The 72,089-nt window shown below is 43.2% G+C and overlaps 1 protein-coding gene across 1 annotated transcript; it reads left to right on the plus strand.

Annotated features, from left to right (window-relative positions):
- Positions 1–25,460: 25,460 nt before the first annotated feature.
- On the plus strand, positions 25,461–58,868 carry Rimklb (ribosomal modification protein rimK like family member B). Its single transcript, XM_032905740.1, has 6 exons — positions 25,461–25,526; positions 41,894–42,118; positions 48,918–49,148; positions 52,339–52,425; positions 54,283–54,486; positions 56,410–58,868. Exons 2-6 carry the CDS (start codon positions 41,944–41,946, stop codon positions 56,874–56,876), a joined length of 1,164 nt encoding a protein of 387 aa, XP_032761631.1. The 5' UTR covers positions 25,461–25,526; positions 41,894–41,943; the 3' UTR covers positions 56,877–58,868.
- Positions 58,869–72,089: the final 13,221 nt, after the last annotated feature.

Below are 72,089 nucleotides of genomic sequence, written 5' to 3' on the forward strand. Positions count from 1 at the left end.
CCAAAATAATACTCAGTTTGATGGCCGAGTTCAGCCTCTAGAGCAACCATTTTTTTTTTCCATTTGTAGCCATCCATTGTGGCTGTCCATACACTTTCTCACTCACACTCAAAGATCCCCATTCCACAAACATTGAGGCTTCACATACAGGGTTTCTCTGTGCATTCCTAGCTGTCCTGGAGCTGTCTAGACCAGGCTGGCCTTGAACTCAGATCTGCCCGTCTCTGCCTCCAGAGTTATGGGATTAAAGTCATATGCCACCACCACTCAGGCTTTTTGTTTGTTTGTTTTTAAGATAGAGTGTCAAGCGGAGGATGGTGGTAGCACATGCCTTTAATGCCAGCACCGAGGAGGCGAAAGCAGACAGATCTCTGTGAGGACAACTTTGTCTACAATGAGTTCCAGGATAGCCAGGGCTACATAGAGAAACACTGCCTCAAGAAACAAACAAAAAAGATATGTTGTCACTATGTAGCCCTGGTTGGCCAGGAACACTTGCCTCGGCTTTCCAGAATGTTGGGATAAATGCTGGGATAAAGGAGTGTTCCACTCTACCCAACTCCAATGTCCAGTCTTTGTCACTTTCTTGGCTTTTCCCATTGTAATATCTACTTATTCTCACATCCAAGAGTGAAGATATCACTTGAGATCTGCCCAAGAGAAAGGCTGAGTGCTTTGGCTTATAAAACGTTGAAGAGTTTACAAGTTCCCAAATCCTTCTTAAATAGAGAAGATGGCAGCTAATCCTGTCTTTGGTTTTGTGTTTTTTGATATTGTTGTTTGTTTGTTTGTTTGTTTTGAGAGAGTCTCACTATTGTAACTCTGCTATCCTGAAACTCCATATGTAGACTAGGCTGGCCTCGAACTCACAGAGATCTGCCCCTGATTTTGGTTTTGTTTATGCTTGTGTTATGAATCTTGGATTTTGGGATATCAATGACAAAGTGTCACAGAAAGTCTTCCGAAACTGAGAGGCAAGGCCACTTGTCTTGACTTATTCTTGTCCATTTTTTCCCCTTAGATTGTGTAATATGCAGACACCATTGTGTCTGATCCTGTCATTTAAATGGAATTATATTTGCTTTTGTGCTGGGTTTATATTATTATGCTTTTTGTGTCAGCTTGATATATAAATGAGTCATTCAGAAAGGGGACTCTTAACTGAGGAAATACCCCCATAAGATCCACCACTAGGCAAGCATATGTAGTGAACTTCCTTAATTAGTGGTTGATGTGGGAGGGTCCAGCCTATTGAGGATAGTGAGACCTCTCGGTTGGTGTTCCTGGGTGCTTTAAGAAAGCAGGTTGAGGGCTGGAGAGATGGCTCAGTGGATAAGAGCACTGATTGCTCTTCCAGAGGTCCTGAGTTCAATTCCCAGCAACCACATGGTGGCTCACAACCATCTGTAATGGGATCTGATGCCCTCTTCTGGTGTGTCTGAAGACACCAACAGTAACAGTGTACCCACATATATAAAATAAATCCTTAAAATAAAGAAGAAAGGAAGCAGGTTGAGGGAGCCAGTACGCAGCGTTCCTCCATGGCTTCTGCATCAGCTCTTGAGGTCCTGGCCTTGCTTTAGCACCTGCTCTGTCTTCCTTCAATGATGGATGTTTATTATCCGAAGTGTAACCCGGAATAAACCGTTTCCTCTCCCAGTTGCTCTTGGCCACTGTGTTTCATCAGGGCAATAGAAACCTTGACTAAAACACTTCCTGTCATCAAGAGAGTTCTTACTTAAGCACTCCAACTATGGATAAACTTGTTGTACTGGCTGGTTCTGTGTGTCAACTTGAAACAATCAAGAGTTGTCCAAGAGGAAGGAGCCTCAGTTGAGGAAATGCCTTCCTGAGATCCAGCTGTAGGGCATTTTCTCAATTTGTGATCGATGGGGGAGGGCCCAGCTTATTCTGGGTGGTGCCATCTCTGGGTTGGTGGTTCTGGATTCTATAAGAAAGTTGACTGAGCAAGCCATGGAGAACAAGCCAGTAAGCAGCACCCTCCATGGCCTCTGCATCAACTCCTGCCTCCAGGTTCCAACTCTGCTTGAGTTCCCGTCCTGCCTTCCTCCAATGATGGATTATGATATGGAAATTTTAGCCAAATAAACCCTTTTCTCCCCAACTTGCTTTTTGGTCATGGTGTGTCATCATAGCAATAGTGACCCTGACTAAGGCCCTTGATAAACTTGACTTCCAGAAAGTCAAGTCTAAGAGAGATGTATACTGACAGTCCTCCGTATGCGCCTTAGGTCTGTGTTGTGGACCTCCCCATAAGCTAGTGAGAGGGGAGTGCTGGGAGCAGAGAGTGTTAATGGACACCCTGGGAGGGAGAAAGAATAAATGTGAACGAGAGGGGAGGAGATGGGTGGGTTGGCCCATTTGGGAGGAAGGGAAACAACAGAAATAATCAGAAGAAAATGCTGACACACTCCATAAACCCCCTCAAGCCCCCAAGGGAGTTAAGGAACCACCCAGATTTAGTGCCTCCAGCAAACCTGCCTATCAGACCCAGTTCTCACTGGTGGCCCTGTCTGGAGTTTCTCTTCACTACTCTGTACCTCGACAGAGGCTGGAAAACAGAAGTGACTCTGGTCTGGGGCAAGTTAGGAAGGAAGAGATGGGGATGAGAAAGAAACCGGAGTGGATGCAAAGTAGTTCTAAGGCGTTGGGCAGAGCCCAGTGAGCAATCCTGTTTTCCCTGAGACGATGAGAAAACTGAACCCAAGCCAGTCATCTGGCGGACTCGGCGATGACCTCAACATGCTGGCCTACCCAGAGACTACAGTTGAGGAGAGCCTCCCCAGACAGTAGGAGGGGGTGCTGTCCCCAGGTCCCTGAAGGAAGTCTGAGGCGGGGGCAGTGAAAACAAGAACAAAATGTTCAGAGCAAGGCTGTGTGAGAGAGAGGGGGGCTCCCGAAGAGGAGCACTTTAGGAGAGAGGAGGGGGGAAAGGCAGGAGGAGGAGCAGAGAATGCCATGTGCTGTTTGGCTCAATAGACATTTATGGCCTGGTGAGAGGGTACGGCAGGAAGGGCACGTGTTGGCACTTCTGAAGGCCTAAGGTAGAGCCTAGGACCCAGATCCTGACAGCACATAAACAACTCCTGAAAGTTGTTCTCTCCCATTATGCACATACTTCTGTGTTCCTCCCACACGCCTACACACCCCCACACACAAAATTTTAAAAGCAAACATTTTTGAGGAAGGGTCTCTCATCACTATGTTGACCTGGATGTCTTAGGACCATACTGAAGTCCGTGCTGGCCTCAAACTCACCAAGGTCCACCTGCCTTTGCCCACAGGGTTCTAGGATCAAAACCCTGGGCCACCAGACCCAACTCTAAGGCATTTTTTAAAACCCATTTTGTCTTGAACCATGCCTTTGATCCCAGCACTGATGGGGGATGCAGGTGGATCTTGGAGGGTTTGAGGACATTGCGGTGGTCTAGCCAGTACTATATAGCGTGACCCTATCTTAACAACAAAGCAAACAAAAGTCCAGTTCCCATCTGTACTTCATAGCAGGACTCGGTCTCAGTTAAAACAATACAAAGCAAAATTATTAAAAATGTAAAAATCCGGGCTGAAGAGATGGCTCAGTGGTTAAGAGCACTGACTGCTCTTCCAGAGGTCCTGAGTTCAAATCCCAGCACCCACATGGTGGCTCACAACTGTCTACAAGCATCACAACCCGATGCTCTCTTCTGGTGTGTCTGAAGACAGCTACAGTATACTTATATATAATAAATAAATAAATCTTTTTTAAAAATGTAAAAATACAGTTTTAAGCTAGTTTCATTACTTCCTGGTAACCCCCTTTTTCTCGTTTGTTTTCAAGGCCCAAGGTCTTATCTCCAGGTTTTGGGGAGCATCAGGTCAGTTGTTCTATCATACTACCAATTCATCATTTGATTACTTCAAGTCAGTTGCTATGGGTTTGTTTTTGTTTTTGTTGTGTTGTTGTTTATTTCAATGGCTTTTTGCTATGCTTTTTAGGATAATTTTACCTCTCCTTTTTCAGAGCTGAGGTCTGAACCCTTGCTAGGTAAGCAGTCTACCACTGAGCTAAATCTCCAATCCTTGATTACCTAAAGTCAGAATTAGCAGCAATGGTTAGCAATGAGCAAATGGTATCTGGGGAGTGTGTGTGTGTCGCACGTGTGCATCATGTGTGTGATTGTGCATCATGTGTGTGTGTGAGTGCAGGATGCTGGTGACACAGAGTAAGTCTCCTTCTAGTCTATTTCAGGGATCAATTATCAGATCATGAGGCTCGCTCTGAACTGCTCCTACCCACTGAGTGATCTCACTGCGGCATGCCTCTTTCTCATCTTAAAATTCCACATTCCTAACTGGAGATAAAGCCACTTGGAAGGCTGAGCCAGAAGGATCACCATGAGTTTAAAGTCAGCCTCGGCTACAACCTACATTATATTATAGACCTGAGTCTGGTCGTAGGCTTCCCAGTAGCATTTATAGTGGTGACCACTAGGGGGCACTAGGATTCCCTAAGTTTTCGGGGTTTCTGGAAGTGGGAAGCAGGGGAGCTATCTTTGATTTCCTTCTTAGACGATTCAACCACAGATTTCTGGTAATAAACTACCAGGGTTTGGAGATGGGCTTTTATGTGGTGGGCATCTAGACTTCATACCCTCCCCTCCCCCCCTGCCCCCGGCTAACAAATGCTCACTGCCCAGAAACAGAACTCCAGTAGCTTGTACTGCGGTCTGTCTTAGTGACTTAGGGGGCTGGCTCACCTTGATGCGACTGCTTCTCTGGGGCAACCTTGTCTTCTTGCACCTGGAAATCTGAACGGACTGTGGGACTGCAGTGGGACTTGGACCGCGTGACCGCGTGCCTGCCAGTGTGACTGGTTCCAACTGGAATAAGCTTTTTGCTTGTTTGTTTGTTTGTTTGTTTGTTTGTTTTGAGACTAAGTTTATTGCGGAGCCCAGGTTAGCCTGGCACTTAGGACCCTCCTGCCTCAGCTTCCCGAGTGCTAAAGTTCCTCTCATGCTCCCACACCCAATGTAAGCCTATATTACCCTGAGGTTCTCTCTGGCCCTGGGGAAGAAATCTTTGGATGTCAGATCATCTTTCCATCCCACACTGGCTGGCGCTCTGTCTGGGAAAGAACATTTTCCAGTAAAAAGAACCCTCCATTGGATGGACTGTCCAGTGTAGCGATGGCTTGCTTAATAGAGGCAATGTCCATGTGAGTCACTCAGGAAATGTTTCATTTAAACAGAGTACCCCAGCGGATGGTGAAATGCAAAGAGAGAAAAAGAAGACAGGGATGAGACCCTGTCTGCAAGCTGGCTTTATTCATTTGTTTATTGGACTATAAAGAACACACCCATTAGCAGAGGGCCGCTGGGCAAATGAACAGAAACATCACCATAGTCCGATCCAGTGAAATTAAATCCAGGGGCTAGATACACAAAAAATTCCCTTAAAAGGCAGGGAAAGACAGGAGAATTATATGAGGCAGGGTGGAGAGGGAGTGGTGTGTGTCCAGCAATGAAGTAACAGTCAAATGCAAAATTAGAATTGGATGCCAACACACATATGTCCTTAGAAAACCTGGGCTACACACAATTTTTGTGTGTCTATCAAAGCTCAGCCTAGGAGCTGTCTCGGCCCCCAATCCATTCCTGGTCCCCTCTGTGTTTCTACTGAGCCAGCTTTGTTTATTTATAAAACCTCCTCCTTTTCATTAAATTCTTTCCCATATCTCTAACCTCCATCAGGCTGAGTGTTCCTGGATGGCAGAGGCCGCCTTTACTCATTCCTGGCTGACATAATGGCTAGCACATGAGAACTCAAGCTTTGACTAATTGAATTAAATTGAGCTGGAGGCTTGAAACCGTTACTTCAAATACTCAAAATCTTACACAAACGCCGAGAGGGTAGAGGCTAACGTCTTAGGGAAGTAGTGATTTGAGAATACGCGGGGAGATCTCAAGTAGCTAATGTGTGAAGCAGAATGAAGCCAACGACGGAACAAAAGGCGTGGAGAGGTTGGGCAGCAGCTGCACTGGAAGCAAAGGAATTTTGTCAGTGAGGATGCAGAATGGCTTCATGTAAAACATACGACTTAGCTGGATAAGATGGCGATGGCTTACGATCCCAGCACTCAGGACAACGGCACAAGCGGATCACAGGTTCGAGGCCACTCAGATCCAGTCTCAAACAAGGCGACATAAAACTGATCAAGCCCACCAACTCCCAAACTCTCAACGACATAAAAAATGTAAACAGTTCTGATAACTTTGGCAATATACAAAATAGATGGAGTTGTAGAGATTCATTTACGAAAGGGAGACAGACTGACAGAAGTTGGAGCAGTTAAGAGTGCTGGCTGTTCCTCTGAAGGACCCAGACTCAGCTCCCAGCATGCACCATTACTGTGAGTTCTGGGATTCAAGCTCGGACATACAACCATCTACAACTCCAACCCCAGAAGAGCTGATTGATGTTCTCTTCTGGCCTTCAAGGCACTACACACATGTTACACAGACAAACATTTAAGCAAAACACTCATGTGCTTAAAACAAAAATCATAAAAGGCTTTAAAAAAATCCAACTTCTTATTCCCCAACTTTCCAATGACCAAAAACTCCAGAGAGAGAAATTTGAAATTTGAAAATATGGGAGAAGGGAGAGAGGTGCTTAATGTATATAATTAATAAGTAATGCTAGTGATTACAATAAACAATATCAGGGTATTTATATAGTTAATACATAGATTTTATATGCATTAGGCAGCCTCTTAGATGGTGGCCTAATTCTCCTCACTCTCCCGTGGCATCCCCACTCCCCTCCAACTTCCCCCATGCCCACCCTCTGGTCTTTGTAGCTGCCTTTAAGGAAGAGAGCACAGCACAAGCGATCAAACATCCTTCCCCAGCCTGAGCTACTGAAGGCTACTGTGGCTTCTGTTCTTTTCCCTTTTCTGCATTTAAAAATGTGTGCGTGCAAGTGTGTGTGTGTTCATGTGCTTGTGTTGGGATAAAGTGACTTTAAATGCCAGAGGTGGTTGGAGCTAGAATCATGCCGTTGCGGGACACCTTATGTGGCGCTGGGAACTGAGTAAGGTCCTCTGAAAAAGTAGCAAGTGTTTTTAACCCATCAACCCCTCTCTCCAGCCTCCAAAATGAGAAGCCAACAAGAGCGGATGTTGAAGGGTTTTGTTGTTTCTGTTTCTTGCTGTTTTTATGCTGCTAGGGGTTGAGTTCGTGGAGACTCACTCTGAGACCTAATAACAGGCATGATTTATGGAATATGTGGTGGTCATTCCTGGGTGTCAACGTGACTGCCTCTGGAATGAGTGACAATCCAGAAATGGAGGGCACACCTGTGATCCAGATCTTGAGGCTGGAAGACACAGGCTTCTGAACCTGATCTTGAAATGGAGATCTTGAGGCATAGTGGCCAAGAGAAGCTTAGGCCCAGGCAAGGTAGTCCATGCCTTTAATCCCAGGAGACTGAGGCAAGGAGATCTCTGAGTTTAAGGCCAGTCTGGGGCAAAGCAAGTTCCAGCTCTAGGCGTGGTGGTACACACCTTTAATCTGGGCCACACCTTCTGCTGGAGGCCTATATAAGGACATTGGAAGGAGGAAAATTCACTCACTCTTCTTCTCCTGCTTGGACTTGCCAGCGCATCTGTTGGAACCTAGCTCTTCAGGATCCCAGCTTACACAGAAGGCTGGCTGGAACGTCTAGCCTCCTAGGACTGAGCATCCATGGCTGCCCATTGCTGGGTTAGTCGGACTACAGACGGTAAGTCATTATATTCCTTCATTAGAGAGAGACATTCTATAAGTTCCGTGACTCCGGAGATCCCTGACTAATACAGAGTGTTAACTACACCCTGGGCTATTGTTCTCTACGCAGTTCCCAGAAGGTCAGAAGAGAAGAACAAAGACACAGATAACAAGGAGGGACAAAAAATAGGAAAGAATGTGAGGTGTTGATTTTGGGAGTGAAGTTTGTCGGGAAGTGAGTAAGCTCCCAAATGACTATGAATAATTAAAGTTATTTTATTCATTTAATAAGGAGGAGAATTTCTCTACACTAGCCTTGAGGGTGCTGGATGAGGTACATTCTTCCTTATTGGGCAGTAACTGGTTTGCGGAAGTGGCTGGAAGAGTAATTAGATTCAAGGACTAGTTGGTACCGGTCTCTGCGGGGCTTTCTGGTTGGCAGAGCCTTGCTTCTCTTCTTCCTTCTCTTCTTCGCAGTATGTCTGCCTGGCTCCCTGGGGCATCTGAGAGCATCACTGTGCATGAAAGGGAACGGCTGTGTGTAGGAAATGCAGATGCTCCCAGAGGCTCAGCCTCAGGCTCCCCTGCCCCAAATAAGTCAGTCCCTTCCAATCAAAGGGAAAGGGAAGGATATTCTAGCTCTCCCTGGGAGCAAGAAAGGGTCAAAAGCATGGTTAACTTTAGTCCATCAGAGAGCCTAGTAGGTTAACTACTGTTGACTCAACAGACTATGGCTAAATGCCATATTTGGAATATGTGAATCTTGCCTCTTAATCTGAAACCAAATTCACCTCTTTCCATAATTCTGAAGGAAACTGTTAACAAGCACCTCTTTGTTATTCAATAAAAGGAACACTTCAGTATTTTCTTTAGCATTAGGCACTGCTGACTGCAACCCATAGCTTTAAACAGCCTCTTCTCTTGACATCTATGTTAATTATGTCTAGTAACAAAGCATCTAGAATAAACTGATTTTTTTTTAATTTCTTTTTTGAGATAGTGTTTTCTCTGTGTATTCTTGGCTTTCTTGGAACTCTATGTAGATCGGGCTGGCTTTGAACTCCCACAGATCTGCCTGAGCTCTGAGATCAAAGGTTTGTGCCTTCATGCCCACATGGCACAAAGAATTTAATGAATAGTGAACATGGTAGCCCATGTGTTTAATCCCAGTACTCAAGGGGCAGAGACAGGTGGCTCTCTGTAAATTTGAGGCCAGCCGAGTCTTGTTAGTGAATTCCAGGAAAGCTGGGTGGGGCTGTTACACAGAGAACCCTGCCTTCAAAAGCAAACAGGATTTAAGGTAGGGAAACTTATTTTGCTCACCTTTTCAGAGGTATTGGCCACTTAGTGCTGGAGGCGTTGGTGGAACAGAGTTGTTCTCTGCCTGGTGGCCGGGGAAAAACAGAGATGATACATTGTAGCTAGTGCCCTACTTCCTGCCCCTAGAGCCCTCTGCCCAGAACCTGGCAATAATGTCATCTACTTGGTTTCTAGACCTCTGTCACTGAGGACTGTGGCACAAGCCTATATTTCTGGCACATAGAAGGTGGAAGCTGGAAGATTTAAGTTATCCTCTGCAATATATGAAGGTTGAAACCAGCATGAGTGATGGAATTAAACAAATGACTAGGCTGGAGAGCTAGCTCAGTGGTTAAGATCACGACATCACATGAATTCATTCTCTTAACACCCTTTCCATATTGCTTTATTTTTTTTTTATTTTTTAAAAACAATTTTTATTTTTTGTATGAGTACACTGTCACTGTCTTCAGACACACCAGAAAAGGGCATCAGATTTCATTACAGATGGCTGTGAGCCACCATGTGGTTGCTGGGACTTGAACTCAGGACCTCTGGAAGAGCAGTCAGTGCTCTTAACCGCTGAGCCATCTCTCTGGACTCTCCTGGAATTTGCTTTGTAGACCAGGCTGGCCTTGAATTTACAGATCGGCCTGCCTCTGTTTCCCAAGTAGTGGTATTCACGTGTGCCCCACCACCTCCCAGCTCATCTTATTTCTAAATGGTGGGAAATTCCCTGGTTCATTAGCAGCCTCTTTTCTGTCTGTGGTGCAGGAGACTCAACTCTGAGCCTCACCCTGCATTCGAACACTGAGCTACATCCCCAGCCTTTTCTCTCATTTAGTGGCCCCATCTCCAGACCTTTTTTCATTCTCTTTCCTTCATTAGTGTGCTCTTTGGCTGCATTAGCCGTTTGGGCTTTTGAACCCAGCTTATACTCCGGTCTAAACTGGCTTCAGAGCTGAGTGCACTGTAGTACTTCTTGCCCGTGAGCAGAGAAGGGCAAGTTAGAGAAGCGTGCCCTATGCTAAGCTTCCAGGGAGGCCTAGCAAGAAAATAAGTCACCCCCTCATCTTCCACAGGCTACCCTCCAAGTCAGGTGTCATCACCTGGTCTGTAGAACCTTGGCCTGCTAAAAGCCATACTAAGAAAATGGAGCCTTATGGTACGTGTCTTTAATCCCAGCTCTCGGGAGGCAGAGACAGGTGGGTCTTTGTGGATTCCCAGGAAGCCCAATCTGTGAAGCCAGTTCTAGAACAGCTAGAGCTGTTACACAGGGGAACTCTCAAAACAACAACATCAACAACAAATCCCATCCCCTCGATTAGCCTTTGTCTCAGTGGCCAGCCTTGGCTACTCTGGAACTTGCTGTGTAGACCCACGTTTGAGGCTGGCCTCAAACAGAAATGACCCACCTGCCTTTACCTCCCTGGTGCTGATCCAATCCGTATCACCCTGACCAAACAGCTTGAGTTTTTAATTCTGGTCTCATGCTGGAACCTAGAGGCAGGATCTTAGAGATGTAGCAGAAATGAGACCAAACCGTATTTGCTTCCCAGCCAGTCGAGTCGCCTTTATTGCTATTGCAGCCTGGGCTGAAGGGAGAGAACGCTGACTAAAGTTTGAGGGAAGGGTGCTTAGAGTCATCTTCCATGATTATTGTGGCTTCTTGACTGGGTAGAGGAACTTCCACCCAGTTGTCCAGGCACAAAAGTAGGACAGAAGAAATACCTGCTCCCATGGGCGACCCCCCACACTAATGTTGAAGGATGGTCCTAGACAAAACTTTCCTCAAGTGATCAACGTGTTCCTGTGAGGAGTGAGGCAGTCTGACTCAAAGGCTGAGTCAACAAAGGGAGCAGACATCATAAGATGGAGATGCCAGTCGTTTTTTTCCTATTTTAGCTTCCATCAGATATCCATATGCCCTGTTTTTGAGACAAGGGCTTGTAATACAGCCAAAGGCTAGCCTGACATTCGAGGTCCTTCTGCCTCCCAACGGCTAGGATGATAGTCATGGGCTACTACCTCTTGCCCAGAAGTTGATGCCAAGTTCAACACTTTTCTTTCTTTTTTTTTTTTTTTAAAGATTTATTTATTTATTATATATAAGTACACTGTAGCTGTCTTCAGATACACCAGAAGGGCATCAGATCTCTTTACAGATGGTTGTGAGCCACCATGTGGTTGCTGGGAATTGAACTCATGACCTCTGGAAGAGCAGTCGGGTGCTCTTAACCGCTGAGCCATCTCTCCAGCCCAACACTTTTCTTTCTTAATCCTATTCAGATGACCTCCTTCAACCACGCCAGGGGGGCTCCTGCCTTTAATCCCAGGTCTGGGCAGAGGCAAGTGGGTCTCTGAGTTCCAGGACACCCTGGGCTGTACAGAGAAACCCTGTCTCAATAAACAAAATAAAATAAAACCACATCTATCCATTCTTGTTTTCTCCATCCACTTCGAAATCTTCTGTCGGCAGTAAATCTCCAACCCCATTAAGCCCGTGCAAAGACCACACAACTCAGTTACAATATTTATAAGCTGCACGCCTATCACTGCACTAATCTATTCCCCAGCTATGAGATCCCTTGATACTTGTGGCTCCATCTTCCTTCCACCTCCTCTTCCTCTCTCCCCTCGTCTTCCTCTCTCCTCTATTCCCCCTCTCTATAACCTCCAGCCCCACCTTTCCCTTCCACTGCCCCATCACAGGCCCTAGCCTTGAGTTGACCAGTTTAAACTGGGGAGAAGGTTCACAGGAAGTCACCTGAGTATGAGATCCATTCCTCGTCAGGGCTGCCCCTCTTGAGGAAGTAGAAGTACCAGCAGAATACAAACAGCAGCAGGACAACCCACAACCATCTTCCCCATCTTTGCTCCTAGTACAACAGTACCAGGGCCAAGAAGAAAACATTCGACTCTCTTTAGCACTAATTCAATTAAGTTACCAGCTGGGAGTGGCGGTACCTGTCTTTAATCCTACCATTAAAGCAGAAGCAGGCAGATCTCTTTGAGCTCAAGGCCAGCCTTAGCTGCGTAGTGAGTTTCAGGCCAGCTAGGGCTGCACAGTAAGACCCTGTCTCAAAAATCAAACCAGATAAACAACCAAACATCTAAACAGACCCCAAACTGTACAGCCTCATCATTATTGTCCAAGGAAATGGGTAAAATCCCCCCTCAACCGCCTAGATATTATATACATATTATATCCACAATATTTTTACTTCACATTCAAAATTTGAAACTATTTAAAGTGAAACCTCAAAAGCCCTAAGTTTAGAGGCTGCAGAGACAGACGACTCAGCCATTAAGACTACTGGCTGCTTTTGAAAATGACCTGGGTTTGATTCCCTGGACCTAGAGGGTGGCTCACAGCCATTCATAACCCCAGTTCGAGGGTATCCGTCAGATGTGTGCAGGATGCACATCTGGACAGATGGACAAACATTTATATACAAAAACAAATAAGTCTAAATATATTCCTTATAAACTCCCGTATGCTTCTCTACCATCCTAAATTTCCCTGGCTTACTTGTCAGTAACTAAATTATTCAAGTCTCTCTTCACCCCCATGGACAAAAATGGCCTTGAATTCCTTTTTTGTTTTTGTTTTTGGGTGTGGGGGAGCTCAGGCTTTGACCTGGAACTCCCCATAGAGGCCAGAATGGTTTTAAACTCTGTCTTTTGACCTTGGATCCTTGATTGCCCAGTCTCCACTTTTCCAGTGCTTACAGAAATGGATCACTTTATGAAACTGCAGCCTCCCATCAGATATACATATGCCCTGGTAGAAAAGGTATTTGATTTGTTTTTGAGACAAGGTCTTTGTGCTGGGGACTAAACTAGGTACCTGCTGGGTAGGTCCTGGAACTGTGGCATTCTAGCCTGTGGCTAATTTCTGTCTATTCTTTATAACTACTTTGAGTAATAAAAACTTTTTCGATTACTTTGCCAAAAACCCATTTACAGTGTGAACTTCCTGTAGACAGATAATCTTGTCCAATGTAGACACGCCAATCCTAAGAACTCCCTGTGGATGTGGTAGTGCATCCTGGTTGGTGACCCCAGATCTGGTTGGGCCAAGGGGGGGTGGCAGCAAGCAAAAGATACATTGGATAAATATGGAGAGGAGGGAGTAATCAAGGGAGGGATTTGTAAGGGTGGGACTAGGAGAAGGAGGGGGTGCGCGCTGTGATCAGGATGTAAAGTGAATTAAAAACATGATTGAAAAAAGCATAATATAGTAAGCAAATCTTTTTATGCCTAAAATCCTTGAAAGTACATGAGTGTTAATAGTGTCTTCTGTCATTTATAATAAGCTCCTGATCTTGCACAATGTTCACTCCTGGATTTATGCTAATGAGATTGCGGAGAGCCTGAGGCAAGGAAGTCTTTGAATGGATTACAGCAGTGATTTAGAGGTTAGGGGTTGGGATTTGTAGACTCACCCTTTGGCTTCCAGGAAGCTGGGATGGAAAGCTCAGGAACCTATAAATTCTGAGTTAGTCCTGTCTGCCTTCAAAGAGGTTGGTACAAGTTCATCAGGCAGAGCTTCGTGTTCCTGACCTCTGCTTGAGCCCAGCCTGCCCTGAACCTCTCCAATAAGCTGGTAAGTGAAGATTTCTTTGTAAATTCTGTGAGAATGGCAGCAAATATCAACGATAAAGGCTAGTCAGAAAGGCCAGAAGTCTGGCCTGGTATTATCAGAAGACTCGACAAAGTCTAGGGACTGAACATTTACTGATGGGATCTAACCTTAACTCAGGTAGATAAGGTTGGTGTCAAATTGTTGGACACCTGATTGATGGGAATTGGTGTGGAAGACAGAACATTGCATGTCAAGTATTCTGTGTGAGGCTAGGTATAGCGGGAGGGCACTGTAACATCAGAGACAGAAAACAGGACTTTAAGGTAATTCACCACTACATGAGTCTGAGGCTAGCCTAGATGGCAAGACGTCCATCAGTAAAGATTGGGTCTCCGGGAACTGGAGTAGCATATGATTGTGATTCGTCGTCTAGGTTCTGGGAATGAAATCCTGGTTCTCTGGAAGAGCAGACAGTCCTGAGTCAATAGGCATCTCTATAGCCCAGAATCTTTCCCTAATTTTCATTTCCTTTTCTCTTTCCTATCCTCTTCCTTCCTTTGAGACAGGGCTTCTCTGTATAGCTGGCTGTCCTGGAACTCCCTATGTAGAATGGGCTGGCCTCAAACTCAGAGATCCTCCTGCCTCTGCCCCCTTAGTGCTGATTAGGTGTGGAACATGCCTAATCAATCTGGGTGGCCAAGGCCAGGGGATCTCTGAGTTTGAGGCCACCCTGGTCTATGGATGGAGTTCCAGGACAGTCAAGATGGGTTCAGAGAAACACTGTCTGGGGAAGTAAAAGTGAGCACTACCTTGCCCAGCTGTGATTAGCTTTTGTACACAAATCTGGCATCTTGCAACAAGAACATGCGATTAGTTACATATGACAGATCAGGATGAACATGGAATGCAGTGTTGAATCTAATGTAGACTTAAGCAGGATTGCATAGAGGACTTGTGGAGAATCAGTTATAAAAAGTTCAGTTATATGCCTAGTGTACAATGAATCTTCCATCTTCCTTCTTCCACTTTCCTCTTTTCCATTTTGTTCAGAAACTTTTTATCTTTTTAAAAAATATTTATTTCTCTTCCGCATGAGTTCCAGAGACTGAACTCAGGTTCCCAGGCTTAGAGGTACATGCTGTTACCCTCAGCCTTGAGTTGAGACAGGGTCTCGTGTAGCCTAGCTTGGCCTTCAATGTGTGTGGAACTCCTGAACCTCCAGTCTCTACCTCCCATATTCTGGGATTTCTCCCGGTGCCGGAATTCCGGTCCTACAGCGGTCCGGTCCGGCGCCACCACACCCAACGCAAAGGAAGGGTCTTATTTCTCTGCTGGCCGGGTGTAGAGTCTCACTGCTCAGGTGTGTATGTAGGCTTCTCTACTTGACAGCGAGGTTTCTCAGACTTGAGCAGATGTGTGAATCCCCCAAGGACATGATAAACACAGATCTTGCCAGATTAATACAATAGGATTCGTTAAATGAATTTCAGATAAATAGGAAAATTTTAAGACTGTGTCTCAAGTACTGTAGAGTCTGAGAAGAAATCATCTTTGAGACCAAATGTACCTTCCCGCCACGCATCAGTAAACACCTTTAGATTAGTGGCTTCAATCTCCCTTGAGGCAGGTACTTGTGATGATTATCTAGCTTGTCTTTTTAGGAAACTTCAAAATACATAATCGTATTAGAGGATTTTTTTCTTCCGTACTAATTCTCCTATTAGCCTCACAGACGAAAATCTCAGGAGAATATTTATAATCTTGCACACGTTCCACTCTTTTGTTTCTCCTTAATTTTTACAACCGCCTTGCTGCTTTCTGTTTTAATCCACAGCTCATGAGCGCCACCTGATGGACAGAAGAGGTATCTCTCTCCCTACAGAATTAAGTAATTTTTATGTAGGTGTTTGGGTAATGGGAGTGCTAGGTACTAAACTGGGTACTGAAATCAGGTTCTCTGCAAGAGCAGGAAATGCTCCTAACCCCCAACCATCTCTAGCGCACCTCACCCCTTAATGGAGACAGAATTCAGGGCCTTGCATATGTGAGGCAAATGTTCTATCATTGAGCCGTGTCACTAGCTCCTCTCGCCTTCAGAGACAGGGTCTTATGTAGTCCAGGCTGGCCTGAACTTGCTATAAGGCTGAAGAGACCCTTGAATTTTTGATTCCCTTCCCTCGACCTTTTACAGGTGTGCATCAGCGCTGTTGGTTCAGCGCTGGGGACTGAACTCAGGGCCTCCTCAGTGCTGAATAACCCTTTCTACGGAAAGGACCACACCCTCTTTTTTGTATGTCTTAAAATTTTGAGATGGAGGTTACACTAACTTGCCCAGGCTGACTTTGACCTCACTCTGTGATTCTGACAGTCCTTGAATTTTTGCTCCTTAGCTTAGACTCCTGAGTAGCTGGGATCACTGGCCCGCCTCAGGCTGGTCACTGGACCCAGCTGTTGTTTTAGTTTTACCCAAATCTTCATACTGTGAGCTTTCTACCAGGGTGCTCTCTCCCGCTCTGCTTTCTTCCAACTGCATGTTCTTTTCCTTCTGCTCCCCTGCCCCGGCTACCACCCTCACCCCCAGCGTTCTTTACTAAATTTAAAGCTGAAGAAATAAACCAGGGCAGATTCTGTTTGGGACTGTCCTTTTGCTAGATTAAGTTCCTGGTCCCGGCAAAAGGAACTTCGAGAAACTATTGCCTTGCCTGAGTATTTGTCCGGAGATTGATGGATGGCAGGCAGTTAGAACTTGGAAGTCCTGGAAGGAGAAGCAGGGCGGCTGCCAGGCGGCGAGAGGGGAGGAGGTGTCTGGAAGAAAGAGCCAGTCAGGAAGGCTTAAGGAAGGGGTGGGGAAGCCTGTGTTTGCAGCCGGCAAAGACACTTCTGCAGACATTGTGCCTTTGTGAGCCGACTGCAGAGGCCTTGTGTAGGCAGCGTGTATTCGAATGTATGCGTTGTTTCTTTCCGATCATGAGTCTATGTGAACTGCTGACCGCTTAAAAAAAAAACAAAACACAAAACAGGCATGGATTGTTGAAAAGATTTTGCAGTCCCGAGTGCTTGTTTGTGGTTCTGTGGTATGTGTGACTGGCTTTTTGCCAAAAGCGCTGTTACTGGTTCCAGCCCTCTCCGAAAGTTTAGTGGCCGGCTGACAGATTAAGCCAAGACACAACAAAGTCAGAATTTAGAAGAAAATACAGGGGCGACGTGAGGTAGAAACAGAAGCTGAAGCAAGAAGGAAAGGAGACTTAGTAGTAGATGAATAACAAATTCTGTCCTTAGGAAGGGGAGACATTTCTGAGGGGGAGGATGACTAAAAGCTTTGCACACTTCAGATACCGGTGCAGGACCGCTCCAGTTTTTCTAACTTGGGTGTTTGTTGGGGGGGGGGGATTCATCTCCCTCGTTTCTTGTCGTGCATTGTCCTGAAAGGTGGCTGTTATGTGTGTATCTTGGTTATACCAGGGTGTTTAAAGTCTTAATTATTCTGAAAGGAATATAAATGGTTCTTTGTTTGCTGGATTGGTCTATTGGTGTTTTGTTTTTCAAGATGGGATATCACTGAATAACAGTCCTGGCTGTCCTGGAGACCAGGCTGGCCTCTAACTCAAAAGATCCTCCTGCCTCTGCCCCCCAGGGGCTGGGATTAAAGGTGTGTGCACCACCACCTCCAGGCCAATATACAGGTTTTAGGGGATTCAAGTCTTTGTTGCTGGCGGTAATATGGGAAGGTGATTGGACCCAGTGGAAGGGTGTTGGTTTTGATGTAGGAATCATGCAACAGGATAGAGAATTATTTTGGTGATGGATAATGTGTGAGTTATATGGCTTATGTCAAAAGCAGAGATAAGGGAAATGCCACTTCTGGAATGTGGGGTCATTTCTGTTATGGGCATTCTATTTCAATTTAATGGGGGCTATCTACACTTGGGAGTAGGTAGTCTCACACTGGACAGTATCCACAGGGAGTGGGCCTTTCCCTGGGTGAGGGTTGAAGAGAGGGGTTCTAGCTTTGTTGGGCTAGTATTTTTGAAGGCTTCGTTTTTTTCACTGTGTAGGTCTGGCTGGCCTGAAACTGGCCTCGTGGACCAATCTATCCTCAAACTCAGATCCACCTGCCTCTCCTTCTCAGATGTGCTCCCCCACGCCGTTAACTCTATCCTTACTATCAAATTTCAGCTTCTGTGGTGTCTTCCTTCCCAACACTTCCCCTCTGGTCTAGACGCAGACCACGGATCGTACCCCCAAGCTGGTGTTTGCTCTGCTTCTTAATCTGCCTCTTCTCCCCACCAGCCCCTGTTTCCTAAGCCATTCCCCTCTAGCCTCCTGTTTTTCTGGGTTATCAATTATTCCATTTCTCTTTGTTTTTCTTCACCACAACTCAACTTTTTGCAGTTTTGTCTTTCTCCCATTGCTATCATGTCTTTGTCTCCAGGGGATGCAAGAGAGGCAGGGAAGAGGCCTGGGAGGCAGGAGAGGAAATTCTGCTTCAACTACTTCTACCAAAGCCTGACTTAAAGCCATCCTGCACCTCCCCTCCTATCGGAGGTCTCTGGTCTCCGGTGCCCAGTGTCTTCACTTCCCCACCTTAAATTCCACCCTTCCCCCCACGTACCCCGTGACATCATTCTTCACCAGCTGTGACTGTCAAGGGCACTGACCTACTTTCAGCCAGTCTGTTAGACACTAAATCCTGGGTTTTCTACTGAACTGGATTTTCTGCTTAACCCCTTCTGTTCCCCACATGTCAGCGGGTCCCCTGTCACCTTGAAATATTTTACGGGCTCTGGAAAAAATTTTACGTTTCGTATCTGAAGAGCAAAAGCCGTAATGATAAACACAAGCGAATCCCCTTTTGACTTAAATGGATTTAAGTTATCCTTCATCAGAACCTGTACACGTCTGAAGAAGCGTGCACGCGTTAATTTTTGCTGAATTGTTACAGGTGATACTTAGCTAATGGATTCTCTTGTGGAAAATTTGAACGTATACAGCTATTTTTCACATGTTTATGCCATTATGCTCAACAACACAACTCAACTTTGGATTGATGATGGTAAAGGCTACTTAGACAAGATACGAAGCATCTCTGGGCCTTAACTTGTTTATTTGCAAAAGAGTAGATGCTCAAACCCAGTAGGGTTGTTGAGACCTAAAAGGGCTTAATGTATATCTAAAAATTCTTAGAAGATCCCATGTCCTCAAACAGGCTTATTGTGACACTGGGGACAGGGATAACTATGCCTTTATGTGGTCCTCTTTTTTTTTTTTTTTTTTTTTGGTTCTTTTTTTTCGAGCTGGGGATCGAACCCAGGCCTTGCTTCCTAGGTAAGCGCTCCTACCGGGCTGAGCTAAATCCCAGCCCTTTATGTGGTCCTCTTGTCTGCACTCACTATTAAGTGAGCCGGTGTCTAACCTGTGTGCCCAACTGCTTAGAAATGTTTGAGACAGAGGTGTCCTAGTAATCCCACCATTTCCACCCTGATTTCTTGGCTGTTGGAGACAGACTCATGTATGTGTCTCACACTAGCTTCAAACCAACTTAAGATGACCCTGCTAACAGCCTCTCCGTCCAGAGTCTGACATATGGGGGCATTGGCCACTCCTTCCATATTTCCTGTATGCAAGGTGAGCCCCACACCAACTGAGATAGCCCTCCACTCCCCTCCCTTGATTTTTTTCTTTAGGATTTATTTTTATTTTGCGTGCATGCTATAATCTGCACAGCGTGAATGCTTGTGTACCACAGTGTACCTGACACCCTCTGAAAGAGCCTCTCAAAATGGACCTATAGACAATTTCTGGACCAACAGCCAGTGCTCTTAAACACTGAGCCTTGAACCTGGGATTCCCGAGTCCTGAGATACAGATGTGTATCTCAGTGGCTAATCCTGGTTAGTTTTCCTCCATTTAACACACATTGCTTAGTTTGTTGTTTGACACAGGGTGTCTGGTAGTTTAGATTAGCCTCAAAGTCAGTAGGCCAGGGAGGGTGACCTTGAACTGGGAGGGTGACCTTGAACTCTCCCCAAGCCCCGTTTTTCTTTTCCCTCTACCTCACTGTCTGGCTTTGCATTTGCCTATGAAGGAGAAAACTCCACTGAAAGAAGAGAAGCAAAGAGGTAGTTAATGGATTCCGGAGTTGATGGGAAAGGGGAGGTGAAAATAGCGCCATGATTTTTTTCTGAAGTTAAGGAAGTAGAAGTGATATTTAAAATGGAACTAGGCAGTAGTGAGGATTTGGTCTCACCTCAATCCCTATCCTTGGGAGGCAGAGGCAGGCAGATCTACATGGTGAGACCCTCTCTCCCTCTCAAAGAGAGAGGAAGGAAGTAGACTAGCACAATTGTGGTATCGCCAGTCTGTATAGGATGCTTGATTAATCTGTGTATGATCATCACCATTGCCTGCTGCTGGTGAAGTGGATGAGGGACAGATCTGCTAGCTGGTGTGTGGTTTGCATGTAATCATTTCTGTGTCCATTGCTGAATTGTCTTATCGAGTCAGCCATGTTTTCTCGCACCAAGTGAGGCACCACACCCTCCCCCCCGATTTTGGCATTACCTCTTACTAGGAGACAGAATGTGGCCTTTTCAAATTTCTGGACCCCATTTTTCCCTTAAGTTTCCCAAAATTGATATACTAGAAAATACCCCGGATGAGCACCAGCAGTCAGGAGAAGAGGAAATTATTCACCAGTGATTTAATCTCATCGGCTCACCTTTCTCCTGCGGGAGGGGCTAGCAATATTGACTCAACCTTCTGAGGTTGCGGGAGGCTCCAGTAAATTTTGAGTGCTTTTGCAAAATAGCATTTTGCAAATGGTTACCTCGATCTCTTTAGCAACTTTCCTATGCATATTAATCACCTGGCTTGGTTATTTAAAAAAAATGCAGAATTGGGAATAGTTTTAGAAGCTTTAGTGGCTCAAGAGATGCCGCAGATTCAGGTCTGAGGTAGGGACCACACACAACCGGCATTTTAAGCAAGTATCCCAGCTGATTCCTCTTGGGGCGGGGGTGGGGGGGTTGGGAAGCATCTCACAGTCAGATGCGATTAAAGAAATGGAGGGGAGATCACTCCACTAAGATTTCCATTTTTTTCAACTTTATCGTTCGGTGATTCTGCGACTTTGGGAGCTCTCCTTCCTTTCCTGACCCACCTCCCTTTGTGTAGGCTATGAACATTAGCATAGATAGAAAGAGGTGCACAGTTTAATGTGCTGAAAAGGGAAAGAAGGCGGGGTGTGGGCGGGGCAAGGCTTGACCAGTGTTTAGCTATGCTAACTGCAAAGTCTGCCTGGCTGGTTCTAGCCGGCTGACTCTGGCAGAGGAAGTCACAGGGAGAAGGGGATTCAGCAACTCCTTGTTTGCCAATGGAGGTTCTGACTTAAGGCACTCAGCACTTTTTCGCTAGCCACGTGCCTTTCACAGTTAGCTGTGCCATAGAGAAAACACTTAGGTGCTGGTAACCACCCTAGGATTCAGAGAATGTACGCGACTTTGCATCTCTCTTTGCTATTTTGAGCCCTTCATTTTTAATCAAATCCCAGCTTGTGTTTCCTTGTCCTGAACCTCAGAAGGAGAAGATTTGCAACAGATGGTGCCTACGGGGCACTTAAAAATTTTTTCCCTTGTTTTACAAGCTAGAAAGAAGAAAAAAGAACCTACAAACTTATTGTACATCAGTGTGTGGATTGGTGTGTGTGTGTGTGTGTGTGTGTGTGTGTGTGTGTGTGTGTGTGTATACCATACCGTTCATATCAATATACACAATGCAGACTAGTAGAACCTGGAGTTACCAGCATCTGGGTGGGTGTGGTGGTCCATGCCTTTGAGCCTTACTCTTCAGAGGGAGTTTGAAGCCAGCCTAGGCTACACACACACACACACACACACACACACACACACACACACACACACACACACACACACACACACACAGAAGCCAGCACACACACACACACACACACACACACACACACACACACACACACACACACACACACACACACAGCCAGACTTAGGAGCCCAGTGTTTTGAGGCACCCCTGTAATCTCAGGACTCTGGAGTCTGAGGCAAGAGGATCATGAAGTCCAGGTCAGCCTAGGCCACTCAAAGAAAAAGCAGCGATAATAAAAACAAGGAAAGAGTAGTAAGAGTTGGTTGGGTCTGGGCAGATAAATCTTATTTGGTAATGAAGAGGTAATCAGAGAGATGCAGGGTAGTATTTTTGAGGTGTACTCAAAGTTCATCTTTCCTTTAACCAAGCACTTCCAAACTTAACTAATGGCTTCATAGCCCAGGGCAAACATTCAAATATAATTATTTATATTTAAACACATTTCTCTTTGATTGCTACTCTACTATTTTGGTATCAACTTAAATACTGGCCAATATTTATTGAGTTCTTACTATGAGTTATGTTAGAATGTATTAAGTTTGGGTAACTTCATTAACCCTCATAATAAAGCAGCACTAATAAGATCTTTATTGAAAAAATTAGGTTTAAGGAGGTTATACAACAGTCCCAGACAGCTAGTAAGTAAGGCTGGGGTGTCAAATAAGATTTATCTCATTCCAAGGGGGTAGTGTCACCTGCATAGTACGAATTTCCAGGGGATTCAGCTTACCCTACAACCTTCAGAGCAATGTTAATTCACCAGCTAAAAGGCTGGTGACCATTGCTCCCATAGCACTGGCTGTTCCTCTCAAGAACCTGAGTTCAATTCCCAGCACCCACACTTTGGCTCACAACCATCCGTAATCCCGCTGGGACTCAGGTAGCACACATGTAGGCAAACCATGAAAATAAAGTAATCGTTAAAATAAAATAATGGTTAAAAAAACAAACAGTGGGGATATCATTAAGCCAAGCCAAAATACTTATAATGAGGTATATTTTAAAGGAGATCTGAGATGAGAACCGTCTAAATATACCAACCATGAACCTCTGCGTATGGCCGTTCTGGGTTTGCAGATGGGAGATTTGGAGATTTTAGTACCATTATGTCATTAAAAAAAAAGTTAAATGGTGATGTGTTCATGTAGCATTTATCCACGGTTTAAAATGAGCCATATCCTTAGATAAACCTGAGTCAGGGTGATCTCTAAAATTCCACGAAGAAGCTCTAGGAATCCAGTTTGAGAGCGGACTGTTGCTAACCCCCATGAACATAAAATAATATATTTTGCTGTTCAGATATGACTAAGGAAAAGTTTCAAAGGATTTAGACCAGAATCCTGGCATTCTCTTAGAACTAGGCTCGGGGATGGTCTCAGCTTTATTTTGCTGTCTTTTCCAGGTCCCTAAGGTGTGCCTTGGTTCTCTTCAACGATAAACCCATTAACACTAGGCATCAAAAGGCTGCCTGTTGGCTTTGTATTTTTAGAACACCTTTTTGTCCCTTCCGTTAGCATGCGTTAAAACCAATATTGTAAACTTTCAGATTATTGCAGGGTGATGTGGTGGACGATAGGTAGCACTTTAAAACTGCAAGTGGTCAGCGAGTTGATAGTATGCCTGCAGCTTTACTGCACAACCTACTTTTTCTGGAAGGTCTACGGTTACCTTACGGTTATCAGTCGGATTCTGTTATACGAAAGAACGAGCTGTGCAGCAGCCTTCTGCCAAACTCTCTCTCTCCCTCTCCTCTCTCCCTCTCCCCCTCTCTCTCTGTGTGTGCACAATAGGAAGTGTGTGGGTGTATTAGGGAAGTGTGTACATGTGTGCACGTGAATCCATATGTGGCATGTGTGTAGTTGGGATCAAGTGTCCCAGGGGGCTATCAGAGTAGCTGCCTCCCTGTTTCTTAAGGCAGCATCTCATACTTCACATTGGCTTCTCCAAATGTGTGCTTTGTGAAGAGTATCAAACCTTCACAAAGGTTAGCTTAGGTTGCTCTCAGTGGCATATCAAAGAGAGCATAGCCACTCATAACTCGCAGGTGCTCTGGGTCAGGCAGGGCTATGGACTTAACCGACTGCAGATTAAAAACTATCGGAAGCATTTTCTGGTGTTTACTCGTCGTTTGCATATTTGTTGAATTCAGTATGACGTCCTCTAGAGATGGTTTAGGAAGCGTGTGGGTTCTATGCAAACATTACCTGTCACTTTAAATACATGCAACTTGAATATCCCTTGAATATCCCAAGGTCCAGTTACCATGGATATTGAGGGACTGCTGCGCTTCCTAGCTCCTTATGACAATTCTAAATTAAGGAGGTGTGGTGGCTATTCCTGGTTGCCAACTTAACTATAGCTGGATATGAACGACAATCCAGAAATGGAGGGCACACCTGTGATCCAGACCGTGAGGCTGGCCAGACACAGGTGTCTGACCTGGATCTTGGCAGAGAGATCTTGAGATAGTGGCCATGAAAAGTTTAAGCAAAGGCAAGGTAGTTCACGGTTTTAATCCCAGGAGACTGAGGCAAGGAGATCAGCATGGGACAGATCCAGGCGTGGTGGTACACGCCTTAATCTGGGCCACATCTTCTGCTGGGGGCCTACTTAAGGATATTGGAAGGAGGAAGATTCCTTCTTGCCAGCACATCTGTTGGAACCTTCTACAGAAGATCAGCTAGCCTCGTGGGACTGAGTGACTACTTCCCCTCCACAGCTGCCCACTGCTGGGTTAGTTAAGACTACAGACTGTAAGTCATCACAATGAATTCCCTTAATATACACATTTATAAATTCTCTAACTCTGGAGAACCCTGACTAATACAGCAGCTAACTCCTTTTTAAAGTGACCAGGGAGGTGAATTTTCTTCAGAAGGTCACACAGGTAGCGGGGATGGCCATCCAAATGTTAGCAGTGTGTCTCCAGCAGCCCACCCTAGGTTATGGTACAGCTCTGAAAATGTATAGAATCTCTGTATACACACGTGGGGGAGAAAGAGCTAGGCTAGATCACACTTGTGGGAAGTGGTCTTCTGGCTTGGCAGAGGTGTACAGGAGCCTTATCCTCTGAGCAATTTCACCCACCCTCTAGACCAGTGGTTTTCAACCTTCCTAATGCTGTGTGACCCTTTAATACAGTTCCCGATAATTGGGGTGACCCCCAACTGTTACTTCATAACTGTAATTTTGCTACTGTTATGAATTGTCTTTTTCCATGGTCTTAGGTGACCTCTATGAAAGGGTGGTGACCCACAGGTTGAGAACCACCTGTGCTGCTGGTCTTCAGGGCTCAGTATCTGAAGTCAGCAGCTATGTCCATACTCCCTTCTCCCCCTCCCCATGATTAAGAAGCTTGGTAAGAAGTTGTTGGCTGGGGTTGGGGATTTAGCTCAGTGGTAGAGCGCGCTTGCCTAGCAAGTGCAAGACCCTGGGTTCGGTCCTCAGGTCCGGAAAAAAAAAAGTTGGTTGAAGTGACTTAACAGGGTACAGAGTGCTTGGATTGAAGCTCATATCTGGGATCTCTGACTTAATTTATTTAGGAATGAATTTTTAACGTAAAGAAACGTCACTCCCTACTCTTGGTTTCATTCACGGTGTAGAAAAGGGAGTTACGTAGTGGAGTGTGGTCAAACGTTTATTTAGCCTCTTCTTTGGACGATTTATTAGGTTTCAGGATGTAGGAAATGCTCCTAAATATGATGTTTATTCTGACATCAACTCGCCCGGCTGGCTCTAGCTTCCTTGTCTCTCTTTGAACCTGCCCAACCCATAGAATTTATTATGTCGCTTATTTTCTTTTGTGGCGCAGGGTCGCCTGTGATCCTCCTGCCTCAGCCTCCCTTAGCGTACCAAGCTCAGCCAAGGCAGCAGTTAACGCGCCTTTCCGTACAGAGAGGCATTGTCTTCGGTGCGTTCGCGGATCGGGACTATTAGTTACCACATCTTTGTCCCCAAATCTCTGCCTTCTGGTGAGCCAGGACGCCAGGGAGGGAGGGCCGCTAGCCCCACTGCCGGCCGCGCGAGTCCCCTGGCCAGACCTCGCGCGGGGGTGTCGGCGGTCATCAAAGCGGTCACGGCCGGCCGCAGCCCAAGGAGGGGCTGCGCTGGCGGGAGGGCGCACAACGGCAGGGCCTACTCTCGCGGTGCCGAGCGGAACAAACCTCGCCCCCGACCCGTTTTCCCGGCTCCGAGAGGACGGTTTGGGGGCGGGTGGCGAGGCGCGTCCTTGGAGCGCCCGCGTGCCTCCCCTCGCGAGCGCGCGCCCCGTGGCTCCCCTCCGGCAGCGGGGAGGTCCCCTCGCAGGTGTCAGTCGGTCGAGCGCGCTCGCCTGGCCGCCCCGCCCCGCCCCCCGCCGCCCCCCGCCCGCGCGTGCGGCGCTTGGGGCGGGGGCCGCGCGGGTCCTCGGCTCGGCGGGGCGCGGCGCCCGGTCTGGGGACGCGGGCGGCCTCGCCGGCGTCGTGCGCTGTGTGTGGTGAGCGGGATCAGCGCGCGCGCGTCGGGCGACAGGCGAGTGAGGGAGAGCGGCGGCCGGGCGTGAGCGAGTGTGTAGGAACGGGAGGCGGGCGGGGGGAGGGGGAAAGGGAGAGGCCGGCTGACCGCGAGGCCGTGAGAAAGTGGGCGAGTGGGTGAGGAAGCGCGGCCTGGCTGCGGGAGCCGGCGGCGAGGAGAAAGGAGGCGGCTTTCGGCATCCCGCCCCTCCCCTCCTCAGCGGACTTCCCGCGGCCCGCGCTTGCTCCTAGGCGGCGGCCGGGCCGGGCAGGCGAGGGAGGAGCCGGCGGCCAGGTGAGCAGCAGGCCGCCCCTGGCGGCGGCGACGGCGGGGGCTTGGGCCGGGGGCGCGCCCTCGAGCCGGAGGCTTCGGCCGCGGACCTGGAGCGGAGCTAGGCGGCGGGAGCGGACGCGGCGCTGCGCGGGGGCGGGCGCCGGAGGCCGGTGGTCGCTTGGTACCACAGTCGGCGGAAGCTGAGGAGAGTCGGCTGCGTGCGGGAGGGGGCGTGAGGCGGCGATCGCGGCGTGAAATTAGTCTGCTTTCCCGTGTCGCCGAGGGGGTGTGGTAAGCCTGGGAACGCTGCTTAGAGTAAAACCTGCGGGCTGCTCGACTGTCCTCAGGGGTGTGGTTGTCGCCACTGTCCTTGTTTCCTCTGAAGAATTTGATGTGACCGAGGCTGGAGGATGATGTGAGCCTCACCCAGAGGTTACTACGTGCCTCCCAAGGAGTAAAACTTAGAGTAGCGATCGGCTATTTAAATTTTTTTCTTTAACAACCTTTGGAACAAGAAGGAAGGAGGTTACCAAATAATTGAATGTTTGACTAGAGTAGACCCCCCCCCCCACACATCCAGATAGAGAACAACTTCAGTCCTATTTAATGTTTCTCATCCCAGGTTTGTAATCCCTGTACTCTGTAAGGGATTGTATTCATGAATAGAGAGTGTTAATCAATGAGGTTTTTATACTAACTAACCAAGCTGTGTGTACCTTGAATGTAAATTCTTTCAATGTTACTTTATTTTCCCAACAATTAACTACAGTTTTCCCAATGTCTCTGAAGTTGGGTTAAGTTTCAAATCTACGTGGAAAGTATCAGTTGAGTATGGAGGGTTTTTTGTTTTGTTTTCTTTGTGGACATTTTAAATCGTTAATGGTATCCATGTCCAGGCAGATTTAAATGCCATTTAAGTCTCTTATTCATAATGGGTACTTTGGTGGTTATTTCTGTTTTAAAACAGCTGACAATATATTTTTTTAAGCTACTTGGAAGAAAACAAGGAAATTTCAGTCATGGAGATTGGAGTTGTAACCCAAACCATTGTTGGTCTTTCCTTGTGTCATTGCTTCTTAGTTGTTAGTTTGGCAAACTTTATTTCCATCTCGTTTTTCCTTCTGTTTGCTGGAAGTCCCTTTAGGTACTGGAGTCCAAGTGTTGGGGAGTCCACGTATTGGGGAGTCCATGTGTTTGTCTGAGTCAAAACAGCTAGGAGGTGAAGAGCTAGTCCTCCACCCAGTCAAGAGCCATTGCCTTGGTCCCCTTTCTTACCACATCGCCTAAGGAGCATGGTGCCCAACCTAAATTTAGCCTGTTGCCCATTGACCACCAGCTACCGTCTGGGTTCTGTTAGTTTATACTGGACAGTTTTATGGGAACATTTTTTTTTTTTTGAGTCCCTATTGGATATACTTCAGTGGTTGCATGGGGGTTAGAATGACAATACAAAGTTATCTCCCCCTTCCCCCATCGAGGCAGGCCCTGAACATTGAGGCAGGGACTGAGGGCAAGGAACAGGTTCTTCACTCAGAAGCAGGAGTAGCTTTACTCCAGGCATAGCCTTGTTAACTGAGAGAAAAGTGGGTGGAGGAAAAAATGATGACTATGTGACAAGGGAGAAAAAGCAGACATAAAGAGGATGGGTTTATTGTAAGTCTCTATGAGCACCTTCTCCTTAATAACGTGGATTCCTAGGGAGACTTATGGCAGGTAAATTCACCATATTCTGTAATCCAAGAAGTTAGTCATGTTTTTTTAAAGCGTGAGGGAGAAAACATTAGCTGTGCTATCATGCACAGCACAGCTGTGTTCCAAGAGAAGCTGAGTAAGGTTAAGTACTGATTTAGAGAAACTGTCTTCACTTACTTGGAATCTTCTTGATTGTCATATTAAGAATATTGAGAAATAATATGTAACCTCCGAAAATATCTGTACTTATGTATTTTAGATCCATGTGCTATATGTATATGTATTATGCAGTTTAGATTTGGAGAAAGGACTTTCATAGTGACATAGAAATGCCAGGCTGTTTTTTAGTGTTTTCCAGTATTTTCCTCGTCTCCAGATTGCTACAATCTCATTACCCCTACTCCTTCTGAGGCTGGAGTGTGTGGGAACCTCCATGTGTCCCCTCCCTTTTACTAAAGTTCTGTTTTTGTTCTTCCAATTTTAACTGTTAAAACTATTTCAGGATCAGAGAGGTGATAATTGATAGTGACATCAGGCTGACACTAGACAACCCTGGCTTCAAACTCACTAAGTGGACCAGGCTGCACATGAATTCTGCCTGGGATAAAAAAAAAAAAAAAGTGTATCGCCAGCTGCTCTCTCCACCCTCCCAGTGCCAAAGCTGGGAGCTCTGTGTATGTTATTCAGACTATCACTGCCATTCCCCTTCATTAAGAAAAATTGGAAAAATAAGGAATGAACACTCGCAGTATATAACTACCTTTTTTTGTTGAGGTGAGCAATTACCTGATATGCAGCAAGGTAAGGGAAGGATTTAATTGGGCTTATAGTTCTAGGGCAGTGGTTCTCACCTTCCCAACACTGGAGCTGGTAATACAGTTCCTCACGTTGTGGTCACACCCTCCCCCCCATAAAATCATTTTGTAGGTACTTCATAACTAAGGTTTTGCTACTGTTATGAATTGCAATGCAGATATCTGTTGCAACTCCTAAAGTGATCACAGCCCATAGGTTGAACCACTGCTCTAGTCCCTCATGGTGGGGAGAGAAGGGGACATTGTGTGTGGGAGTGGGGTGAGGGGGATGGGTGGGTCATATGTGTAGTCAGGAAGCACTATGAGATGAATGCTGTTTAGCTGGCTTTATCCTTTTTATTCAAATCTATTCCCATACTCTGCCTGTATTCAGGGTAGTTCTTACCTCTTCAGGGGAACCTCTAAGGAAACCTTCTCATAGGTACACTGAGATGCATTTCCAACAAGAGATAAATCCAAATTGACAATGAAGAGTAATCATCAAAGATGGTTAAGTTACGTTTGAATTTTATGGGATATACATTTGTCTGGTATTTAATTAGTATTAGACACAGCTAACTAAACATTTTTCCATTTTATCTGGGGGTGTGTGTGTGTGTGTGTGTGTGTGTGTGTGTGTGTGTGTGCATGTGTGGGGGTGTGCTCTGGATGTCAGAACTGAGCTGAGTTACAGGTGGTTCTAAGCTACTTCCCACATGAGCTCTGGGAACCAAACTCTTGTTAAGAGCAGCAAGCACTCTAAGTCTGGCACCACAACACATAGCCAGCTCTTAATCTTAACCCTTAACTTGCCAGTCTAATACATACTATACTTTGTGTCACTGGGGATAACAGCAGAGAGTAAAACAGATGTGGTTCTGTCTTCAGAGTTTGCAGTCTGGTTTCATTGATCACAGCACTAGAGGTTTTTGTTTGTTTTTTGTTTTGTTTTGTTTTGAGACAGGGTTTCTCTGTAGTCCTGGCTATCCTGGAACTCACTCTTTAGAACCAGGCTGGCCTCAAACTCAGAGATCTCAGAGATCAGCCTGCCTCTGTCATCAATCACGACCCAGCTGATCATAGTACTTTTAATGTGCCACATTTCCCAGCTATGTCTGTAAAGTATCAAATTCTCATGATATTATAAAAACTCAGTTGATAAGCTGGTAAACAACCTTATGTGCCAGATTAATTTTATACCCTTTCTCCCACAAAGTATCAGTGTCATGAGTTATGACAAAAAAATTAAAAAGTACACTCATCACCTAAATGCTTCTGTAACTTTAACCCCCTTCTGATACTACTTGACTGGTTAATGCTCTTAATACTTAAGTCTGAAGCAAACACAGAATTATTGCCAGGTCACTTGTCTTATACTACTTTGCCCTCCATTCTGGGTGGTATTTCCGTTTTTGTATTTTATCTTAGGTAAATTCCCCTCAACAGTATTAGTAATTCTCTAATCTTGTTGGGCTTCAGTAAAAGAGCAGCTTTTAAATTCCTTTACCAAAGGCAGTAATGTCTGGAAAGGAAATTTGGGCAGGTTTGGCATTTTAACTTAAACGTGAGGAACTTTGAGCTACACTGTGCTTTGCACCTCAGAAACTTTTTGTGAAACTTTGTGCCATCTTGTAGAGATACTTTGTAACAGAGTATTTGGTTTGATTTTAGAGTTCATTTAAAGTTGGCTGTAGATAGACCAAAGACTGGTAATCTAATAACTAAAGCTTCATACAGTTTAATAAAGAGTATTATTTTTCTGATTAGTATTGAAAGTGTGTAAAAACTTGCAGTTCACTTACGGCTTTTATTATTTTTTCTAATTTTCATGTATTACAATAAACACTACTATTTCCACTAACTTAAATATCCATTTTCAAGATCTTACCTGCAAAACTGAACTTCTATTCATTTGACAATCTTATAATTTAGCCCTATGATAATTACCATTCTATATTCTATCTCATGATTTTGACTAGTATAGGTACCTTATACAAGTAAAACCATGCCTTGTTTTTCTGTCATTGTCGTACTTGATTTAACATGTCCTCAGTGTTCATTTAACTGGTAGCATTTATCAAAGTTCCATTTTTCTAAAGACAATTTTTATATGACCGTGAGTGTCTTACCTACATGTATGTATGTGTACTACATGTGTGATGCCAGAAGAGGGTGCCACATCACCTGCAACTAGACTGAGAACCCCAGGTGCTCTTTTTTTTTTCTTTTTTCTTTTTTCTTTTTTCTTTTTTTCGGAGCTGGGGACTGAACCCAGGTCCTTGGGCTTGCTAGGCAAGCGCTCTACCACTGAGCTAAATCCCCAGCCCCACCCCAGGTGCTCTTAACTGAGCCCCCAAATTTAATTTCTTTTTAAAAATGAACATTTTAGGCTGCTAGTGGTGGTGGTATTGGTGGTATTGGCAGTGTCAGTGGCACACACCTTTAATCTCAGGATGCAGAGCCAGGCAGATCTGAGTTTGATGCCATCCTGGTCCATAGAGTAAGTTCCAGGTCGGCCAGGGCTACACAGAAAAACCCTGTCTTGAAAAACAAAACAGAAAAGGGCTGAATAATTTTTTGTGTATACATGCACATGCGCGCGCGCGCGCACACACACACACACACACACACACACACACACACACACACACACACACACACACGCCAACTTATTCATGTGTCATTTGATAGTCAGGGTCTTTGTAGCCTAACCTGGCCTCAAACTCATTCTTCTTTCAGTGGGAATCCAGGTGTGCTGTCACTCAATGCTTCAATATGGTTTTGGCTTGCATTTCCCTTAAGTGGTGTCCAAACTCTTACTTATGGTATTTAAAAGTGATGTATTTTACTTATGGGTATGTGTTTATGCATGGGCTGCAGGTCTAAGAACAACTTTTGGAGGACACTCCATCCTGGGTTGCAGGGATAGAAGGTAGGTCATCAGATGGAAAGTAGCCAAGCCCTTTTGCTGGTCTACTCAGTGAGGGTTTGTTTTTGTCTTTTTGTCTTTTTTTTTTTTTTCCTTCGGAGCTGGGGACCGAACCCAGGGCCTTGTGCTTGCTAGGCAAGCGCTCTACCACTGAGCTAAATCCCCAACCCCGTTGTTTTTGTCTTTTTATGTGCTAGCACTGTGTCTAGCTCTGTCTTTAGTTTGATATCTTCAGGTACATTATAGCTAGATATTATATAGATATTGACATGCTAATATGAATTAATTAATTGAATTCTTTATTCTGTCCACTTAAAGTTTCTTTTTGGTTTATTTGGTGATATGATTTATTTTGGGGATACAACAGTTTGCTCTTTCTGTTCTAGTAGACTTTTCTATTCTAGTAGAATTTTGTTTTTGATTTACTTTTTTGAGACAGGGTTTCTACATAGCTCTGGGTGTCCTGGAATTCACTATGTAGACCAGGCTAGTCTCAAACCTGATTTCCCTGCACTCCCAAGCACAGGGATTAAAGGTGTGAGCCACCATGCCAAAGTTTAGTAGTATTTTTTTGTTTGAATATAGGAATGCTCAGATGCTATACAAAATAAAATAGCAACAAGAGAAAGTTGTATACACAAACACTTGATAATCATTTCTTGCTGACTTGTAGCACAAATGGTCAAGGGAATAATAAGTTTCTAAAACTGTTGAACATGGGTAGTGTAAAACAGGAAAGTTACAGTAGCATGTAACAAGAATTTCTAGATATCATTGTATCCGTATATATATTTTTTAATTTATTTTATGTATGTGAGAACACTATAGCTGTCTTCAGACACACCAGAAGAGGGCATTACATCCTTTACAGATGGTTGTGAGCTACCATGTGGTTGCTGGGAATTGAACCTAGGACCTCTGGAAGAGCAGTTAATGTTCTTAACCACTGAGCCATCTCTCCAGCCCAGTATATTTCTGGTCCTAGAGTACTGGTTCTCAACTTTTCTCTAGCTGCAAACCTTTATTTTAATCCTTTAATACTTTATTTTGGTAACCCCAACCATAAAATTTATTTTTGTTGCTACTTCATAACTGTAATTTTGCTACTGTTATTAGAATGTAAACATCTGTTTTCTAGTGGTCTTAGGTGACCCCTGTGAAAGGGACTTTTGACCCCCCAAAAGGTTGAGATGTACTTTTCGAGAGGCTCCTGGACCCTGGCTTTACACAGCTGTCAAGGGTCAAGCCTTAGCACAGCTGTGCTTTGTTAGGTTGACCTCTCCTTGTTCAGTGCTGCTGCACCACTGTCACAGAGCCCGTAACTGGGTGCATGATGAAGAGAGGGCTAGAGACACTGTGCTAGGATGACTTGTAGAAGTTGGAGTACTACTTCAACTCATTCATCCAAAACGTTCAGCCAAAAATGTAGGACTATATCTAGCTTCCAGAAAGCCTACAGAGTGTATATACATACAGCCTTTTGTTTACTAGGCAGTCTGACCCTTTAGATCATTTATCCAGCCTGTCTGCTAAATAACCTGTCAGATGAAAATGTCACATGAATGGTTTTGTTGATTAAATTGTAAACTAGCATTGTATTTGGTATAAAAACCCAAATGAGTTTCTTTATCCAAATTTTCATTGATAGAAGCTTTGTATGTAGTAAAATGTGAAGAGAAATCTGGTTTTCAAGGAGGGGGAGTGTAAGGGAAGATTAGGGACAAATAGTGGCTGGTAAATGGAAGGAGGATTTGCAAAAAAATGCTGAAACCAGAAAATCTTTATTCCTGGCTTTATTGTAGCATCTTGGATAGCTTCTTGTAACAATACATGCCCTTCTTTATCATCTGTATCATACATAGCTTAAATGAGATGATGTCTGGAAAGTGTTTTATGAACCACAAGTGAAAGCTTTTTCAACCTTTTACCTACATAAAGAACAAGCACTCGTCTGTGTATTGCCTTTGCCAGATCTTAGTTGCCTTGTGTAGTTTTTATAAAGACTGATGGTAAAACTTCTTTTTAAGTCTTTTGATAGAGGGTCCATGTTGGATTTGGGTAGGAAAATGGTCACATAAAATAAGAAATACCTTTTTTAGTGTCATGAGAAGAGGTATTTGTGTAGGGTAAGTTCATGAATGGATGGACATGGAAATGTGGTCTCTTTGTGAAGTCTACTTATGAATATCAGGGACAGTGGTGATGATTCCTGTCACTGCTGAAGCCCTTGTCAACTATTCTGTCTGCCTAAGAGGTTGATTCTCGTCTCTCAGGACACGGAAGCAGTGATCCTATAAGTGAGCATATGTAGGCCCAATGAAAATACTTGACCATTGGAAATCCATACCCAAAGTTATGTCTGTGATATATGATCAGTCTAATTTTATGTGAATTCTAAATTGTATTTTCTCGGGGTTGAAAGGATTTGTAGACATTAGGATCTGTTGAATGAGGGGAAAAACTTTCATAAATAGATTTGACTAAATCTAAAATGTAAAAGATAAAAGTTCTGTTATCAAGTAAATTACTAAGCACCTAGTATGATTAGGACAGACTCTGGAGATGTAGGCTCTGCTGCTAACTTATTTTTGATGGGGAGGGGAGTCTTTTCATTGTGTGCTGGACATTTAACCCAGGCCCTGTAATCAGCTCTCTTAATGAAGTTTCTTAGTCTGTGTGGCTATTATACTGTTGTGATGGGTGAGTTGAAATAGTGTGTACAGAAGCATTCCTTAGAGCTGGAGATGGGTAAGTTATATGGTGTTCGCTTAGCTAAAGTTCATCACAGAACCTGCTAAATTCAAATGCATCTAATTATCATGTACCAAGCCTGAAATGGGAAGGGGATTCAGTCAGATCAGGTGCTAGAGGCATCCTTGGTGTTAGATGCTGCTGCTGCCTGTAGTATGAGTGTGGGAGTTAGGACAACCTTCAGTTTTTACTTTCAGGGTTCCTAGGATCAAACTCTGGTTAGGGATTAAATTCAGGTTGTCAGACTTGGGCTTGTGCTGCATTTTACCTTCTGAGCTGTTTCTGGCCCAATTTGGTTTTGTTTTGTATTCTGGTTTTTGATCTGAGTGTTTACTATTGTAGCCCAGGCTGTCCTGAGAATTGCTGTGTAGTTCTGCTGGCCTTGAAGGATTGAAGGTATATAGACTTGCTACTACACCGGCATAAGGAATTCTTTTTATAATAGTCACTTAAAACATAACACAAGCTCTTGCTCCCTGCTCTTCCCCTCCTCCCCATTCCCCTCCCCCCTTCCCTCCTTGTGCTCATGGCTGGACTCTACTCCTCTCTTCCTCTCTTCTCTCATTAAACCTTTCCATGTGAAAAAAAAAAAAAAACCAACATAACACAAACACTGTGTGCTGTATGGCTTATCTGTCTGTGCTGGTCTGTATCTGTGTATGAAGTTTGGTTTTTTTTTTTTTGGGTTTTTTTGGGTTGTTTGTTTGTTTTGTTTGGTGGTGTGTGTGTGTGTGTGTGTGTGTGTGTGTATGTGTCTGTGTGTGTGTGTGTGTGTGTGTGTGTGTATGATGCTGGGATCTCTTCCAAGTAGCTAGGCGAGCTGTCCAGTATCTGCCCATCTCAGTTCCTGCTAGTACCGGGTTTATAGACTGCTATACCAAGCTTTTATATGGTACTAGGGATCTGAACTTAGATACTTGTGCTTGCAAAGCAAACACCTTAACCACAGACCTGTCTCCCTAGGCAGCCCCCACTTACTGACTTTTCACATAGGGTCTCAGTCTTCATGTAGCCGGAGGATAATCTAGAATTGAGATTCCACATCCTGAGCCCTGGCTACAGATAAGCACCTGGTTTATGTGTAGAGAGAGTTTGAACCCAGAGCTACATCTCTAGTTTAAATTTTTTCTGTTAGTTTTTTAGATTAGCATGGAGTTAGTAAAAGGTGCTTGCTACCAAGCAGGACAGCCTGAGTTCAACACCTGGGTCTTACATGGGAGAAAGAGAGGCCAGCTTTTCAGTTAAGTTATTTATTTACTTTACATCCTGATCACAGCTTTCCCCTCCCTCTTGGAGATCCTGCTTTTAAAAGGATCTGACGTCCACATGAGCCCACACAGTGCATGTACTTACACACCCTACATAAGTACAATTATGAGGAAAAAAACAAGCAGTCAAAGTAATGGGCTTCATATGGCGTTTAAAATATCTTGTTGTTGTTGTTTGTGCATTGATGCTTTACCTGCATGTGTGAGGGTGCCAGAACCTCCTGAACTAGAATTAGACAGTTGTGAGCTGCCATGGGGTGCTGGGAATTGAATCCATGTCCTCTGATAGAGCAGTGAGTGCTCTTACCAACTGAGCCAGCCGATTCTCCAGTCTCCCTCAAGACATTTTATGCAGAATTGTGCCCACTTGTCACCTTCTACTCCCTTCCCCTGCTTTGTGCCTCCTCCATTCTCAAATTTATTGCCCTCTCTTATAGTATAGACTCCTCACATGTGCACACATGTAAAAATTAAAACCCAGGATCTGCATATAAGAGAAAACATGGTTTATATTTATAACATTCTAATTTCCAACTTTCCAAGTGCTATTTTTTTTAAAGCTGAGTAAAATTCCATTGTGTGTGTATATATTTGTATAGATATCACATTTCATTATCTGTTCCATCCAGACTAGTTTCTTAGCTCTTGTGAATAGTACAGTTAAAAGCATGGATATGCAGATCCCTCTCCTAGGAGTTAGAGTCTTTGGTATACACCAGAGATGGTATAGCTAGGTCATGTCGCACAGTGGTTTTTTGTTGTTGCTTATTTGTGTTTGAAAACCTCCATACTAATTTCAGCAGTTGCTGTACCTGTTAGTGTTCTTCTTACATATAACCATTTCTCTTTTTGCCTCATCGGCATCATTTATTGTTTCTTGATAAACATTCTGCCTGAGGAGACAGAATCAAAAGTAGTTTTAATTTGCATTTCCTGATAGCTCACAATATATTGGTGTTGTTTTTTTTTAATTTTTGTTTTTTTTAGAATTGTCCTCAGTTCCCCTTTCTTCTCCCCTTTGTTTGAGACAGGGTCTCCTATTGGTTCATTTATTGTTTGGAAAGTTATTTTTATTGTATGTATATATGAGTGTCTGTATATATATTAGACCATATGTATCTGGGTTCTGGCAGAGGCTGGAGGGCATCAGAACCTCTGGAACTTGTATTATGAATGGTTATTAGCAACCAAGTGAGCAGTGGGGACTGAACCTATGACCTCTGCAAGAACAGTGCGTGCTGAGCCGTCTGTCTCTTTTTTAATTGTATTGGTTCTTTGTGAATTCACATCATGCAGCCCAATCTCTCTCATGCTCCCTCCCCTCATGCCCACCTTCAGCAGTTCTTACAGTCTAGATATCAATCATCATCTGAGGTGTAACTGACAAAGATTTTCTTCCATTCTGTAAGGCTGTCTCTACTGTGAATGTTTCCTTTGCTATACTCCATTTTAATTTCCATATAATCCTGTTTGTGCTATGTGTTCTAATTTAAGCCTACTAACATAAGACTTAGGAATTATTAGAGTACTGGAAGAGCCTGGCTATAGGAGCTTGAACCTGCTGGACATATGGCTGCTGAGCTGTATCACCAGCCCTGGATATATATTTTTTTAAATGATCTCAGTCCTCTCAACTGAGGACTTAATCACTAGATTCACTAGCTAGAACTTGTAGACACAGAGGGTTAAGTATATGAAAGAACTTCTGCATAGCATCTAATGTTAGACCATCTGATTTATATAACAAGTGGAGCCTGGTATGGTGCCACATGCCTTTTAATCCCAGCCAGGTTTACAGAGCAGGGTTCAGGCCAGTCAGGTTTACATGGCATGAACTTGTTTAAAAAAACAAACAATAGTAAAATACGTGGTTGGCATGCTAGATTAGCAGGTAAAGGTGCTTTCTACCAAGCCTAGCAACCTCTGTTTGATCCTTAGAACCCACACGGTGGAGAGAACTGAACTGACTTGTCCTCTAACCTGTGTTCGCGCGCTGCTGCTCCCAATAAATGTGACGAAGCGTACTCCCCATCCTATAGTATGCTAGTGCTAGAGTACAGGCATAATAGTATATTAGAGAAGAGTCAGGATGAACAGCTTCGTTCATTGAAAAGTTCATGAAGTTTAAGGATTTGAATTTTGAGAATATTTTTTATTAAGAAAATTGGAAATAGAAACTAGAATGCTTAAGCTTTTGAAATTATTTGAAAGGTGAAAAAAATAACTGTTTTTAGCCTTAGTGTAGTATGAGAATTAGAAATTTGAGAAAAGTCAGCATTTGCCTGTATTCCCAGCACTAGCAGTGGGGGTGGGAGCAGGGTTGTCCAGTATGAGCGACATACTGAGATTTATTCTTTTAAAAATGATCTGGGCCGTCTTAAATACTGAAAACAATAACCTTCCTATGATTAGAAGAACTTAAGAGCACTTGCCATTATTCCTGAGACGACCCAGGTTTGGTTTCCAGCACCCACAACCATCTATAATTTCATTTCATTTTCTTAGCCTCCAGAGGCACCAGATATGAACTTGGCACACATAATAAACATGCAGACACTCATACACATTCAATCAAAACCTACTTCTCGCTAAAATTTATATAATTCAATATTTATACAGTTTTCCTTGATACTTTGGAAGAAATAGAGGGATGGGAATTACTTGACCTAACTTCACAGCACGAGAGGAAATAAGCAGACGACGGTGCTGCACATTCATAATCACAGTATTTTGGAGATAAGAGATGGAAAGATTGCTAATTGCAGGCTAGCCTGGTCTATTTAGTGAGATACTATTAAAAGGGGGCTGGGGTGGGGTAGTGACACTACAGTGCTTCTGCAGACATTTGCCAACATTCTGTTTACTTTATAACCTGTAGGAAAAGTAGCCATTTCATTTTGCAGGGGAGACTCTGTTCTTTTAAGATAGTAAATATTGGTCAGTGAGATGGCTTTAGCAGGTAAAGGAACTTGTCATAAGATAGTAAATCTTCCAAATAGTTTATTTGCACAGCATCAGAGTCTTGAGCATCGAAGGCAGAAATAGGCCTTTGACCATAATTGCCTAGGACCCAAGAATGAGCTATAGGACTTAGAAATGAGGCACTGACCGTTTCTAGCTGTGTAACTGTCCAGGAATGTATCCACAGATAAGCACCTACTGTTCTGGTCAGAGCTGAGCATGCAGCTTCCTGGTGATGCCAGCAACTAAGGTTTGCCCCTCTACCTGTGCTGAGACTGCTTCTGAGGTCCAGACTGGGTAACAGGTTAAATACCTTCATTCAATACCTGCTATCTAGAGACTTCATTTGGAAAAGCACTCACAAGAATTTTAATATTTTATTTATTATAGGTAACCTGAAAAAGTTTTTATTGACAAAATAAAAACATTTTACTAGGATTGCTAGGGCATCAGCTGTCACTCATAAGCAAAGTCTTAACATGCAGTAATGTTAGTCACCCATTAAAAGATGAGGTCCAAGAACCAAGTAAGACCAGTACTGACATGGTTTAGGAATGTTAGTCAGTGATTCCTCAAGGGAAACTTGTCTCGTCTTTCCTTTGTAGCTTTACCTTCTGAGCGAGACCTTTTCATGTGTGTGTGATCATGACTTCCTAGTGAGTTCTTTTGCCATCTGCCTGGCAAAAGTGCCTGATTGGGTACACACTTCTGTGATTGTCCACAGGGAGGAGAGTGTAGCATTTACCCCTCAGAAGAAACATTTGTCCCTTCCATGGAAGATGAAGACAGTGCAGGTTTGCTTTCTAAGTTTTCCACAACTCTGGTTAAGTAAAAACCTTATGTACCAAGAAAAGCTTTGTAGTAAAAAGGTTTGACTAGATACGGTGACATGCTTGTTGAGGAAAGTTGAGGCAGGAGGTTTGGACTATGCCTAGTAAGACCTTGTCTCAAAACAAAGCACCACACATAACAAACTTTTCTGTTCAAGGAAAAGGGAGCATGAGTTTGTATCTTGCAGGCTCTATAGGATATCCCATTATAGGGAAAATAAAACATTTTTGTATTTCTATTACCTCCTTTTGTCTTCTAGTAAAATTTAAGTATCTTAAACTACACAATCACTGTGTAGTTTATAATTTTCCAAAATTGGGGATGATATGGTGGTGTTGGCTGGATTTCTTCTTAGCCTAAATTCTTCTTAGCCTTCTTAGTCATTACTGTAGTAGCAGAGATTAACCTCTGGCTTAAAACCACTGTTTACCTTGTGATAGAAATGGTTCTGATGTAAGATTATTAGCATCAGTAGATACTTAAGTGCTAGGCTTGGCAAGCCAAAATACTGAGGGCATATGCTGTTGGTTTACCATGTGGGTCTGTGGAAAAGACCTCCTCAGGTGATATCTGGCAAAGTGGGGAAGGCTTCATTGAGGGACCGTTTCTGTCTTGCTGCTCAGGAAGCTGCTGATCTGTCTTGCTTTGATCTTGACCCGGTTCTGGGTTGAATTCCATGCCATCAGTCATAATTCCTTCTTTCTGCTGACATGCTCTGCATCAGTGGCTTCACCTAAGGTTGTTTGTATAGGCTTCCTTCCTGCTCTTTGAACAGTGCAGGCATTTACTTCTCATTTGCACTGTATTTGATCTAGAGATAATTTCAAGTATGCAAGAGAATATGTGCAGGTTATGTGGTTAAGTAAACTTTTGGTATACTCTGGATGGGAGTGAGGGATGTGAGTATGATTGGGGAGCTAGCCCTCCCTCATATCCAGGATACTGTGGATAAGGGACTGTTCTGGAAGGTTTTTAGGGTTATATTATTATTATTATTATTTTTTTTTTTTTTTTTTTTTTGGAGTAGGAGAGAGTAGGTCTCATTTTGTAGAGCGGGCTGGCCCTCAAACTCTGGTTATCTAAAAAAAAAATTTCCCCTCTTTATTATCAAACTAAGAGTGATAAATTATTGCTTTTCAAGACTGATTTTATTGTCTTAGCAATATCAATTTTCAACTGATTCAGAATCAGAGACATGGCACTCTGGAAAGATTCTCAGTTTTTGCACTCTAGTAAGATGTTTCAATGTCCCTTCAAAGAAGGGACACAAACAAAACACAAGAGTCAGAGTACGAGTGCTGGCCCTCAGTAGTGGAGCACAGTGATGGGCATGAGTGTGTGCTGGCATCATGTAGAGCTCTTTTGGTTCTTTATCAAGGTCTTGTCTCTTTTCTTTTTTGAGTGACTACCTAAGATGTTGGGTTTTGCTTATGTAGGAATACAAGTTTTTTTATTACTGAGAATGTAAAAAAGCAAGAGGAAGTAAAACTACAGATAAAATTACAAACTTAATGGGTTATCTAGTTATGGGGAAGTAGAATATCGTCAATGATTTTATACAATCCATTTCATTACTAGGAAATGAAGTGAAATTTTTTTCCAAGACAGGGTTTCTCTCTAGCTCTGGCTGTCCTGAACTGACCTTGTGAGGTCCACATGTCTTTGCCTCCTGAGTACTGGGATTAAAGGTGTGCACAACCATGCTCACCTGGGAATTAGATTTTGCATTATCATTAATTTTTTTTAGGTTTATTAAGTGTATGAGTGTCTTGCATGTCCACTCTTGCAGTATGTGCTTGCCAGTTGCCTACGCGTGACACGAAGTCATTGGAGGGTGTCCAGTAGAACTGGAGTTATGGATGGTTGTGTGCCAGCGTGTCTTTACAGCCTACAAGAGTTGGAATTTTAAGGGAAGGATGAAACAGTAAAAATAGAAATAGGCAATCAGATTAGGTATATACCTAGACAGAATTATATAATAATAATAATAATACAGGGAAATTGTACTGAAGGATAGTGCTGTGTGACCTGCTGTATTGCTAGCTTCCCCAGGGGAAAGTGGAGAAATCTTATTTTCTGAGATGTTCATATTTTTAGTGGTGGTAAGAAAAGAGAAGGCATTTGTTTGAAACAGGGTTGCTGAGGCTGGCCTTAGCTTCTCTATGCAGCCAAGTATGACATTGAGTTCCTGATCCTCTGTCTGGTGCCTAACCTCTAAGTAGTCAGATTAGCTGGAAATAGTCTTCTCCACTTGTGTGTTTATTTTGCATAAAACTACAAAATTTATCTGTGAAATCAAAAATCTAGATGACTTCATCAATCTCATGTGTATTTTCTTTCCCTTCTAGATAAAAGTTTGCATCAGCTAGTCCTTGGAAGGAAGAACAAGCAGACCGAGATGTGTAGCTCCGTGACTGGTAAGCTGTGGTTCTTGACAGATCGTCGCATCAAAGAAGACTACCCACAGAAAGAGATCCTAAGAGCTCTGAAGGCCAAATGCTGTGAAGAGGAATTGGACTTTAGGGCTGTAGTGATGGACGAGGTGGTGCTGACAGTCGAGCAAGGAAATCTGGGTAAGACTATCACAAATGCTCTCCTCGCAGCGAGTCTGGAGGACAGGTGACTCAATAGCCTTATCATGAGCACTGCAAGTCTGTTCATAAAGGACATGGAGCTCTGAGAGTTCCTAATGGTGTCATGGATGGGAGAGCAGATCTGAGTTCAAGGGCTACACAGAGAGACTCTTTAAAAAAGCAAAAGTAAACAAATAAGAAAAGTCCCTTTACCGGGATTCTCCATGTGGTTCTCATTTCCCTCTACATAATATCTGCAGCATTATTAAGAGGGCTTATCAGATGGATGAGTGTCGTATGCTCATGCCTCAGAACGTGCATGGAGGTTCATGCCAGCAATTAGAGGCCAGGCTGGAGATCGTAGCCAGTCAGCTATGAAATGAGAAAGACATGTCCCACAAACTAAATAAATGTAATTAAACAAATCTGCTGGTAGCCTTTGGCGGCTGCAGTGGTGGCTTCTTTCTTTCTTTATTTTTTTTAACACCTAAGACAGGCTTGCTTTGTCTGTGTAGCCCTGGCTGTTCTGGAACTCACTCCTCTTCCTCTCAAACACTGGAAGTAGAGGCATGTGCCTCTCCCACCCGGCACCTTCTTTCATTTGGAAAGGGGGATAACATTTGAAATGTAAATATATACAATAACCAAAAAAGTCTGCTAGGTAACCAAAATTTGGGATCAAGCATCATGAACTGTGATGATTAGTCCACATGGCTAGGTAGATGCTGGTCAGCCTCACAGGCTCTGGAATTACCCAAAAGATGTGCTTCTTCGCATTCTTGTGAGACATCTTCTTAACTAGGTTAATCCATATGGTAAAAGTCACCTTGATTTTTAGCAGGACAATTCCTTGGCAAGGATCTTTCATCTATCAATGTACCTCTAAATATCTAGGCATTATGTGCATGGGTGTTTTGTCTGCATGCATATGTACACCAGGTATAATATGCCTGGTGTCTGGATGTCAGAAGAGTGCGTTGGATCCCCTGGGAAGATTTTGAGCCATCATGTGGGTGCTGGAAATTAAACCCGGGTCTTCCTCCAGAGCATCAAGTGCTCTTCACTGCTGAACCAGCTCTTCAGCCCTGTATGGTGTACTAAATGCCAGCCTCTTGTAGGGAGGTGAAGACTGCTTCTTTCACAGAACTTTTCTCTTTATTAAAAATAATGTTTTTAAAGTTCTTTTTCTTTGGAAAAATTTCCTCAGCATATACCTAATTACCAAACTATACCATTATACTAAAGTGGAGTTGGTTGGCCCAACCCAAGTTAGGCATGTGGGGCTCTGTCCTTGGGCTGCCAGTATTCTATTTTCCCTGCTTATCTCTTAGTTTTACTGACTGTGGTTTTGACTTCAGACTTCCTGTTCATCTCAAAGCCACCCCATTTGATAGCAAGGTTCCTTGTTTTCAAAATTGACATACTTGGGTCAAGTTCTTGTGTCAGCTGACCCGGCAGGGTAGAGAGGGTAACGAAGACCGCCTTCATCAAACTTGTGGCAGGTTTTCATCTTCCATGCTTCTAAGGTGGACTATTGCAGCCCAGGTTGGCTCCAAATGTCTGATCTCCTTTTTCTACCCTTGAGGGCTTAAATTAGTGGTATGGGTATCACATGTGGCTCTCCTAGATGAAATTTATGTGGTATTAATTTTTTTTTTCTTTTTGCTGAGCCTTCTGCTCTGAAATGACACCTGACATTAATTTGAGAAAAAAAATCGTTTAAAATACTTTCTGTTTAATTTTCAGTTAGATGCAATAGCTGCTATATGTGAATCGTATTTCTTGTTGCCACTCTTTAGTTTTTGGGTAAAAAGAAAAGAAAATTTTTTAGATGATTGTCATGTTAATTAAGTTCTGATATTAATTTTCCAGCTAAGTCCAGTGTAGTAAGATTTCTACCTGTTTACTAGTGTGCCAGTTTTGCTTGTTTCTCTCTAGTCTTGTATCCTATCTGCTTCTTCCACAGAAGATCTTATGCTAGCGGTTGCTGTTACTGCACTCTAGCCTAGGCTGACTTAGAACTCCTGTGAAACTCAGATTGGCCTAAAAGTTGAGGTGATTCTCTGTCTTGGCCTCTCTGTCTTGGCTGGGCGAGAGCCACTGTGTCCAACTTAATAGTGTTTTTAGATCTGACACTCTGACCTCTGATCCTGTTTCTGATGCTAGTTTGTTTTCTCCAAATTATTTTTTGCTTTTCCATTGGTGTGATAAAACACCCCAGCCAAACTCAGCATACAACTTAGGTGAGCAGTGGGTTTATTTCAGCCTCCTGTTGAGTCCAGCATTGTATATCTGTCAAGGGAAGAGCTTCAGATCGCTAGTCACCAGTAGAGTGAATGCATGGCTGTTCATTTGCTTGTGCTCAGCTTGATGTCTGTGCTCAGGAACTGTGCTTAGGGAATGGTGTTGCCCTCAGTGAGCTGAGTCTTCCCATACTGGTTAAGGTAATTAAGACAGTTCTCTCACAGTCAGCCCCTCATTAAGACTCTCTTCCCAGGTTATTCTAGGTTGTGTCAGTTAAAACTGATAGTTTCTGTACCTTTGTGTCTGGTTTGTTCCATTCAGCATCTTTTTTGGGGGTGGGGGTGGGTGTGGGTGTGAAGGATCTCAGTGTAAACCAGGCTGGTCTGGTACTCACTGTGGTGCAGGCTGGCTTTGACTTTGGCTCTCAGAGAGTGCTGTGATCAGTGTGAGTGACAGCCTGGGCTAGCTGCATGATTTCAGCAGAGTTCCATCTCTAATATACCTATCAAATTTCCCTTCCAAAAGCCAAATTCTAATTTACTGTTTTATTCTACATTTTATCTACTTGGATTCATATCAGCAATGCAGTATTGTACATCTGTGTCAACTTGTCTGTTTCCTTTTTTTTTTTTTGTGGTTCTGGAAATGAACTTAGGGCTTTGTGTGCTATAAAAATGCATACCACTGGGCTGGAGAGATGGCTCAGAGGTCAAGAACACTGACTGCTCTTCCCGAGGTCCTGAGTTCAATTCCCAGCAACCACATGGTGGCTCACAACCATCTGTAATGAGATCTGATGCCCTCTTCTGCTGTGTCTGAAGACAGTGAAAGTGTGCGCTTATATAGAATAAATAAATCTTTAAAAAAAAAAAAAATGCATACCACTGATTGATTACATGCCCAAGCCAGCTCACTCGACCCACAGTGGCCGTTCTATAGGATATGAAATGGTGTTTCATGGCTTTGATTTACATCCCCCTACTGATGATTGGTGTTGAGTGTCATTTCAGTTAGTAAGATCAGCAAGTAGTCACTCTGTAGGTGGATACAGAGAAAGCTGAGTATCTTTTCCAGGGAGAGATGCATGTTCAACATGCTGAGTATGTTTTGCTTAGACTCTGTGTATTTTGACTTCCTTTCTGGTTTGGGGTGTCTCCATTCCCCAGCTGCTCGCTGCAGCTTAGCCACAGGGTCAAGGCTGCTGCTCTGTTCCCGGATGACTTGCTCCAGGTAACTGTGATGTTTAGGTTTCCCTGTAGCTCTCAGAAGCAGTGCCTTAGCTTTCCTACCTAGGAACTGTAGGTGGCACAGAAATAAGTTCCTGTACAGAACCCTAGTAGAGCAGGGCACTCAGTGCAAGTACGATCTCTATTACTCTCATTTCCCGGGGAGCTACTGTGCTGCCAAGTTCTGTAGGAGGCAGTGCAACCACTCAGGAGATAAGATTCCATGAAACTGCTCTGTTTTGTTTTTGAGGCTGGGTCTGGTGCGACTAGGGTTGTTTGAAACTCATTATGCAGCTGAAGCTAGCCTTGAACCTTTGACCCTCCTTCCCTCTACCCCCTGAGTGCTAGGTTTACAGGGCTATTCCAGCATAGCTGGCCCTTTATTTTCAGTATGGCTGTGTATACATTGTATACTCTCTGTAGCTCTGGCTGCCCTGGCTCTCACTTTGTAGACCATGTAGACCATGCTAGCTCCAGATCCCCCTACTCCTGCCTCCCAACTGCCAGGATTATCGGTATGCCACACAATGCCTGGGTTTCTAATTTTTTTATTTGTTCATGCCTGTTTTACCTGCATATATGTACCAGTTTCATGCCTGGTTCCTGGAAAGGCAAGAAGGTGTCCATCCCTAGGAACTGGAGTTGCAGACAGAACTCCATATGAGTGTTGGGGGGCTGGGGGATTAAACACATGTAACTGCCATGTAACTGCTGAGCCATCTCTTCAGCCCTGCTCTTGGAAAAATACCTCCATTTTTATAGTGAGTAAATATGAGTTCAGTTATGCAGAATAGTAATTTTGACATGTCTGAATAATTTGTAAAAAAAAAATGTATGAGTGCCTGCATGTATGTATGTACTTATACATATGCGTACACGCACACACATGTGTTGTTTACCACGTGCATGCCTGCGGCAAAAAGAGGTCAGAAGAGGGTGTTAGAAGCCTTGTTGTAAGCCCCATATGGGTGTGGGGATTGAACCCTGGTCCTCTACAAGAGCAGTAAGTGTTATAGTCCACTGATAAAAATAAATATTTTTATTTCTATGTATATGGGTGTTTTGCCTGCATGTTTGTCTGTATACCACAACCATGCCTGCACTTGTGGCACAAACACCACAATTTAGTTAATAAGTCAGGGTAGAAATTTTGCTTTTTAGAGAAGAATGTATCCCAATCCAGTATTAATAACACAGTGCTTTTGATTTTGTGATACAAACTTTGGTATTTTATTCCTCCCTGGCCCCACCCCTTACTGACATTCAGTAGAGCTGAGCACACCTCTCCAGGACATCAGCTCCTTGCCCAGGTAGCATAGTGGATCTGGCCTAGTAGCAGAGGACATTGGTGAGCAGACCCTGAGAGGCAGACTTGTGGGAGAGCTGACCCCTGCCACTCATCTGCTGTGAGGTGGCATAGGGGTGAGATAGTTTCTTCCCTCCCTTTGCTACCTGTGGTAGTCCAGAGAGCTGACCCTGAGGTCATGAAAGCAGGAGAGCTGAGCTGCAGACCCTGTACCTCACCTGGGCAACACCATTAGGGTAGGCCCTAATGGCAAAGGCATGGGTGAGCCAGCCCCAAGAGTTTGAAAGCAGGAAAGCGGGCTCAACCCCTCGCCAGCACTAGCATTTGGAAGAGTGGATCCCATACTTGGCTGGGCAACACAGTGAAGTTGGCTCTGGAGTGTGGGTGTGGGTGAGCTGAGCTGACCCTACCTCCTGCTTGTGGTGGCATTGGGTGGGCTAGCCAGACTGGTGCTGGAGAAATGCCCTGGTGGTGCCAATGTGGAGGAACTCGAGGGTGATCAGCTCAGCTACCACTCGGGTCGATAGGTTTTTCTTAAGTAGATAATTAATAGTGTGAGTCCTGATGGCCTTCAGACATCTTTACTGTTATTTTACCTTCCTCTCTCCTGCTTCCTCCTCCCCCTCTATGCTTTCCTCACTATGAGTCCCCACCATGCTCTTTCCATATCCCCCATCCAGTTACCTCCACTCTGCTATTCTCTACTTTATTGCTCCCCTACCCGACCCTCCACCTCGGCAGAGGTTCCTTTTTACTTTTCCTGGCTTTCATAGTTAATCTAGGAAGTGTAGTCACATCTGAAGATGTAGCACGACAGCATTCCACAGTGTGTGTGCACCACATTTCATTATCCATCTGTTGGCTGAAGGACATTCGGGCTCTTTCTGTTTTCTGACTGAGAATAGAGCCAGGGGACGTAGCTGAGCCGGGATCCACAGAGTGGAGTGGGTCATACGGCAGGTTTATGCTTAGCTTTCTGAGCACTCTCCGTACTGCAGGAGTGCTTGGACCATTAAGAGTCCCTCACCCCTCAGGCATTTGTTCTTTGCCATTCTGACTGGGATAAAAAATGATCACACAGTGGTAGGGACAGTAAACCTTTATTTATTTATTTATTTTTGCTGTTGATCTTTTTTCTTTTTCTTTTTCTTTTTCTTTTTTTCCCAGGCCCATTTTTCAGATGGGTTGCTTGGTTTTGTTTGTGTTTTCCCCATTGTTGTTCTGTTTGTATATCTGGTTAATTCTTTGTCAGAAATGAATAGCTCAAAGATTCTTTGGGCTTCTTCACAGATTCTTTTTTTTTTTTTTTCTTTTCCTTTTTTCAAAAGTTGATTGCTTTCGTTGTGCACACATTTTATGAAGTCCTGCTGGGGCAAGTGGACACTCTTTAGACAGTCCTTTCCTGTCACGTCCTGACACCCACGTCCTGCAGGATACTGTCTGTTTTCTTCTAGCAGGATTTCAGAAGGGTTTCAGGTTTCAGGCCTAGGTCTTTGATCTATTAAAGTCTTTATGTGAGGTGATAGATAGGGGACTGATTTCACTCTTCCATATGTGGACATTCAGTTTTCTCAGCACCATTTATTGAAGATGCTTTGTTTTCCCCAGCAAATGCTTTTGGCATCATTGTCGAATATTAAACGGCTGAGTTTATGTGTACTCGTTTTTGAGTCTTTGGTTTTTTGCTCCACTGTCTGCGTATCTTTTTGTTTTTGATTTTTTTGCTAGTACCATACTCTTACTGTAGCTCTATAATATATCTTAAAATCTAGAATGGTAATCACCCCTGCATTGTTTTTGTTTTTGTGGGATTTTTGTGGTTCTATAAGATCTTGAGGTTAATTTTTTCTATTTCTGTGAGTGAAATGGAGAATTGGGTTGGGATCACATTGAATCTATTGTTACTTTTTAAATAGAAAAGAACTTGCATAGACCTTGAGCCCACTAGTCTGGGATCGAGCCGCCATATCCTTTTTTAATACTCCTTCCTTCCAGTGATGTTAGCTTCACTCTTCTGTTTCAGGTCTGCGGATCAATGGAGAGCTGATCTCTGCCTACCCACAGGTGGTGGTAGTGAGAGTTCCAACCCCATGGGTGCAGAGTGACAGTGATATCACTGTTTTGCGCCACCTAGAGAAAATGGGGTGCCGGCTGATGAACCGGCCTCAAGCCATCCTGAACTGTGTTAATAAATTCTGGACGTTTCAAGAGCTGGCTGGGCACGGTGTGCCTCTACCAGATACTTTTTCTTACGGTGAGTTCACAGACAAGGATGTCTCTTTGGGGGCCTAGAGAGATGGCTCTGCAGAGAGTGCTTTCTTTACCAGTGTGAGAACCTGAGTTCAGATATCCTGTACCCCTGTAAAGGATGGATATGTTAACATATCCTGTAGCCACAGCTCCATAGACAGGTCACTGGCTACCAGCATAGCTCCAGGTACAGTGAGAGACACTGTCTCGGAATTAGGCACCTTGTAGTGATAGACACCTGGCATCCTTCTGTGACGTACACATGGACTAGTGTATGCATCACACATGTACACAGAAATGCATGGGAAGGTACTTGGTATCCCACATTTAACTAATAGTACAAATGATTGACCAGAAAGACCTTATCTTATAGAAGTTACTTTCAAGATGGTTGTGGTGAAGAGGGAAGGCAGGAAGATTTGAATTCTAGACCAGCCTACATCATATAGCAAGGCACAGAAACATCCTAGGCAAGAAGTCATTGTGTTTATTTTTCTGAGATTCATATGTGCGAATGCCTTCATGGATGCATTTGCACTGCATGTATACAGTGCCCTCAGAAGCCAGAAGAGGTCATCGGGTTTCCCAGAACTGAGTATAGACAATTTGACCTATTATGTAGGACCTGGGAATTAAACCTGTGTTCTTTACCAATGAACCATCTCTCCTACTCTGTGAATCACATGTTAAGGTTAGCTTTGTGGGTTTAGGGATTTAGCTCAGTGGTAGAGCGCTTGTCTAGCGAGCACAAGGCCCTGGGTTCGGTCCTCAGCTCTGGGAAAAAACAAACCAAAAAAAGGGTTAGCTTTGTGACATGGTTTAAAAGGTTTATTAGCACAATGTTGTGTTAGTCCAGTTAGTAAGATCTTCAGGGATACTCTAGCTGCTAGCTACCGTGCTTAAACAAATGAGTATTTCTGTGTTCAAATAAAACTTTATTGTACAATAAGGCAGTAGGTCAGAAGTAGCCCACAGGCCTTAGTTTTTTCATAGCTTAATATTTTTATACTATTTAAGAGAATGACCTTATTAAAGATGTGTGGTATTCTTTAAAGCAGCACTTAAACTCTGTGACAGTCAATTTGATGTGTACTAACACTAAAGTGAAATACAAATATCACAGCCATAATGAACTTGAAAAAGCTTCTAATGGTTTTTGTACTTAATCACCTGCCCATAGCAAACATCACAAGAGGCACATTTTGAGTGACAGTGCCAATGGCCTGAACCTGATCTGTAACCACACTTGGTTCAAGTCTGCCAGCCTCTGCTTCTGGTGCTCAGTTATTGGGTTGTGCCAGGCCATCCAGCTTTCTACAGAAGGATCCTTTTCTTTTCCTTCTTTCTTAAGACAGGGTTCTTCTGTGTAGCCCTGGGCACCATCTGTAAACCAGGCTGGCCTTGAACCCAGATTTGCCTGCCTCAACCTCCTGAGTGATAAGATTAAATACACTTATGTCTACAAAATCATTCAAGTGATTTTCTACAAAATCATTTCTTCAAATAATGCTCAGTAGAATGAGGTTGGGGGCTGGAGATTAAATTATTAAATTATTATTAAATTATTAAAAATGTAAAAATCCAGGCTGGAGAGATGGCTCACTGGTTAAGAGCACCGACTGCTCTTCCAGAGGTTCTGAGTTCAAATCCCAGCAACCACATGGTGGCTCACAGCCATCTGTAACGAGATCCGATCCCCTCTTCTGGTGTGTCTGAAGACAGCGACAGTGTACTTATATATAATAAATAAATCTTAAAAAAAGATTTAATGAGGTTTTAAAACGAATTCATTTATAGTAAAAGAATGGAACCTCACACGCATGTGTTAAGTTACTGCTTTTAGTATTTACACAGAAGTACAGAATTAGTGTGGACCACTTAAAGGCTGATTTCCTAATGCTCCTGGCTTCTTAGTTTGGGAAGGAGAAAACGTCTCACTAGACAGTTAATTGTACCTTTAATGATGAGGGATTAAACTGTTAATTTCTGTAAAATTGTGATATTGCTTATATTGTCCTGATGTCACAAGCCTTCTTTGCTTATTTTTGTCTACTATCCTGCTGATTCTTTTTATAGCTACAGGTTATTTTTGTTTTCATCCTGCTGCTCTATTTTTTTCCCCAGAGCAATGAAAACACAAGCAGGATTTACTAGTGAATGCTCACTGTAGGAACACCTCTGACTCATAACAGAGATAGAAGGAGGAACACCTCTGACTCATAACAGAGATAGAAGGAAATCGTATGTTTGAGGAGTGGGGTGTCAAATTTAAAAAACAAAACAAAATAAAACCGTGCTGGGCCTAGTGGTACAGGCCAGTAATCCCGGCTACTCAAGAGGTAGATAGAGGCAGGGAAATCACATGTTAAGCACAGCTTGGTCTGTGAGTTCAAGGCCAACATTGGTAACTTAGTGAAACTTTGTCTACAGTAAAAAATAGAGGGTTGCAGATACAGCCTTGTAAGAATGTCTGCTCAGCATATGTGAAACTGGGTTAAATCCATAGTGCTACACACAGAGCAGAGCCCAGTGAAGCGCTGGAGCAGATGTGTAGGTTGTAGACATCTCAGAAAACTCATTTAGCTGTATCCATCTGATTCTCACAGAAAGTGTCCAAGAAAATGTGCTGGGGACGAGACTGTTGCAGGCTGGGACACTGATAGCCACAAGGAGAGGAAACTAAATCCCTGTTTCTCATCCTGCAGAAAAATAATTTCAGAAGTGATTAAAATCTTAGTATCAGATCTAAAAATATGCAACCACTAGAGGAAAACACTTAAGATAGAGTTATTTGTATATATGTATGTATATCTATTATACTCACACTGCAGTTCTCAAGAGTTTATTATTTTGTGTGGGTGTTTGTTTGCATGTATGTCTGCAGCAGGCGAGTGCTGCCAGTGGAGATTAGGGACATTAGAACCTCTGGAACTGCAGTTTTGAGCAGTTGAACTGCCATGTGGGCACTGGGAATTAATTAGGTCTTCTGGAGGAGTAGTCAGTGCTTTTACTGTGCCATCTCTCTATCCTCTGAAGATGCTGTTTTCAACAGATAGTTATTCATAATTTCTTCAAGAAAACTAGAAATTAGCTCTCAGTCCCGTAACCATCTACCTCCCTTGTGCTGTGCTTAAAATTGGTCCCAACATACTTTCACCATTAGCCAATTGCTAATTAATTTTTCCTCAAACCAGGTGGCCACGAAAACTTTTCTAAAATGATTGATGAAGCGGAAGTGCTGGAGTTCCCAATGGTGGTGAAGAACACACGGGGTCATAGAGGTGGGTAAGATTTGTGGGTATGCTATTTAGTTGTGAAATTGCTTTTGCAAATTAACAAGGGGGATTTTGGATCAGGACTTCTGAAGAATAATTGAAGACCAACCAACAAGTGTATAAGACCACAAACTTAAAGGAAATGTCCAAAACTTAGATTTGGTGAGATGCTGCTTTTAGAGGTTTTGGTAGAGGTGTTAGCATGAGTAAACAGGTCCCAAGTTAGTGCTCTCAGCAGCAGTTGCAGTTGTCCATCATCCCTGCCCCTCAGGCTGTCTACCTGGAACACTTGAATGTCTAAGGCAGGATTGATAAAACATTTTGGTAAATTAATTAGATACTGCATCCTAAATGCTGGCTTTGTCTAAATGTTCTGCATCATAACTACTCAGTGACCTTTAAATGTGAAATCACATGAGGTCTCAGCACACGGACAAAGAGTTCTTTGCCAAATGTCATATCTGTGGCCTTTACTCCAGTTCCCAGAAGTCTTCACTGCCACCTGAAACCTTAGGAGCATGTTGTGCTGCAGCATCTCTAGAGGTGGCGTGCAGAGTACACATCTTCCTATGTTTCCAGACTCTTCCACAGAAGCAGTCCAGAGGGCTCTTGACCACATCCATCATCAAAGCAGTCTCAGCATTGTGTAAAGTTTGGGTACCAGCGTTCTGTATTAGTCATTTTTCCATTACTTTGATAAATGCTTGTCCCAAACATCCATATTTGGAGTAATATATTTTTTTTCATAGGTTTTTATTCTCTGCCTCATAGTGCTACTTTATTAGCAATTACATTTTTCTTGACTCATTCTTTCAAGAATGTTTTACTGGGTCTTTTCTCTGGGTCACTGTTGTATAAATATTCCCCCAATATTTATAGGTATATTATATAGCATTCTTTTTGAAGAAAATGGTTTTTCAGAAACTTGCACTGTGATAGACTGCCACTGTAGGTTGGCCGCTAAGGTTCGTTACCTTAAGATGTTTGTGCCAGACGTGTCAGCTCTTTATACATAGCCCACACTGCTTTTCTACCTACCCCAACTGTTGGACTTTGTTCCCATATGCAGCCTTATTAGTCTGTGGCTGTTTGTATTTGTTGCTCCATTCTACTCAGTAATTTCCAAAGCTAGGCTCTGTTCTAGGACAGCAGTCTGTTTCTAGCTGTTATATTTGCAGCCATCCCCGAGCCACTTTTGATTCCTGTTGCTGTGGTAGGTTGACTTTTAAGCAGAAAATGTATGTAATACATGCAAGAATATGATGTGTAGGACATGTGGGACGTGTAGTTCAAAATTCAGCTAAAGCCATTAAGTTTGTTTGACTTACGATAGCTAAGAACCTGGGACCTCCTATGGTGAAGGCTCAATAAACAAGAGCTGCATACTGTCTGCGACTTAGTGTTAGAAGTCAGCAAAAAGGAGGAAAAGGAGGGCAGAGCCAGTTCCCCCAGGGAAGACCTTAAAGACACATGCTACTTCTACTGACAGAAGGATAAACATAAAAAGCAGTGTGGCAGACTGCTTATGTTACTGTGTTGTAATAGATTGCTAATATGTAATAGTTATGTGTATTTAATTCAGGGGAAAGGGCTTTGCTAAAGAATGAGCTAAACTGGCCAACCTTTGGAAGAATACAGCACAGGTCCTCAACCTTATAAACAAGGCGAATAGTTTATGATTGGGGGAAATAATAGATCATTAAGTTTGACTCTGTTCTTCACATTATCTCAGTAATCATAACTAAGTCACTTAAGTCAAAGAATAATTGGTTCTGAAGGAGTATATAGGCACCCAGAATGTATTTATCAACTATCCAGTTTCATGACTTGCGTGTATTGTATATTTTTATTTTTAACTCCTAGGCAAAGCTGTTTTCTTGGCACGAGATAAACACCATTTAGCTGATCTAAGCCATCTTATTCGGCACGAAGCTCCATATTTGTTCCAGAAATATATCAAAGAGTCTCATGGAAGGGATGTGAGAGTCATTGTTGTGGGAGGCCGTGTAGTTGGCACCATGCTACGCTGTTCGACAGATGGAAGGATGCAAAGCAACTGTTCCCTAGGTAAAGATAACACAGCACCTCTGTTGGTACCTAAGTGATCTAAGTGGGAGGTCTAGCTCTCCCCTCGTTAGTAAGAATTTACTCTATATTTTGTGATAACTTAAATTTTTCATTTTTGTTCAAGTTTCTGTCCTATACATTATATGTTTAGCATATTCCTTCTACCCAGCTGCTCTTGCTTTCCTTGCCTTTCTTCCTTTGGTCTCTTTGTCACTTTAAAAGGAACAACAGGCCTTGCCACATCCAATGGGCCATCCCACATGTGGTCACTGTCCCTTCCCACTTGTAAGCCATTTAATCTATAACTGCCAGAAATTCTGTATAAAGTTTTTATACACACACACACACACACACACACACACACACACACACACACACACACACACACACACACACACGCCCTGTTTTGCCTGTTGTGCTCACAGAGACCTGAAAAGGGCATTGAGTCCCCTGGAAATGGCAGTCACAAGTGGTAAGCTACCATGTGGTTGCTGGGAATTGAATCCCAGTCCTTTTTAAGAACAACTAATGCGGCCAATCTCTGAGCCATCTCTCAGTGTCCCCCTCCTCATTCTATTGCTTATGTACTTCTGATACAGTTTCCCAGATTTTCTAATTTTGTTTTATGATTTTAAGGGTTTTTTTTTGGGGTGGGGGTTGTGTTTTGTTCTGGGCTTTAAAAATATTCCCTATATTTGATTTTATTGATTATATTTCTTTTCTGTTTTTTTTTTGTTTATTTTGTTTTGTTTTGTTTTTATTCTGTTTTGAGAAGCCAACCTTGAATTCTCTGTAGCCTAGGCTGATATTAGCTCTCTCCTGTCTCAGTCTCGTGACTGTCCCTTCACCACACTCCACTGTCACAAACTCTCACAAACTGCACTGTCCTTCATTTCTTCTGTGCTAATAACTGCTGACCTCTCTTCAGCCCCCTTTGTCTCTGTTTATGTGTTTATTAACAAATTATTTTTGAGACATTTATACTATAAAGCCTTTGCTGGCCTGTGTAACAAACTCTAGACCAGGGTGGCCTCACATCCCAGATCCACTGGGATTATACTCTAGACCTGATTCACTTGTTATATAAAGCCAGATGGTCTAACTTTTTATGCAAACATTTTTTTTTTCGGAGCTGGGGATTGAACCCAGGGCCTTTCGCTTGCTAGGCAAGCACTCTATCACTGAGCCAAATCCCCAACCCCATGCAAACATTTTTTAACATAACCTTCTATATCTGTGGGTTCAAGTGATTTAAGTGAGGTGAATAGAGCTCTTTGTATGTTGCATCCTAAAGGTTCCTGAAAGCAAACAGTATGCAAAATCAGTAGGAGTGAAGAAAGATTCAGTCACACTCTACTTTAACCTCCTGGGGACCCTCATCCTTTCCCTGGCACGGTTAGAATATTTGGATTGAGTTGATGAACTGGAAAGATGAGCCTACAGTGGTCGTTCCTACACTGAACATACTGTCACTGTTCCTAAGCAGTAACATTTTAACAACTCTTTGGTGTTTCCATTGTATCAGGTATTGCACTCTTAAAGATCCGATTTAAAGCATACGGTAGGACCTAAGTACTACAGATTCTGTTAAGGGCTTGTGACCTTCTTTCTGTAAGTCTGGTATCTCTGGCAGTGATAGATTCTGGAACCCTTCCCTTGTGATACTGAAGAACATTTTTATGGTTTAGACCTTAAGGGAAGTATAATGTTTTCCTACAACTTCCTTTTCTTCAATCTTTGTTCTGGAAGATGAACATATTTTAAGCCAGGGGTGATAGTGTATGCCCATAGTTCAGCACTCAGGAGGCTGAAGCAGAGAACCATGAGTGGGAGGCACTTTATCATCGAGCCTTGATCGGACAGAACAAAAACCAGTTTCACAGAGAACTGCATTAGTAACTCTGCCTCTTCTCTCGTTTTCAGGTGGTGTGGGGATGATGTGCTCATTGAGTGAACAAGGGAAGCAGCTAGCTATCCAGGTGTCTAATATCCTGGGGATGGATGTGTGTGGCATTGACCTGTTGATGAAAGATGACGGCTCCTTCTGTGTCTGCGAGGCCAATGCAAATGTAGGTTTCATCGCCTTTGATAAGGCTTGTAATCTAGATGTAGCTGGTATCATAGCAGACTATGCTGCCTCCCTTCTGCCCGCTGGGCGGCTCACCCGGCGCATGTCCCTGCTCTCTGTGGTGTCCACTGCCAGTGAGACCAGTGAGCCGGAGCTCGGTCCCCCTGCCAGCGCTGCTGTCGACAACATGAGCGCCAGTTCCAGCTCTGTTGATAGCGACCCTGAAAGCACCACCGAGCGAGAGCTGCTCACCAAGCTCCCAGGGGGGCTGTTCAACATGAACCAGCTGCTAGCCAATGAAATCAAACTCCTGGTGGAGTGACTCCACTGGTAAATAGTTAAACAACAAAACCCTTGTAAAACTGTCTCCCTGCACCCCATCCCCTTCCCCTTAACCAACTTGCAATGCTGTTCATGGAGAATGTTCAGAAGGTTGAGATAAAGGTATAGTAAGATTGATTATATGAAGGGAAAATAGATGAGACCCCTTAGTGTAATACTTAACTGATTCATTTACAGATCTCACAGAGAGGAATACGAGGTGACACACAGAGAAATGGCAGGCTCTCATGTTAACCTTTTTAGTTACTAAAAGCCTGCTTTAAGGCCATGAGGAACATGAGAAGTTTTTTTCCCTCTCCTCATGGTTTCTTGCTTTTGTCTTTATGTAGAGTGGTTTCGATTCAAGAACTTGGTAGCATTGACTTCAGTTTCAAGATTTGTATAGAGGAAAACATCCACTTAAAATCCAGAAATGTTTTAAATAATAATCTGAAAATTCTGCCCGTTTCTCTCAGCTAGCATTTAGCACATAGTTTATGAACTCTAAGGGGCTCTGACTGGAATTTATATTCATGTTTGTCTTTGTTTTTTTTCCCCTTAATTTGGGTGGGAGGGTAATGTGACTATAACCCAATAAAGATTTTTAATAACAAAATTGGCATGTTTGCATGATGAAAGGGAAATGAACAGTATTGCAATGTTTGGTATACAAAGTAGCATTTACTCAGTGTAGATGGTTACACTAGTTGAGGTTTGTGCATTGACTTGTATTTGCTAGTGATTTAGTCTTTCTCAAAGGATACATGCTCTGTTACTGTTACATTGTTAACACATGCTGGTAACACCCTTGCTCTATGACTGCATCTTTAACAATGGCCAAAGTAAACAATGCTACTTTTCTGGTTAACAAGACACCACTCAAAACATACATTTAAAAGTCTCCCTGCCTTCCCTTTTTTCTGTTTGGATGAGTTAAACATTTAAAGGATATAAAAGACATTTCCGGAAGGCAAGTCAAGATATTAGGTATAAAGCTGAAAGGATTTCTTAATGCTAACTTTTTGTGTTTGCAGTTTTCACATTTTAGAAAGGAGTATATATGTTGCATGCAAGTGTACATGTTTTATTCTTTGTTTACACCAAACAGAATAGATTCTAGAGAATGGCATGATGGGAAACAGTTTTTTACTTAAAACAAAACAGATGAATTGCCTTAGACCTCGATAGTATAAGATACTCCCCGAAAGACAATAGGAAAGTAGATGTTTCTTAGGCTTTTCTGTGTGTATGAATGTTGTTTGTTTTTGTAGACTGTTTGGTGTATGATTTATTCAAGGCTACATGCTTTTATTTAATGTCATGGCTGTGCATTTTGTTTTTTATGCTTAAGATCTGGAGGGAGGTGGGCTGGATGTTTTGGGGGGGGGTTTATTTAAGTATTGAGTCTCATAGCCCTACTCCTAAGCCTTCGGTACTGACCACTCTGTTCCTTTTTTGAATTGATGAAAACCCCAAACTGCATATAATATGAGCCTTTAACACGAGGAGTAAAATCTAGTCGTGAGTCTGGAAGATGTGTTAAGAAGTGGAGATGCTTCAGGGGTCAACATAATTCCCCAAGCTTTTCTTGCTTCTCCAGTGCTGTTTTTCTTCAGATGGACCTTAACATAATTTCTCGGACACTACTTAGAGACTTGAAGGCGATAATAAGACATCAGTATCATCCAGCTCAACAGAGGTTTGATCATGGTTAACTGTGTAGTTCTCTCATTTTAAAAAGGAATGTAATAAAACTTGGTTTTCCCCATAGAATTAAATAATATTAAAACGGAGTGAAAGGTTTTATTGACAAATAGAATAGTACCTAATCTGTGCACTCTCATTTCACCTCAGAAAAAAGACACACAAGGAGTTCCTAATCTGTCTTTAGGGCACTCTAATTGCATCTGCAGGTTCTGATTTGCACAGCATGATTGGGAGTCATACAGACGTACCTCTGATTCGTTAACAGAATAAAAGTACTTGGTACTTTGCTGAATGATCATATTTTGGAGGGTGCATACTATTTGGTATAGACATAAATGAGCAACTGTGTAATCAGATCCTAAGACCATCTGGTTGCTGCATACACTATGATAGACATGTATGTAAGTTCATGCATTTGAAAACAAATAGAGCATCTTCACTTGTTAAAATTCACTTCTTATGGTGGGATAAATAAAGAAACAGGGAAATTATAGTTAGCCATTTTTCTAAAGCAAACACTATAAGAAGTTTCCCCAGCAGTTTGACGCCTGGTTATGCAGCCACTGTGGAGAAGTGCAGCTCTTCACCAGCCACCCTCTGGGTGTCACACTCACATGTCACACTGAAAGCAGGAAGGGTGCTCATCAAATTAAGGTAAACAGTAAGAACAGATCGCTCTGGAAGACCTCAAAGGAAACAAGTGAGAGTTGACTTATTTTCATAAATTTTGTATAGTCATCACTACTGTGAGAAAATGTGTCAAATTTGTGTAATCGTGCCAAAAATCTGAATTACTGTAAATTTTTTGTACACTGTTAAAATTGTAATTCTTAATTGTATTTTAATGATTCTGATTTTGTTTTTGTTACTTATGATGAGAATTGGACTCAGATCCATGTATTATGAACTATGCCACTTAAACTTACTAAATTTTTTGATACTTTGTTCATTTCTGCTGGCTTTTCTCCAATGAACTTTGAAATCTTTCTCTATGCTATCAATAAGAAATTACCTTGGGACGTTAGAAAAAAATCCAACCAGAGACTTGATTTCATCGGGCACTTTCTCAGACTAAGACAAAGCCCTGCAGGCATTGGAGAGGCCACTGACCATCAGTCATCTCACTCAAGAAGAAGAGTGGAAGCACAGAAGCTCCTCAGTCACTGAACCCCCAGTTTGGGGTTGGGGGGTGTTAGAGACACTGTGAAACCCAATCTTGTGTCATGTCTCTCTCCTGGTTCGCTGTTTTGAGAAGGTTTGTGGGCTATTTGGCTGGTGAGACACGATCCCCTCCTAAGAACATGTAGGTGCTCAGACAGGTAACTTCTGCTGCTGCTTGTTTGTCTGTTTGTTGGCTTTCATTTAAAATTTACTTTTGTTGTGCTAGGATTTTTTAAGATGTAATATATTGCAGGATTTATAACCAGGTTCACTGCTTTCTTTTGTTTCTTAAAAAAGTTTCATTTAGTGTAATGTAGGCGCCTTGGAGTGTTTCAGTGACAAGTATCTCAGAAGCCTGCCGTTGGAGCCGTCTAGTCTTCCAGATTAGATTGGAAATGTTTTTCGTTTTGGGGTTTCTTTTGTTTTCTTTATCCCAGTGCACTTTGCCACACCTTTTGGGGTGGCTGCTAACTCTAGTGAAAATATTTTTTCTATGTCAACAAAAATTTGGTTCTTAAAATTTCCTTAATGTTTACATTTTTAAAATTGTTTTTCAAGAAATATTCTAATATTTTGCACTGTTACTGTTCTTTGCCAGCCTTTTCAGGAGCCAAAATATACAAATACAAACAAACAAAAAATACTCAGAGAAAATACTTTCCTTCTTCCCCCTTCCTGCTGATGAGTGAGACGTTTTGAGAGCTTTGGGGTCAGTGCCCTTCTAAACTTCCCCTCCCCCAGTAACGCAGCTGCGCAGTGCGTGCTCAGTGCAGTGGCTCGGACCGTGCCCAGCCCAGCCTGCTGGCAGGTAATTGGTTTCTCCTTAATTTCTATCAGAAGGCTAACATTATATTTTTTATATAAGTTTTCTTTCTGTAACACTTTAAAATCAAGTCTCAGTTTATCATAACTTGGGTTTTACAAATAATGCATAAATATGGATGGTAGCAAGTAATGTGAACAGTTTATGGGGTAAAGTTTGAGCCGATGGGGATGAACTGAGGTCGTGGGGATTGTGTTTAGCCATTTAGACTCTCCATTTCTGCATATATGTCTAATTAAGTTTTCCGAGTGTGACTTTGGCTTTGCTTTGTTGTGGGTTTGTTTGTTTCTTCCATTTGCTACTCTGGCTTAAGCTTTTTCAGGGCTTGGTGTTCCGAACACACAGTGAGCTCACAGTTTAAAGACATCAATTAGGAGTTGACAGGTATGGAAAACTAGAGTTGTGTAAAGGTAAATTAGGTTTTAGGTTATATATATGGTTTTTAAAAACTCTGTAGTGTTTATTTGGCCATAGTGAAGTGCGAGGGACTTGTGAAGCACAGTAGAAAGCACTTGGTCGTCTTAGAGTTAATGTGTACAGAAGTAACCATTGTAGCCCGATGCACTAGTCATAACAGGTAAATAAACATGACCAGGTAAAGGCCGACCATAGATCTAAAGCATACACATTATAGAGCTGAGCATGAAAGGAATGTTTCTGAAGCACAGCATGGTTAACCAGAATAGTTAGCCAGGGGCGTAAAACAAAGTTAGTGGTAGAGGAGAAGCATAGGTGTACAATTTGACAGTCTTTCATAGTTATCTCTTCCCTCTCTGTCTGTCCCTGTCTACTCACGGTCTCCTCCCTTCTGTTCTTCCTAAGATCTTCACTCTGAACACTAGTCCTTGTATTTACATTTGGGGCAAAGGATTTCAGAGCCGTTAGCCAGCACCTTTTTATCTGCTATCTTATAATGTCCTATAACATACAGCAAACACTAGTTAGTGAATAAGAAACCGTAGCCCTTGGTACTTTCTACACCTAAATAGAGGCATGTAATAAATTATCATTAGCCTATTCTGTGCTTCAGTTGACACAGGAGACAGGGACATCCTCTAGCATCTTAAGATAATTATCTATTGAACTGAACTGAAATTTACTTGTCCAGGAATCCCAGCTGCACTCCTGCAGGGCTGTATGAAGTGTTCTGAGAAGGAGTCGGGAGACTCTTGTTCTCTGGATGAGAATGGCCACCATTACAATGTTTGCATAGCGTAGGGTGTGCAGAGTTTATTTAAACAACCTCCATTCTGCTGCCCCATTAAATACTGCTGACTTGTAAGGAATCTTGCTTTAGAGTTTAATGCACTCAAAGTTACGAGGTGGACCTTATATAGTATGTTTACCTGGCTGCTATTTGGGGTTTGGGGAACATGAGGGGTGGGGTGAACTGTTGTTGTTTTAGGTTTCAGTCAGACAGACATCCCTGCGCCTCAGTTCCCAGAAGCACAGCAGGCCTCTAGGAGCATCCGTGGGAAAGGCGCAGTCCTGGCATCACCAGCTTCTCCTCCTCAGGCTCATCCCATATGCAGAGGTCAAAAGGGTGGGGCTTGAGATGGGGGAAGGAACGAGAACATAGACGCTATGTCATTGCAGTGCTGCTGTCGACCAGCTTTTGGTGCTTCTGTCAGTGTGTGTTTGCTTGTTTTAAGTTGGCAAGTCTGTACATACATTATTCGGGAGGGTGGAAAACAAGCCATTATCACTGCTAGTCAGTCTTGGGAATCAGTATGTAACGTCAAATTTCAAATGTGGACTCCAGTGACAAAGAATGGGAATAGCAGTGAATATTAGATTTTTAAAGGCAGAAGACATCATCCTCTCAGCTCTCTTAGAACCATGTTTTGCCATTCTTTTCCCTCCCCTGAATTTTTCTGTGTTTGTAAATAGTTTAAGGAAAATACATTCATGGTCAGCCCTTTCTAAGAGACTTATTGAATATTAACTCTTTTGCAAAAAAAATATATATATATATTATATATACCGAGTCTTATGGGCATACAAATGCTACCCTATTTTAAATGTAGGTGGCGTATGTGTTCGTGTTTTAATGTATCAGAGCCATTGGGCAATAAGCAGTCCAGAACATTGAAATCTCAAGCAGGTAAAGGCACCTAAACCCTTAGTTTCTAGAACTATGTTAAGTATTTTATATTGTGTGCTCCTTGGGTAGTCTCTGGATTGTAGACTACCTAGATACACCTTATACCATATGTTTATTAATAGTCCATAGGAATACGGAAGGAAGGAAACAGCAGAACAGACCATGGCTCTGAGACGATGACTACGGAGTACAATCATTCCTCTTCCTTTCTTTCCATTTTTAATTTTCCTAGCTTAGCATGAACACTGACCATACGTTATTTGATATTCTGTGATTGGGTTTTTTATTGCTGATTACTGAGGTGGGATAGGCAAGATATGAAAATGTTGATTCACATGTGAAAATATGCAGTGCTAAAGCTTTTGTTTAATTTGAACAATAAGCAAGGCCGTTTTCTATATACCCTTCTGCTGCAGCAGAGAGATAAACTGGTAGGTGGCAGCAGAGAGAGGAACTCCTCAGACTGATGGCTGTTGACTGAGAAGAGACAGCATGGGACTACGAGTGGCAGGAGCAGCAGAGACGAAGGCTGGACTCAGGAAGGCTGCCTCTTACTGGATGGTAAGGCGTTTCCTACCCACTTCCAGACGGGTATTGACTGCAGCGGTGTGAGCTTGGATGCCTGTCATTTTCTACGTGGGTTGAGCATTATCATTCTTTCTTTGCAAAGTTAAAATCCCCCATAGTACATGGAAACATACTGACTTTAATGTGTCAAACTATGTTGAATGCAGTTTTATTTAACTAATTTTTTTAAAGATTTATTTATTTCATGTATGTGGGTACATTGTCACTGTCTTCAGACACCAGAAGAGGGCATCGGATCCCCATGACAGATGATTATGAACCAATATATGGTTGCTGGGAATTGAACTCAGGACCTCTGGAAGAGCAGTCAGTGCTCTTAACCACTGAGCCATCTCTCCAGCCCTTATTTAACTATTTTATGAAATTAAGACCCTCCCCTTTAGTAGGAATGCTGGCTGGGAAGTTAAAGAACGTAACGTTTAAAGTTACAGAGTAAGACCTAGTCTTCTAGCTGCCTCAGTGTCCTTGACAGTACACAGTTCTGCTCTCCCACTCAGGTTTTTGAGTTTTTTTCCTTTATTATTTATCACTTCAGAATCAGAGTCTTAGTCAGTCAGTCTGTCTCTGTCTGTCTGTCCCCCCCCCTCCTCCACTCTCCTTCCCCCTTTCCCTTTATGTTTCTTCCTTTGATTCTCCCCACTGCCTCAGGATTTTTACTTATTCAGTGTTGCTCTACTCCTCGTCCTGTGTGTTTTGTTCTGTTTTGTTATAGGTCTCTAGCCCTGGCTGGCTGTCCTGGAACTGACTATGTAGACTAGGCTGGCCTTGAACTGGAGTGCTGGAGTTAAAGGCATACGGGTTTTGGTTTTTCTGGTTTTGTTTTTACATTTACTTTTATGGTTTTTTTTTTTTTTTTTTAATAGTCTTTGCCCTTCTCCTAGTCCCTCTTCCACAGTTCCTCATCCCGTCTCTCGAAGGTTAGGCTCATTTTCTCCCACTGAGGCCAGACCTGGCAGTCCTCTGCTGTATATGTGTAGGAGTCCTGGGACCAGCCCTTGTATGCTCGTGGCTCAGTGTCTGAGAGATCTCAGGGGTCCAGGATAGCGAGACTGCTTGTCTTCCTATGGAGTCACCCTCCTCAGCCTTTCTCTAATTCTACCACAGCGGTCCCCAACTTCAGTCCATTGGTTGGGTGTAAATATCTGTATCTCAGTCAGATGCTTGTTGGACCTTTCAGAGGATAGCCATGCTAGGCTTCTGTCTGTAAGCACACCATAGCATGTGTTCCTCTTTCTTCACACTCACCAACATGTGTCATCACCTGAGTTTTTGATCTTAGCCATTCTGAGTGGTGTAGGGTGGAATCTCATGGTTGCTCTGCCTTGCGTTTCCCTAGTGTTTTGTTTTGCATCAGTGTCTTATAGCTCAGGCTGTCCTCAGACTCCTGTTGCTACCAATGAGTACAGACATGTACACTGTAACATGGCTCCTACTAGTCTCTGTAACTGATTTATTGGTCCACAAATACCTGACTATGGACATTTGCAAAGATTCATTGTCAAATACAGTCTTGAATTCAAGCGTGGGTTAGTCAGGCTTCACTTGGAGCACTTAACATGCTAACCCATCTCTTACGCCCTAGGCAAGTCAGGCAACTCCTCTGAATGTTAGCTTCATCCCACAACCCGTAGTCGGGGAGAGAAGCAGCTTCTGAGAGTCGTCCTTTGAGGTGCTTGTATAATCAACATAGTAGCTTAATAATTAGGAAAAGATTTCCCAGGATTATAGACCCAGAGCCAGAACTGTTCTCTTCTGTGTTAAAGTGTTCTTTACACCGCGCATTCTTTAACATCTATAGTTACGAGACACATGCCCTGCACTGGGAGCTGTACTTAACCAGTGTAAGCCTGGGGGATCTTTTCAGAAAGCTTGCTAAGACACTGTAGGTAACCAGCCACCTCTGTGCGCTTACATGCACCAAACCATGTCAGGGGCTGACAAGCTCCTGTAACTCTAGCTCCAGAGATTCAGCCTCTGGTGTTCATACATAGCCACCCACACACATATTCATAATTAAAAACAAAATCTGAGTAAGGGAGGATGCGAAGATGCCTTTGTGCCCTCTAGAACGTCTGTTGAAGAGAGCATGTTCACACCATGAAGCCTGCCTCTGTTTTACACATTCTGTTCCTGTCTCAGAAAATGAGTCAATCTCTCACGGAGATGAACTCTTCTTCTTCTTCTTTTTTTTTTTTTTCGGAGCTGGGGACCGAACCCAGGGCCTTGCGCTTGCTAGGCAAGCGCTCTACCACTGAGCTAAATCCCCAGCCCCCGAGGTGAACTCTTCTAAAGGTCTTTCTTTTCCTTGTAGATTTTAAAACTAAAAGAGACAGGTAGAGTCAACAGGATGAATAATAGTAACACAGTAGTGGGACACCTGCTTGTCCAAACTTCCTAATGTTGAAAAATACTCTACTGTCTTAAACAGTTATGTCCCAGTCAGCAATTTTGGCTAGTATATAGAAATGTTAAATTAAGGATGAAGAAGATGACCAACTTGACTATTAATATGAAGTAAAATTTATTATGCATGTAATTGAAAATTTAACCTAGAGTACAAGAATCAGAGAATTAAAGTAATGTGTTTTGGGCCTTGTGCAGTAATTTTATTATAAAATTTCTTTTGTTTTAAATGTATTGTTTCCTTTTGAAGCAATACATTTACTTACAGTAGCATTCTTTGAAAAATACTACAATGCAACCTGTGACTCTAGTTTTAAAAGTTATGACCGGGTTGGGGATTTAGCTCAGTGGTAGAGCACTTGCCTAGCAAGCACAAGGCCCTGGGTTCGGTCCCCAGCTCTGAAAAAAAGAAAAAAAAAAAAAAAAGTTATGACCATTAAGTGAACTAGATTGTTGGGGGAGGGCGGCAATGGGGGAGGATGGGGAGGGAACACCCCACAAAGAAGGGAGGGATGTTTGCCCGAAACCGGAAAGGAATAACACTTGAAATGTATATAAGAAATACTCAAGTTAATAAAAAAAAAAATAAGAAAAAAAAGTTATGACCATTAAATCTGTTAGCTAAGAACACCCAGTCAGAGAGCAGTAAGAAAACAGTTGAAGTTTTGTAACATATGGTAATGTTGGTGGCTTTGTCATGTGCTCTTCATCCCCTCTTCCCCACTAATGACTTCTGGTTTTTCCCCAGGTTCTCTCCAAGTAAGCAGTGATCTCCTGGATGAAGACAGAACTCGTCACTTTAGAGTGGAGCGAGAATACGGAATAAGAAAGAAGTTGTTCTTTATGTCCTGTTGCATTCAGTGTGGGTTTTCTTTGTGTAAATTAAAACACTGAATGGAGATAAATAAAATGGAGTGTGATTTGTTGTCAGCAGCTGCTGTTTGTACCCACTCTGTCTCACGTGTTAGTCCAGGAGACAGACTCAGCCCAGGTCCTTCCTTCTTCCCCAGTTGTCTTTGCAGTGAGGTGAGGGCTCCTTTCAGCATAGGCAGGCAATCATGTTGGATGGTCCCCCATGAGTGCTCATACTGAGTAGTTGTTGCCATGGTAATCACTGAAGAATGCTCTTGAAAAAGAACACTCCTATTGCTCAGATTCACATCTAACAATGGTTACCTTTGGACACATCTGTCTCCATAATATATTTATTTCAAAAGAAAGTGAACAAACTTAGCTTGTTGGATGGATATATAAGGATTACCTATGGTACAGTATCACCCATTATTGAATATTAACACTGCTAGTCTTACACATTGAGTTATTGATAGCTTATTCAGAACTATTGAATTATTTAATTGGCTGAAAACATGGGATGTTGCCCATGTTGGTAAACACTCTACTGAAATAAATGTGTTCCTAAGATCGATGTTTCTATTTAAATTCTTAGAGCATCTTGTGCCTACATGGGACTTTGTGCTATGTGTGCATGTTACATTTTTTTCTAGACATTTTCCACATTTTGTTAGCTGTATTTTTCAAAAATCCTCATTCTAAGCCAGGCACAGTGGAGCATTCCTTTAATCCTGGATTTCAAGGACATCCAGGGATACACAGAAATCATCTCAAATTAAGAGTGTAATAAGGTCTGGAAATTACATGATAGAAGCATGTTTAGTGTTCTGGAAAAACAATGGGGTGATGAGACACCCTGTGGACTTGTTACCTCATTGCTGTGACTTCACCCAACCCAGCAGCTCACCACAGCGAGGAAGGGGAGGAGCGCTGCTCAGGGCACCTCCTTATCAGGACGCAGAGATGAGTGCTGGTCAGGACCCACTGGCTGGTGCTGCCCTTATCTGTAAGAGTGAGGATGGGGGAGCTTCCCACCTCCGTTAACCCAGTCTGGCAGATCCCTTGCAGGCATGCCCAGAGGTTTAGCTGTCACACCCAACAGTATAGATAGTGTACCCCTCAGGTAGCCATTATCAGTCCAGTGAGAAGTATCCCAGACCCAGCAATGTGACAGCTCTGAAGTTATTATTGAGGGAAAGTGCAGAAGTCATTGTAGGCCCTGTTTGTAGAAAACATCTGTTGAATGGGCAGATTGATGTCTTAGGAAGTGGCCTATAAACCGAGACACTGGTGATAGAACATCTTAAGAGTTGATATCTCATGACGTTAGTCCAATTGAACCCATAAATAGAAAGCCACCCTATGATGCCCAAGTGTAAGCAAAAAGTACCAAAACATCAAATCAGTAAATGTCAACTTTATTAGAAACACATGACCTTTGACAGATTCAGGGGGATTTTGTTTACTTTGTTTACTATCAAAACCGAGATAGTTCCCTCTAGTCAGCTTCTTCGATAGGCAGCAACAGCCCTCAGTCTTGTTATAAAATCCACACATAGTGTAGATGACGACGTAAGAGCTGATAAATGAAACTCTTAGAAACTGAAGTCAAGAGGTAACAGTGCTGAGGAAAAGATACAAAGAGGGAGAAACAGCAGACAGGAATGCTTTTGGGGTGCAGAGAGAACAGACTATCCGCATGCAAGCCTGCCAGTCTGAGCAGGTTACTCATTAGGATGCTGTAGTACGACTTGGCAGGAATGACTGCTATGCCTCAGGAAGCCTGATCTGTCAGTGCAAGCGTCTGTCAACCTGGTGCTAGTCTCATCCACTTTGAAGAGACCTGGGTGCTGCGTGCCCATGGCAACCAGGTTTCACCCCTGACTATTACACACATAGGGAACCCCCATGGCTTCAGAATCCTCTGGTACTTCCTGTGCCATTACGCTGCTGTTTTGCACGCTCTTGGGATTTGATGCATACAGTCCAATTTGCAAAACCATTGGCATCTCCCCTAGAATTTCCTGCCCTTTCTCAAACTTAGCAATGTCTCCTAATCAATGAGTACAAAGAAAGAATGAAGAATGGTTTCTGGGTGTGGTGTGTTACCTCTGTACCCAGAGTGATCACCAAGTAGTATTTGTTTCCTAGTAGCACATGATGGAAAGTGTAGTCATATTTATTTCACTTTGTAGGGCATTTCCCAGCACACCCTTGACCACTGGCCTCCTAAAATATTAGAGCAATGACAGAATCCTATTTCTTTGTCAATTTTACAACTACCAAGAATACACAGTAGCTACTTTATGCTCATTCTACCCAGTTAGCACATCACAGATAAAATGGGTTTTGTAATACATTATCCATAATTATGTCCCAAGAACTGCAGAGGATGCCTGAAACAGCAGGTAGTACTAATTACTGTGTATATTCTGGTCTTTGTGTATAACTGGAGGCCTCTCAGCACCAGAGTTACTCTTTCTGTGTCTTGTGTCATGATACCACTGTACACTATCCTTTTTGTGCTTTGGGCCATTCCCATGTAAAATAAAGGTTCCTGAGATACAAGCAATGAACGATAAAGCAGTCGGCTTAGTAACCAAGACGGCTACCACCTGAGCAAACAGGTGGTACACAGGGTGGGCATGCGGGACACAGGGTCATCTCAGCCCTTTTCTAGGTTGGATGGCAGAACGACACAAGATTTTGTCTTGATACAAAAGTGTGCTACTTAAACCTTAGGAAATGGGTCTGGAGTGTGGTTCTGAGGTAGAGTGCACACCTGCCTTGTTCAAGGGGCTTAACATTCCAAAAAATAATAAAACTTAGGAACTGTTGACTCTTAGAATATTCCGTTTCATATTTTCTAACCACAGTTGATTGTAATTAACTAAAACTGTATAGATGGTCAGGAACCAGATGTAGATTTCTCCTGAGAGACACAGCCAGAATACAGCAAATACATAGGCGAATGCCAGCAGCAAACCACTGAACTGAGAACGGGACCCCCGTTGAAGGAATCAGAGAAAGGACTGGAAGAGCTTGAAGAGGCTCTAGACCCCATATGAACAACAATGCCAACCAACCAGAGCTTCCAGGGACTAAGCCACTACCCAAAGACTATATTTATATATGGACTGACCCTGGGCTCCAACCTCATAGGTAGCAATGAATAGCCTAGTAAGAGCACCAGTGGAAGGGGAAGCCCTGGGTCCTGCCAAGACTGAACCCCCAGTGAACGTGATTGTTGGGGGGAGGGTGGTAATGGGGGGAGGATGGGGAGGGGAACACCCATAGAGAAGGGGAGGGTGAGGGGTTAGGGGGATGTTGGCCCAGAAACCGTGAAGGGGAATAACAATTGAAATGTAAATAAGAAATACCCAATTTAATAAAGATGGAGAAAAAAAACTGTATAGATGGTTGAAGGATATTCTGTGGGACAAACTTGAATATCAAAGATTAAACCACCCCCCAAAGCAAAACTAAATGTTCCCAGGGGTGGGAACATTTCTGTTTCTCTTTCTTGATAAAAAAAGAGAACTCACAAATGTCTATTTCCCAGGGATGGGAACATTTCTGTTTCTCGATAGAAAAAAAGAGAACCCACATTTACTAAATCAGATTATATGTGTATTGTACAACCCAGTATTACCTAGTCTGTGTAGTATTACCTGGTCTGATGTCTGACATCAAATTGTTCTTTGGGTCTGAAGTGGATTCCAAAAGTAGAAGCTGGAAGCCAGCTAGCCAACTACATGTCTTTATTACTTACTTTTGAGACCGGGCCTCACTGTTTATGTGGCCGTTCTGGAGCTGGCTCCGTTGACCACTGACCTCAAACTCACAGAGACCTACCTCCAGAGTGCTGGATTAAAGGTATCCACTAAAATGCCTGGCACATTTTTTTTTTTTTGGTCAAAAATTGAAAAATAAAGGGTTGGAAAAACTGACTCAGTGTTTAACAGCTTTTGCTGCTTTTGCAGAGGACCTGAGTTCTGTTTCTAGCGGCCATAGTAGGTAGCTTACAATCACCTGTAACTCCCAACTCTATAGAATCAGATGACACACACTTCTGACTTCATAGGCACAGATGCAGGCAGGAGTGCACGAATAGAAATATTTTAAAATTTTAAACATGTGTTCAACTTGATCTAACAAGAACCTGCTATTTCTGTGGGCCTTTTGTGTTTGTAACAACAGTGTCAGCTATATGCATGTACTGTGTGGCAGATTTCTAAAACTTCCCTGTGAAACTAAAACATAGATCCATTCATTGTCAGTTCATATACCATTGCCCCAGCCTCGGCCACCTCACCCTGCCCCTGTCCTTTTTCACAGCATATCCTCTAAGGATGTCGTGTTCCCTGTCATGGCATTTCATGTATGAGTGCACATGTGTGCATATGTGTGCGTGTGCGCACACACACATTTTTGAAATTTATTTATTTTGATTCAGGGTCTCTATGTAGTCCAGGCTGGCCTCTAACTCTCGGATCTACCTGCCTCTGCCTTCTTGAATGTGGAAATTAAACTCTTGTGCCTCCACTGCTCACCACAGTAGCCCAGCAAGCATTTCCTTTTTTTTTAAAAAAAAAAAAAAAGCTTAATTATGTCTCATCAGGCAGTGGATATCTGAGTTCGAGGCCAGCCTGGTCTACAGAGTGAGTTCCAGGACATCCAGGGCTACACGGAGAAACCCTGTCACCCAAAACAAGCAATAAAAAAAGTTAACGCTTAGTCATCTCTCATCTCATTCCATGAATATAGTGAATTTTTAAAATTCTTGTCATTTGCTAATGAATTTGAGGCTGGTCCCATAGCTGTGCTAAAAGATTGCACAAGAAGCATGAGGACAGATACATCGTTTAAAAAAACTAATTCTAATTCTTGTGGGTAAATACTCAAACGTGCAATTTCTGGGTCACTTAGTAGCTGTATCTTTAATATGGAAGTTGGGGAGGAGACGCTACACTGTAGCCCCACTATTTCTCAATGAGTTCTATTACAGGAAGTCATCGGTATTTATGGTAGGCAAACAGTTTTCAGCAGGAGAAAATATATTACAGCCAAATTGCTACTACTTGCTTCCTGTTGGCTGTACCCTAGAGCAGTGGTTCTCAATCTGTGGGCTACAACCTCTTTGAGAGTAGATGTTTCTTCAAAGGGATCATCTAAGGCCATCAGAAAACAGATGTTTACATCATGATTTCTAACAGTAGTAATATTATGGTTATAAAGTGGCAACAAAAATAACTTTATGGTTGGAGGGGTCACCACTACAAGAGGAACTCTGTACTAAAGGGTTGCAGCATAGGAAGGGTGAGAACCACTGCTCTAGAGGAAATCGCTTTTGGCATTTTCTTTCACACACACACACACACACACACACACACACACACACACACACACACAAACACAAACACACATATATATTCTCTCTTTTGAAGGCTGTATCTCTTGCATCTCAGGCTGGTCTTGAACTCAATGTATAGCAGAGCAGAGGCTGGCTTTGAACTCTTGATTCAACTGGCTCCATTTCTCGGGTACAAGAATTGCTTGCCTGGCTCACAACTATT

The sequence above is a fragment of the Rattus rattus genome, chromosome 6 (assembly GCF_011064425.1).
Source record: "Rattus rattus isolate New Zealand chromosome 6, Rrattus_CSIRO_v1, whole genome shotgun sequence".
NCBI lineage: Eukaryota > Metazoa > Chordata > Mammalia > Rodentia > Muridae > Rattus > Rattus rattus.

Excerpts from the sequence above, each read along its gene's own strand:
- Rimklb (XM_032905740.1), top strand. The coding sequence starts at position 41,944 with ATGTGTAGCTCCGTGACTGGTAAGCTGTGGTTCTTGACAGATCGTCGC. Across the intron at positions 42,119-48,917 it reads AGTCGAGCAAGGAAATCTGG|GTCTGCGGATCAATGGAGAG; the intron begins GTAAGACTATCA and ends CTTCTGTTTCAG. Across the intron at positions 49,149-52,338 it reads ACCAGATACTTTTTCTTACG|GTGGCCACGAAAACTTTTCT; the intron begins GTGAGTTCACAG and ends TCCTCAAACCAG.